Source organism: Plecotus auritus, assembly GCF_963455305.1.
Source record: "Plecotus auritus genome assembly, chromosome: 1".
Lineage (NCBI taxonomy): Eukaryota > Metazoa > Chordata > Mammalia > Chiroptera > Vespertilionidae > Plecotus > Plecotus auritus.
Genome location: NC_137770.1, coordinates 240549562 through 240621425, shown reverse-complemented (window position 1 = coordinate 240621425; position 71864 = coordinate 240549562). Strand labels below are relative to the sequence as shown.

The following is a 71864-nucleotide window of genomic DNA, read 5'->3' as shown; positions in this document are numbered from 1 at the left end:
GGGGCTCGCCTGGAACTGGGGTTCACTGCAGTCAGAACTGGGGCTCACTTCACTCAGAACTGGGGTTCAGTGCCGTCAGGAGCCTCTCACTCCCTTCCGCTAGGGAAAGCCTGTGGCAGCCTCCGCAGCCTTTGTGCGCACTGGCGCGAGCGGACTTTCAGTCCTCCGCCTTCCCCGGCTCCCGAGTCTCCGCCTGAGAGTCCAGACTCCCCCCACAAGAGCGTGGGTCCCCAGGGGCTCGCCCGGAACAGGGGTTCAGTGCAGTCAGAACTGGGGTTCAGTGCGGTCGGGGGCTCCCTTCCCCCTTCCGCCAGAGAAAGTCAGCCAGGCTCTCAGCCGCCCTTCCTCTCTGCGCGCACAAAGACCCTTTGCCGTACCTCCAATTCTCTGTGAGCTTTTCTCTATCCTTCTAGTTGTAGAATTTTCACTCAGTCAGCTTTCCTGCGGTTCTGGATGGTGTCCGTTCTGTCTTTTAGTTGTAGTTTTGAAATTGTTGTGCGAGGCAGCAGTTTAGGTGCTTACTTATGCCGCCATCTTGGTTTCTCTAGGCCATTTTCTTTTATGTGGATCATTTTTTTTAAGAACTTAAATCTAAACTGTGTATTAATATATGTGTGTAACTGTATATTATATGTATATAGCTATGTGTGTATATATACATGTGATCAAAAGGATAAATATAAATACAAATTTATAAATTGTGTATATTTTCAAGTTATTTTGCAAAAGGCACATGTTACGCTTTTGATCAGAAAAAAACAATATAAGTTTGAACTTTGCTTTGACTACTAATTAATTAGCAAGATAAGTAGAATTTTGGCATTTATTAGGTTGAAAGAAATTTAGTCTCAGAAACAAAATAATCAAAATGTCCTTCAGTAAGTGAGTGGATAAATAAAAGGTGGTACATTCAGACACTGGAATATTTTCAGTGCTAAAATGAGCTATCAAGCCATGAAAAGATATGGAGGAAACAAATGCATATGACTAAGTGAAAGAAGCCAATCTGAAAAGGCTACATACTATATGATTCTATATATGACATTCTGGAAAAGCAAAACCAGATAGGTAGTAAATAGATCAGTGGTTGCCAGGTGTTCGGGGGAAAGGAGTGATGAATAGGTAAAGCACAGAGGACATTTAGAGCAGTGAAACTATTCTATATCATACTACAATGGTGGATTCATGTCATTATACTAGTATATTTGTCACAGCCTATACAATGTACAACACCAAGGGTGAGTCTTAATGGAAGCTCTGGACTTTAGTTGACTATGATGTGTCAATATAGGTTCATTGATTGCATTAAATGTACTGCTGTGGTCGGGATGGCAAAGTGAGGGAGGCAGTGCCTATGGGGCAGGGGGCTGGGGACAAGGAAACTCTCTACTCTGTGCTCAGTTTTGCTGTGAGCCTCAAACTGCTCTGAAAACTTAAGTTTTTGTAAAACAAAAAATCAAAATAAAATCAGTGAATGATATTCAGCATCTTACTTTCAATGGATTCTTTGCGGCTTTCTGTTGAGCCTTGTGTTTGTTTCGTTGTTAGCCTGCTCTGAAGAATGCTAAGTTGGGAACACACTGAACAGCTGCCTCCTAGATACTCAAGTATGTGTTCCTCCCCGCAGCTGAAATATTTGACCTTCAGCCTCTTCATGTTGGAATATAAGAATGGAAAGCACAAGGGCCCCAGGGAATCAAATAAACACCTCATAGGAAAAGCTGTTGAGAACATCTTGGCATGAATTTTGGGGTGTTCTCGGTGGTTTGAAATGTATATACAAAATGACTAATATATAAACTTTGCTCAAGTTACTAGGAGTGGGCTAAATTTGACATAAATGAGAGAGCTTTTCTGTTGTTTTTGAAAGTCAGTATCTATTTACCCTTCTTTGGGTGACAATATCCTGATTTTTCTCCAGAAAACTTCCCTTGCATCACTCTAAGCCCACGTGGGTCTCCACCGCCCACTTCAGGCAGCAGGAAACTGAGACCTAATCTAATCAGAGCAAGCCAACCCCAGGCCACAGTGATTAGCTCAGAGCTAATGAGAAAGATTTTCTTAAGTGACTATAATTCAGTGGTGTGTGTGTGTGTGTGTGTGTGTGTGTGTGTGTGTGTGTGTGCCTGTTATGCCCAGATTTCGTGATCCCCAAAGACCACCAGGGAGCTGAGTCCAATGCAAAAGCAAAGAGCCTTTAATCGAGCTAGCTCGAGCTCCCCGTCCACCACCCCAGCTGACAGAGCAGCAGGAGGCAGAGAGAGAGCCTCAGGCCCCAAACGCACTGATTTATAGGGGGCCTGGGAGAGGTAGGAGGGGTGAGGTAGTGTGGCCTCCCTGATTGGTCAGGGTCAGGTTACACATGGGGGCAGGGTGCGGCTTACTTTCCTCTTGCATTTCTATTAGCTAATTCAAAAGTGTGGATTGGGCTCTTGGAGAGGTTCTAGGGCGGGAACCTGACTCCACGAGGTGGAGGACATGGAACAAAGGGAACATGGAGTTGGTCTCTCCCCGCCCTTTCATGTCTTTGCTCAGTGAGGGGGCAGCATGCTTTAGAAAATCATGTATCCTGGAGCCCATTGCTTGGGTTTGAATCTCAGTTCCCCAGTTCCACCATGTGCTAGTTAAGTGGACCTTGGACAACTCACTCATCCTCCCTGGATCTCAATCGCCCCTGTAAAATGGGGCAAGAATACTGCCTACCTCCTGGGGTTGTTGTGGGGATTGAAGGAATTCATATTTGAGAAGACTGGTATGGTGTGGGTCTCCTTGGTGTTTTCATTATGGTATGTAATTAGCATCTCAAATTTACTGTACTTCAAATGACGTCTCCTTTCATAGTCTTTGTCAGCTCAATCAATGACATCTCCATCCTTCCTGTTGCTCAAGCCAAAATTCTTAGGTTTGTGTTGGGCCTTTCTCTTTGCCTCTTTACCCTATACACAAATTCTGTCAGTTCTACCTTCAAAATATATCCAGAACTCAACCAACATCTGCTGATGGCAGCCTGGTTCAAATCACCATCCTCTCTTGCCTGGAATATGGCCCCATAGCCTCCTAAATGGTTTCCTTGCCCCTTCAGTTGATTCTCAACAAGCAGCCAGTGTAAGCCTGATGAAACAAAGCCAGGAAAGTTCACTCTTCTGCAGTAGGACTTCGGTGATGGCTAAACTCAGCTGAACACATTTGTGAGTTAGTGTCTTCTTCAATTTCCTTCCTCCTTGCTCCTTTTGCATCAGGCACCTCTGATTTGGCCTCTGCTCCTCTTTCAACACACCAAATGTTCAACACGTGCTCTTTTCTTCCCTATCCTGAAACCTGTCGCCCCAGATGTCATGTGGCTACCTCACCTTTCCTCAGATTCTTACTTAAATGCCACCTTCTCAGTGAGTCCTTCCTTGATCTCATTCCAACATTGCAACCCTCTCCCCAGCCTTTATCCCATTTTCTGCTTGTTTTGTTTCTTAGATGTCACCATCACCTCAAACATGCTATGATTTACTTGTCTTGTCTAGTGTATGTCTACCCCCATTAGAATATAAGCTCCATAACTACTGAATTTTTTTTTAACGACTGTGTATCCAGCACCTAAAACAGTGCATGGAACAGAGTAGGTGCTCAGTAAATATTTAATGCATGAATGGGTGGATAAACAAATGAAAGGAAAAGATTTGCATTAAAGTATGATATTCATCAACAAACAGTTTCCAGTGTCCATTTACAGTCTAGTGTGGGGCACAGGGGAATGAAGAAACTGACCAAATAAAAAAGTAGAAGGTATACATGGGATCCCATATAGGTGCTTGCAACTGAGACATGAAAGCTTGTAAAAGAGGAACCAGACTTAGGGTGTCTCAGATCTCACCTGAAAGTTGAGGAAGAGAAAGTAACTAGGTGAAGGGGTTGAAGAGTAGGTGCCGGAAGCTGCCCACTGTCCTCATTAATAGAGAGATGTGGACAGAGAACCTGGAAGGCTGGTTAACCTTAAATGCTCTGAAAGGTCGGAGCTAATCACTCATTGTTTAGTTGAGACATTGGTAGCTGAAGCAACCTCCACCTGTTAGTCTTATGTAAATTCTTGCTGATTGGCTATTACTGGAATTGCCTGCCTAAAGGCTATGGGTGTATCTCATAACCTTAATAAAAGGGATAGCAAGGCCAGAGCAGTGAGTAGTCCTCCCCCTAGAGGTGGGCTCCCGCCTGGCCCCCAATATTCCCAAATTAATACTTTTCTAGTCTCTTTCATTTGTGTGCGGCCTCCTTCAGAACCCGAACCCTGAACCTGAACCCTGAACCACGCGGGACGTGAAAGGGGTTCCCACAGGTAGGAAGACCTAAGAAGTCACAAATGTGTCTGGTTGAGGTTAGCCATCACTGAGGATGTGGTTGAGGAGATGAATTCTCACGTACTCAGGTCTCTCCTCAGACTGAATGAACAAGCAAGCAGTGCACTCCAAGGAAGAGCAGGCAGCCCAAGTGAATTAAAACACTTCAAGGCATCCTTCCAAGTCCCATCAATCCTTGTTTCATTGAAAATACAAACTAAAGAGTGAATGAACATAAAGTACAGCCTTGCACAGTTTCAGGATGTAGGAGGAGAAATCATGCCACTTTCATATTCATAAGACTGCTAGGAGAAAACCAGATCATAAGCTGTATGTCTGACATCAGTTATTATGCCCAGATTTCGTGATCCCCAAAGACCACCAGGGAGCCGAGTCCGATGCAAAAGCAAAGAGCCTTTAATCGAGCTAGCTCGAGCTCCCCATCCACCACACTCGCCAACGCAGCGGCAGGAGGCAGAGAGAGAGCCCCAGGCCCCAAACGCACTGATTTATAGGGGGCCTGGGAGAGGTAGGAGGGGTGAGGAAGTGTGGCCTCCGCTGATTGGTCGGGGTCAGGTTGCACATGGGGGCAGGGCACGGCTTACTTTCCTCTTGCATTTCTATTGGCTAATTCAAAGGTGTGGGTTGGGTTCTTGGAAAGGTTCTAGGGCGGGAACCTGACTCCACGAGGTGGAGGACATGGAACAAAGGGAACATGGAGTCGGTCTCTCCCTGCCCTCTCACAGTGAGTACACTGTTGTGTGGTTTTTATATTGGACATCTATTCACCCTTCTTCTGGTGATGGTGCTTTGATGTGAGCAGGTACTAAGCATGTTGAGGAGACATATGCAATCCTAGGAAAAAAGGCCCACCCCCAGCTTCCCAGTGATGCTTGGAGCCTCAAGGCTGCAATGGGCTCATGCCAAAGAATACATTTCCACTTTGGACTGTAAATCCTCTGCAAGAACAGGTTAAGTTACTCACTTCTTAACGCCAGTGAGTCTTGATCCGGCATCTAGAAGGGTTCATCAATCTGAAGAAGGGGCTGTGCGTAAATTAAATAAGAGTCCAGAGATGAAACATAATTTTGAAAAGCATGGTGGGGCGGGGGGTGGGGGCAGAGGAGCTTGGCTGAAGAAACCAAGTTCTCCTTGTCTCAGGACCCCTTGCTTTTTATTAACACAATTTGTCCTAAGTCAAGGTGGAGATATACACATCAAAGGGTAGGGTTTCGTGCAGAATCCATTGTCAGATTGGAGAATTACCTCTGGCTGTTTAGGTGTTTGGCCAGGAGGAGGCAATAACATGTAGATTGAGATGCCCTGAGCTCTCTGGCAGCAAGCAATCATTTTATGCATCCCTTTCAGGTTTGGGGAAATGCCTTTAGCCATCTCAGATGATTCAGCCCTTGCTGACATGCTGGAATTGGCTTCTGGCAACTTTTTGGCCAGCACATGGTGGGTGCCCATTAACTATCTGTTGCCTAATGGATAGAGGTAGGGTTAGTTGGGCAGGTTTGAAATAAAATTGTCTGGGTTTAAAACCCTCTTGATGAACTAACTTTAGCCAACCTAAGCCTGTGATTCCTCATCTGTAATATGGGAGTAAGAAAGTGTTTACATGATGGCAATGTTGTAGAATATTGTACATAAAGTATTTGACACTCAATGATGCTAGCAACTATTGTGGAAGGAGGAAAAAGAAGAACTATGTAATTAATTGTACCCTCTCTCCTCTTCTCCCTTCAACACTGTGATTCACTACTCAGCAGATGATCAGCAGATGCTTGCTGATGGCTGCTGAATCTGATGAAGATCCTGGACCTGTTAGTTTCTCCATCCCTGGTAGATGACCAGTCTATAGTAGCTGGGGTTGAACTGTGGGAGAGGGAGATGTTCACTCTGTGGGCATTGCTTGAACACTAACTGCATACCAGGGGCTCAATGGTGGACAAAGATGGGCAGCAGTCTTATTCTCATGAAGCTCACTTTCTAGTGGGAGATGTGAGGACAGGAGGAACCCCCACCTCTAGGGCTTTATCAGTGAAGTTGGTGGCTCTTTGTTTCATACATCCACTCACAGGTGCTCACAGCAAACTCGAGACCCCAGGAGATCACAAGATAAGATGCTCAGGCTCAAAAGAGCTGGGTTGGGATCTGGGCCTGGGCTCAGGGTCTGAGAGAGAGACATAGCCTGGCAGGGATCATGTATGCACAGTGATCAGCATAATTTTTATATTTACATATATATGTGAAATGTGTAGATGTTACCAAATAGTATATGTTGTAACTGATTTTAAAGCTGTCAAAGATTAGCAAAAAACTGTAGGGATAGATATCAAAATGTTAATGGCAGTTGGGTTTGGGTTTTAGAACAGAGGGGACATTTTTCTTCTTTTCTCTATTTCCAGCTTTTAAAATGTGATCATATTACTTGATGACTTGAAATGACTAATGAAGTTGACCAAAGAAAGGTCATTCTGGAACCAGAGCTTCCACTCACCAGCTGTGTGACTGGGAGGAAGTCACTTCTCTGGTGCCCCAGATGTCCCAACATCCACCCTGAAATTCTCCCTACTGTTCAGTGTAAATGCCTTTCCCACTTTTTGCAATCCTTGCTTGCCCGTCAGCCTGACCTAATGTCTCAGTTTTTCCCAGACTTCCTGAAATCCACTCTGATGCATTCTTTTGCTCCTGCCCAAATACAGCTGTCCCAATACTGGTGCGTAGTTGTTGGGATTCTTGCCAGCGGTCCGACATTCAGCTAAATTCTCTCTATATGACCTAACTCAATCCTCAAAGTAATTCAGTGGTGCCCACAAAAATGTTTAAGCCCACTCTACAGAAGAGACACTTGACCTTCAGAGAAGGATTGTTCCTTGCCCAAGTGACAGAGCCCACTCAGGTCCACCTGACCAGAAAGCCCGTGTACTTAACTGCTTTACACAGGCTCCCTCAAGGCCAGTTTACTTGTGTGTTCTCAGCAAGCTACCATGGTGCCTGGCACGTGGTGGGTCTTTAATTTGTGTTGAGTGAATGCATACCAGAATTTGCCATATTTAAGAGCCTCGGTGTACTGTAACTATGTGCAAATAAGTTCACATTGACAAAATTACCATGTGTCCAGTGTCTAACCTTTCCTGCTGTGTATAGTATCCCAATCAATAACCCCTGTTGAGGAAGCACTGTACTGTATCCATTAGATAGATGAGAAAATATTTAAAAATGTAACTTTCCCCAAATCATGCCACAACCAGAGGGAGTGCAGAGGGAGGTGGGTATTTCTTTGCACATCTGCAATCTTCTTTGCCAAGGGCATACCAGGATGCTTGGCATGATAGCTGAGTGCCTTACTTGCAGGAGGATAGAACACAGTGAGAGGGTTCACTGACCAAGTGACTTGGGCAGGCAAAGGATTACAGGGTCCTTCGAGATTTTATTTTCTCAAGTGTCTGTCACACTGAACAAAAGGAGAGACTAAAACCTGAAGTGCTGTTTCGTAACCAGAAATGAAGGCAAAACAAATATAAAAGTGTAACCATGAGAGTTTGAGTGTCGATTGGTGCAACCTCTTGGGTTGTCCTTACCTTGCAAAATCTTAAATGTTCGTTCCCTTTGACCCAGGAAGTCTAATTTGAGGAGTGTTTGTTCTTGGACATGTAGAAAAATATGTGTACACAAGAGTATTTATTCCAACATTTAATGTAGAAACAAAGGAGCGGGAAACCTAGGTGCCGATTTATATGGTCTAGTTCCGTGGTCGGCAAACTGCGGCTCATGAGCCACATGCGGCTCTTTGGCCCCTTGAGTGTGGCTCTTCCACAAAATACCACAGCCTGGGCAAGTCTATTTTGAAGAAGTGGTGTTAGAAGAAGTTTAAGTTTAAAAAATTTGGCTCTCAAAAGAAATTTCAATCATTGTACTGTTGATATTTGGCTCTGTTGACTAATGAGTTTGCCGACCACTGGTCTAGTTCAATAAGCCATGGTATATACACAATGGAGTACCAGGGTCATTAGAGGAATTAGGTAGAGCAATATATGCTGGCAGGTCATGTCTTCCAAATACATCACTATGTGAATAAAGACAGGTGCACAACGGGGTGTGCAATATGCCATGGTTTTTATGAAACAATGAAGGCTTAGCTCTCTGTACATATGTACATGTATGAAGGCTGCCTGTTCATTAATATGGTAAGAGGGGAGTCAGGGGCAGGAGAAAGAATGATGCTCTACGTATTCACTTTGCTCTATTTGACATTTACTTTTATTATTAAGAACAAATATCCTTTTTATTTATTTAAACACTAGTGGCCCAGTGCACAAAATTCGTGCACATTAGAAGGGGATTAATTCGAGGAAATAATTTAATATTGCTGTTTGCCCTTTCTCTATAATAGAAGTGTCAGAGATGAAAGAAAATTAGTAAAATGTATATGAAAACCTTCCTCCTATCAGAGTCTGGGGCACACCATGGGACCCAGAGTCAAGTCCCCGCCCACCCACATGCACCTCAAAATCACATGAGACCCAGACCTGGCCTGCCCCCCCTCCCATTGGGCTAGATCAGGGGTGGGAAACTTTTTGACTCGAGGGCCACAATGGGTTCTTAAACTGGACCGGAGGGCCGGAACAAAAGCATGGATGGAGTGTTTGTGTGAACTAATATAAATTCAAAGTAAAGGAGCGGAGGGGAGAGCAAGAGAACCCTCCGCTCTTTCGGCTCCGTGGGCCGGATAGAACAGCCGAACGGGCCGGATCCAGCCTGTGGGCCATAGTTTGCCCACGGCTGGGCTAGATCCAGACCCGGCCAGTCCCACCCTTGTCAAGCCCTGCTGGGCAGGGGGCATAGCCTCAGGTCCCCTGGCCTGGACCCCGGATGGGGGGCATGGCCTGAGGTCCTCCCACCCAGACCGGGGTGGGGGGCATGCCTTGAGGTCCTCCATCAAGCCCCGCCAGGTGGGGGACACAGCCTGAGATCCCCTGTCAAGCCCTGCTAGGTGGGGGGCATGGCCTGAGGTCACCTGTCAAGCCCTGCAGGGCAGGGGTGCCACCTGAGTTCTCCTGACCCAGCACTGGGGGTGCATCTTGAGGTCCCCCATCAAGCCCTACTGGGTGGGGGACATGGCCTGAGGTCCCCTGTCAAGCCCCACCAGGTAGGGGTGTGTGGCCTGAGGTCACCCAGCCTGGCGCTGGGGTGGGGGGAGCAGCCTGAGGTCCCCTAGCCCAGCACCAGGATGGGAAGCACACCTTGAGGTCCCCTGTCAAGCCCTGCTGGGTGGGGGGCGCAACCTGAGGTCCCCTGTCAAGCCTGCCAGGTGGGGGGGGGGGGCTGCGGCCTGAAGCCCCCTGTCAAGCCCCACCTGGTGGGGGTGTAGACTGAGGTTCCCTGGCTGGGTGCTGAGGCAGGGGGAGCAGCCTGAGGCCCCCTAGCCCAGCACCAGGATGGGAAGCACACCTTGAGGTCCCCTGTCAAGCCCTGCCGGGTGGGGGTTGCAGCCTGAGGTCCCCTGTCAAGTCCCAGGGGGACAGGGGAAGGCGTAGCCTCAGGTCCCTGCTGATTGCTCATTAAGGCTCCTTATGGGAACTTGGCTTCAGCTGTGGGTGCAGCCATCTTTGTGATGGAGTAATGGTCAATTAGCATATTCCCTCTTTATTAGATAGGATATTTTATTGATTTTTTACAAAGAGGAAGGGATAGGGATAGAGAGTTAGAAACATCGATGTTTGATGAGAGAGATCATCGATTAGCTGCCTCCTGCACACTCCCTACTGGGGATGTGCCCGCAACCAAGGTACATGCCCTTGACCGGAATCGAACCTGGGAACTTTCAGTCCATAGGCCAATGCTCTATCCACTGAGCCAAACCGGTTAGGGCCAAATATCCTTTTTAAAGGAGTTGTTTTTGTGGCAGGTCTTAAATGTTTCATTCTACAAGCCAGAACACTATTGCTGTCAGATGCCTCAGTACAATCAGGAGCAGGTGACAAGCTTTGTTACACAGGAACTGGTTTGGGACCTTGCACATTATTCAATATGAAAGAAAGTTCAGGCCCAGGTGAGCCCTGCCTAGGTGAGAAAGAGGCTAACTTCCTCTTGGACTGGCTGGTGGCAGTGGAGGTGAATAAAGTAGATATTTAATGAATATTAAATATCATTAATTATAAGTAATATTAAATATCAAAGATCATTAATATAAGGCAGAAGGAATCAACTTCTGGATACCGTGTTTTCCCGAAAATAAGACATCCTCCAAAAATAAGACCTACTCACAGGTTTCCTTCTGAGTGAAATATAAGGCATCCCCCGAAAATAAGGCCCCCAGGCTCTGTCTCAGAATGAAAATTAATTTACCGTAAACTGGTCGCTAGGGCCGCCCTGACTGGCGTCTAGCAACCAGTGACGTTACGCGGAGTTCTGACGTCACTGCTGTGTGGAGGCGGAGCGGAGGTCGGAGTGAGCGGTGAGCGCGGGGCGGGAGAGAGGAGGAGACTTTCGCAGATGCGTGTAGAAGAAGAGGAGGATTAGAGCGGACGGGACGCGGCGAAGGTGGTGAGTGCTGGTCTGTCTCTGGTGACACTACCTGATGCTCGCGGCCGCCTTCATGATGACTGAAGGTTCTCAGTCAGTGGCAGACCCTGCTCCAGCCCAGATCCAGGCCCCAGCAAGCCCAGTGACAGTCCCCAGGCAGGCCCCAGGGGGTAAATGTCTGATAAAGGGGTAGGGGGGATGTCTGGTAAAGGTGTTCAGTGGCACAGGGGTGGGGGGAGGGGGATCACTTAAAATGACACAGGAGGATCAGAGGGGGCAATCAAAATGACACAGGAGGATCAAAAGGGGTTACTAAAATGGTAATCCCCCCTCTGATTCTCCTGTGCCATTTTGATTCCCCCCTCTGATCCTCCCTGTGTCATTTTGAGTGATCCCCCTCCCCCCACCTTGATACCCCAATTCCTTTTTTTTTTACCCCTATGGTAGAAATGAGCGCAAAAAGAAAAAGCTACTCCGTGGAGTACAAGAAAGGAATCGTGGAAGACTCTTGGGACCAAAATCTTACTGCTTTCTGCAAAGAGAAGATGTTGAGTATCCGATTGGTCCGAAAATGGCGAGCAGAGTATGGTAACCTCATTGAACAAGTGGACAAGGGAAATGCTAAAAAACGCAAGTGTGGATCAGGTCGGCAACCATTATTTTTCGAGCTGGAAGACCTGATCTGTGAATGGGTTGTTGACAGGAGAGCAAAGGCTTTGGTTGTGAATAGGGCTCAGATTCAAGAATTTGCCCTTGCAATGGCACCACAGTTTGACATAGCCCCCGAAGACTTCAAAGCATCACAACACTGGCTGGATAATTTCCTTCAGCGAAGTGAACTGTCTTTAAGAAGATCTACAACATTGTTTAGGTTGGAAGATACTCAAGTTATTAAGCGAGCACTTGCATTCAAGTCCTTTATTGATGATGCTGACTTCTCTAAATACAATCTTTCCAACATGATTGCTATGGATGAAACTGCAGTGTTTATGGGCCAATCATCTCAAACAATAATTGAACAGCGGGGTGCCTCCTTAGTGTACATTCACTCCACTGCTTACGAAAGTGCATGTGTTTCCTGTATTTTGGCAATTTGTCTGGATGGCACTAAAATCCCACCTTTAATCATTTCTAAGGGCAAGAAGAAAAAGATTGAATGTGTTTTGGGTGTTTTTATTTTTGAAACTGAAAAAGCCTGGGCCACACAAGCAGTTATAAGGAAGTGGGTCGATTTAATGCTGCCGCTTGTTATGCAAGGGAGCCAAAGAGGTCTGCTAGTCTGGGATGCAGCCAGCACTCACCGCGCTAAAGACATGAAGACATTTCTTCACGAAAGAAAAATAGATCAGATAATGATTCCCACAGGAATGACGGCCTATCTCCAGACTCTTGATATTGCAATAAACAAGCCATTCAAAGACAATTTGCGCATGGAAATTAATGACTACATTGAAAATAGAATGGAGAGAAATCATCGTGGAAACTTTGTGAAACCTAAACTGCAAGAAGTTGTGACTTGGGTGAAGAATTCATGGGAGAAAATCACTGATAGTTGCATTGCAAATGCACTGCGAGCAGGCTACCTTGACAAGAAGTACTCATTTAAAGACAATGCTATTGCTAAACATGAGAGATTTGGTCCACTGATTCTGAAAGAAATGGAGTCACAAGAAATTCACCAGGAAATTCAGGAATTGGATTGTTATGATGATGTTCCAGAAGATGATGACATGATTGTCATTGAATAAATGAGTAAATTCTTGATACTGTAGGATTCACAGTTTGTCTGGTTTGTGTTGACAACTACCGTACTACCATACTGTATACAGGTAATAAATTTCCTTTATTTTCATTTAACAATAAATGTGTACCGTATTCTTCTTCATGGAAAAATAAGACATCCCCTGAAAATAAGACCTAGCGTGTCTTTGGGGGCAAAAATTAATATAAGACACTGTCTTATTTTCGGGGAAACACGGTAGATGTGTGGTAGGAGGAAGAAGAAAGGGTTCAAAGACTTGCAAGTTTCCAGCCCGAGCTGGATGGGGGGTGAGGGGGTCCTTTTACTGAAATTTGAAAGACCAGGAAAGATCTGGTTTGAAGGAGAAAGATCAATAGTTGAGTTTTGGATGGAGTGATTTGCAAGGGGATGTGATCCCTCCTCTATCAATTCTTTGGCCCCATCAGGCCCTCCCTGCCATGGAGTTCCTCACTGTCTCTCACCTTCCTTCTGCCCTCACTTCGGTTTCTGTGGGACTTAGGTGCTATGTCCCATTATTAAAGTTCCATCTTTGCTGAAACATTCAGCCTGCTTGCCTTTCTCTTACTGCTTTGTTCTTACCTGGTGTGGTGGGCTGAATGGTGTCCCCACCCCAGATTCATATGTTGGAGTTCTAACCCCCAGGGCCTCCGAATGTGACAGGATTTGGAGACAGGACCTTTCAAGAGGTAACTGAGTTCAAATGAAGTCCGTAGGGTGGGCCCTAACCAATGTAACTGGTGTCCCTGTAAGAAGAGAAGATTGGAACACAGAAGTGTGGACCCACAGGAGGAAGACCACATGAAGACACAGCAAGAAGGCAGCCATCTCTAAGCCAAGGGGAGAGGCCCCAGAGGAAATCAACCCTGCTGACATCTTGAACTCTGATTTGTAGCCTCCATCGTTGTGGGACAATAAGTTTCTGTTGTTTAAGCCACAATAGACTCTGTGGCTTTGTTATGACAGCCCTGGCGAACTAATACACAGGTCACACTCCACCCGCGCCCCGCCCTCTCCCCCCTCCATGAAAACCAACTGTCTGTCTACTTTTGCCTAAAATGTGCCTGCACCGCCTGGTGTTTCTTTAACTTCCTGACCACTTCATGACACCCTGAGAACCTCACTCATTTCCTGTTCCATCTGCTCTCCCAGGCTCCGGCAGCTTCCCCAGCACCCCACCCACTCAGCGGGGACTTCTCATTTCACTGAGGAGCAACCAAAAGAGAATGTCCGAGGTCACAGCCAGCAAATCCACTGACCTTCCAACCCCTAACGCCACACTCTTTACCTTCCCTCTGAGGGGCGGCAGAACTCCCACCCACACCTCCCTGTGCCAAGGACCCTGAGAGAGGAGAGGCAGGGGATGTCTGGGAAAAGCCACTTGGTTATTCATTGAACCACCACTTAGCTGCATGCCAGACATTTTCTAAGCACAGCCCATGGAGGATAGAAAGGCACCCCCTTGCACATGCTCACAAAGCAAGGAGGAAGAGCAAACACCGATGGCATGCTTACCATGTAGCAGGCATCACACCGACCATGCTGTCAATATGAACTCGCTTCTCACAACAGCACCGTGCAATGGGCACTGGTATTGGCCCCACTTTATATCTGAAGCACAGAGAGGCCAAGTAACTTACCCCGCCTCGCCCAGCCATTGGGTGATGGAGCGAAGTTTGAACCCAGACCTTTACCAGGATGCCACTTGGGAGCAGGGCTAAGGCTTAGGTGGAGCCTGTAACAGGGGGCTGAGCAGGCCTTTGTCAACGCTAAGTCAATAGAGAGCATTGCTTTGCCGGTGACCCGCATTGCTTGTACAAAGGTGCCCGGGCAGGCATCCAGGAAGCAGTGTGGCTAAGTGTAAAGTTCAAGGCTGGCAAAGGGAGCCCGCCTGAAGGGGCAAGAGTATACCGTGTGTTATGAAGGCATCTGCAGGGTAAGTGGAAGGTGGCTGCCTCCCCCTCCCTTTTATTTTTTACTGTGAGGGTACGTTTATCATTGAGGACAGTGAAACAAGGAAGAGCTTAGCATAGACGAAGCCACAGGAGAGCCTACACCTGCGGGCTTTGGCTCTCTAGAAACCTTACGGGAAAGAAATGAGCGGAGGAGGGGCTGCTGCCAGCTCCCTGGGAAGCCAGAGAAGAGGAGGCCTCAGTGGCAGGTTCTGGGAATTAACCCTGGAGGAGCTGCCGCTGCCCATGTCTCCCCTGATTGCAAGCCTTGTGGAGGCCCTTAGTGTTTAGAGGTGGGGGAAAGGGGGAGAGGCAGGGGATGTCTGGGAATGGGGCAGGGCTGCTCCTGAGAGGGTCCTTGGTCTTGAGGGCTTTATCTCTCTTCTCAGGCAGGTCTCCGGGGAGGGTTTTCCAGGTGTGCTCTTTCAGACTGCTGGTTTCTGCTGCTCGGTCCCAGTCAGGGCAGGGGGTCACTGGTCATCGCAGCTGGCCCTGGTGCCACTCACCTGGTTTTGCTGCTTTTCTGAGCCTCCAGCTGAAATACCACTGAGGCCTAGATGTCATCATCTCTAGGGAGGTGACCTTTAACTGGCTGTAAATTGCTCAGCTAGCTGTCGCAGTTTCTCCGTTCCCCTTGTCAAGGAATTTCCTAGCTTAGATGACTCTCCCCTGGCTCAAGTCTGTTAAAGTCCTTCACATCCTCATTGGTCTGGCAGGCCAGGGGACTCTGAGGGAGGGGCTAGGGTGGGAAAGGAAGCCCAGAAAAGGCAAGTGAAAAATACAGGGGAAGGTGCAGTTCCCGAAGGGGCAGCTCTCTCCATCCTTCCTGCCCAGCCTGGCGGGGGCCTCTCCTCCCACTTCGACCGGCTGACCCTGTAGTGGCCCCCATGTCCGACCACAGATTCAGCGCCGTGCCCACGGAGGAACCCGGCTGCCACCTCTCCAAGAAAGCCAAGGTCTGTCTCGGCATCCTCCTGTGTGTCCTGGTGGCGGTGACGATCGTCGCGGTGGTGGTCGGAGTCCTGAAGTGGCCCCGGGCGCCCCAGCACCGGGAGTGGAATGGGGCGGGCACCACTCCCCATTTTTCGGAGATCGTCCTGGGCCGATGCTACACCTACACGCAGGTCCTGCGGCCAGAGCTGAGGTGAGCTGGCGTCTGGGGCGCAGTGCTGGGCGCCGGGCTGCGGTTGATGCGCGCGGCTGGGGGGCGCGGCGGGGCACCGCTGGGGGCGCGGGGGAGCACCGCTGGGGGCGCGGGGGAGCTGTCGGATTGCCCCAACAAAGCATCTTCTGTTTCGGGTCCCCTGAGAGCCCTCTGGCTTGCCATTTCGCGCGCCCCTTGCAGGAGCGGGGAGCTGTGGCACGGAGCGTGTGCGCGGAGGCCAGCTCAGCTGTGAACACTGGGCAGAGATGAGCGCCCTCTGGGCAAGGTGCCCAGAGCCCGGGCCGTCCTGACCCTCAGCCCCCCTCGGCGCCCACGGCCCCGCCGCAGGGACGGAAAACCACCGCGGACGTGCACGCGGGGGTGGGGTGGGGTTTGTTGGCATTTTCTACTTCGCATGGGGTTTCTGATCCCGGTCTCTGACCTGAACATGCCCGGAAGGTTTCAGGTGACACCTGCTTAAGCGGCTTGCAGAGCTTGAGGTGACGGGATGGCGTCAGAAGGGCCGGGCCTCTGAAATGAGCTTCCTTCTTTAATAGAAAACAGCTCCCCCAGGACCCTGAGTCCTCTTGCGCGTGGGGAAATGAATGTGGTCATTTATCACGGCAAAGCAAAACTTTAACCATTGAGCTATAACTTAAAGGGCAAGGCGAATCCGCTCAATGAATCCATGAATCGGTCCAAACCCTGGAGGCACCACCCACATCAGGCCAAGGGACCAATTCCCGCAGGTTCCTCGCGCCCCCTCCCCGCTAGCTACGAATCTCTCTCCGAAGAGAGCCAGTTTTTTGACTGCCATTCCCAGGGCTTGGCTTCCGCCGGAGAACCCATTTTTTAAGTTCTACTAGAGTAGAACACGCCGGGAAGCTGCTTTTCGGGGTGCCGAAAGCCAGTCTGAGATGCGTACTTCTGCCTCCAAAACCCCTGCAGTCTGGGCTGGGAGCGGTGAGAGCTCCCCACTCCCCACCCCCTTGTTTCCCTGCCGCCCGAGGCGCTCAAGGGTTCGGTTCTAATGCAACCCCCCAGGTCTTCATCGCAAATTGTTCAAGTCCAGAGAGTGCCCGGGTCCCTTAAGTTGTGCTTACAAATAATTAACTAGTTCATTGAGGGGAAACTAGAAGTTGAGGCTTTCCTTCCGGTTGTGACATTTAGTACTAATTAAATCAAGCGCTACCCAATCTGAATTGCTAATGACAAAAGCGATTTTTTAAAACTTTCACCTTAATTTGACATTTTTAAATGTTTTTTGTTGTTCATCTTTGGCTAGCACATCCACATGGCAAGCAGGATGCACCACAGACACCACATGGCTTTTCATGTTTGTCAGGCTACTTGCTCACTATTAAACACACACACATGTACACATATGTATACATATATATGTTCAGCATGTACATGTGTGCTCATGTACATATCTTTACAATATTAACAGGGCCTATGTTCCTTTTTAAAAATATATTTGTTATTTATTTCAGAGAGGAAGAGAGAAGGAAAGAGAGAGATAACCTATTGGGAATTGAGCCTGCTACCCAGGCATGTGCCCTAGACCAGAATGGAACCCGGAATCAACCTGGGACCCTTCAGTCCACAGGCCAGCACGCTATGCACCGAGCCAAACTGGCTAGGGCTACAGGAGCTATCTTCTGTTAGTAGTTTTTGAACATGCAGATATCTCACAATACATGTTCGCTCACTATACATGGGTTAGTAGTTAATGTGGTACTATGTGCCAGGCATTTAGAATATCAAAGCATTTATCCTTAACAACTATACAAGGCAGAGACTACTGCTGTCCCATATTCCATATGAGCAGACTGAAGCAGGGACCTTGAGTACATTGCCAAAAATGGGCTCCCTAGACTGAACTCAGTCATTGCTATAGTAGAGTGACCATAACATGTATTGTCCTTCTCTGGAGACATTTTGAAAATAAAGAGGATGCTATTGGTAATTATTCTTAGTCAGTAGACTTAAACCTGAACATATGGTCAATTTATCTTTGTGTGGTTTAGCGAAGGAAGTCTGGAGCCACTTGCTTGTGTTAAAATCTTGGCTCTGTCACAGCATAAGTTTGGGCAATGACCTTCCTTTGTGCTGCAAGGGTCTCAACTATAACATGGAATGATGGTACCTACACACAGAGCGATTGTGAGGACTAAAAGGAATAATCCTGATATATACTAAGTGCTGAAATGCTATTTTTCTTAAATGCAATATCACAGATGTCTTTCAACAGTAAAAAATGTAGATCAAGGCCAACGTAAAAATAGATGCCTCATATTAGATTTATTTAAATCATAATCCAGTAAATCAGTTCTCTGATGATGGAACTTATGTTATTTTTAGCTTTTTACTATTATTCTCTCTCTTTTTTTAACTTAACAGTTGATCTTGGAGACTTTCCAATGTTGGTACATACAGATTTACCTCATTTTCTTAAACAGCTCATAGTATTCCATAGGGTAGATGTAAACATTTCCTTGTGACAGAAAATTAATTTCCAATGTTCAGTCCCATTCATTCACTCAACAAATATTTGCTGAGCATCTACTATGTTCCAGGCAGTGATGTAGCTACTGACAATACAGGAGTGAATGACAAAGTTCCCACTCTCAAGAAGCTGCCAGCCCAGTTGGGAGAGACTTGTCTCAATGAATGTCATTGTACAGATACTTTTGTGTGGTTATGTTTCTGTAGGATAGATTTCTAGTGGTGGAATTGGTAGATCAAAGGAAGAATTATGCTTATTTAAAATTTTGATAAGTATTTCTAAATTCCCTCCAAAATAACTGGACCACTTTGTACTCCCATCACCATCTACCAGAGGACAGGCTTCCCAAAATCTCCTCATTGTTGAATAGTATCAACTCTTTCTCAGTATGAGAAAAGTAACTTCTAATTGTCCCCTGTTTGTCAGTGAGTCTTCGCTTGTGAGTTTATTGGCCATTTATATTTATTTATTTTTTTGGTAAATTTCTTGTTCAGATCCTTGATGATTTCTACTGAGCTGTTTATTTCTTTTTTAAAAAAATACATTTCTTTATTGATTTCAGAGAGGAAGGGAGAAGGAGAGAGAGATAGAAACATCAATGATGAGAGAGAATCATCAATCTGCTGCCTCCTGCACGCCCCCCCCCCCCCCCCCCACTGTGGAACAAGCCCGCAACTCAGGCATGTGCCCTTGGCCAGAATTGAACCTGGGACCCTTCAGTTTGCAGGCTGATGCTCTATCCACGGAACCAAGCTGGCTAGGGCTGTTTATTTCTTTTAATGGGAATCATTTATATATTGTGCACTATATATATGGAGATTTCTTTCTCTCTGCCTGTCATCTTTGTATCAAATTTAATTTCTGTTGTCTCCCAGATCCTTTAACCTCAAGTTCATGATTGACTAATAATTTCCTCCTTCTTTCTATGTTGTTGAAAGTTTGGCTCCCTGACTATTTCCCTTGTAACCATACCCTCCTAACCATCAACAGTCTTTTCCCTGATAGATTATAAAATCTATACCTGGCCAGATTACTTTCTCCTGTCTTGGTCTTTTATGTTGGGTCAAAGCAGCAATTTATAACAATTATTTAACCTGGTATTTCTACTTTGGCCCTGTTCTTTTAACCTCTACAGATCTTCATTAAAACTATGTAATAACGTATAAAATGTGATATATTATGTATTACCAAACAAAACAAAACCAGCATAAAAATTACACCTATCGTAATTGTAACTACATAGAGTAAAACTAAATGTAAAGAAAAAGATAGTAGGTTCCCTTCCGTATTATTCTTCAAATGATCTATAATCAGGATTTTGCTTACCTTTTACTGCATAGTAAATCATCTCAAAAGTTAGTGGCTTAAAATATAAACCATGTTATTATTTTACCTGGTTCTGTGGATTGATTGGGCTTAACTAGGCGGTTCTTCTGCTTCTTGTGTTGTTGACTGGGGCTGAAGTCATCGGAGCACTCAACTAAGCCTGAATATCCAAAATAGATGAGATATCACTCACATGAATGACACCTTGGAGGGCTCAGCTGAAAGTCTGGTGTCACCTGGGATGCTGGACAGACTGGGTAGCTCTCTCTCTGTGACATCTTAGAGCCTTACAGTCACACCCTTGAAATCCTGATGCCATGAACATGTTTTACTGTCAGTGTTCTTTTTTTTTTTTTTTTTTTAATTGTTTGGAGTATTACAAATAGTAGTACATATGTCTCCTTTTTTTTTTTTCCCCCATTGACCTCCCCCCGGTCTCCCCTTCCCCCCAGTACATGCCTTTACCTGCCCGCCCTCCCCCCCCAGTGTCTTGTATCCATTGGTTATGCTTATATGCATGCGTACAAGTCCTTCGGTTGATCTCTTACAGCCACCCCCCAACCCCGCAACCTCCTCTGCCTTCCCACTGTAGTTTGACAGTCTGTTCAATGCTTCTTTGCCTCTGTATCTATTTTCCCACCTTTTCTTTCCTTTAAAAAATCTTGCCTCTGCAGACTAGAAATAAACGTATAATAACAAAAAATGTTTGAGTCCCAATTTCAATGTCCAACAGTTCTGAGTCCCGTTTCAATGTCAAACAGTTCCTTAAGTGTACATGTCAGCAATGATATCTAGATGGTGGACATATGGTGGCAATGCAGGTCCGACCCTCTCTGGTTTGGTCCTAGGCAACCTGCTGCGTCGCACAGCTGCTGACTGCTAGTTTGGCAAGGTGTCGTCAGCGTCTTCCATCTCTGGACTGTTTCTCCTCTTGTCTTCGTGGTTGGAGCAGACCTGTCAATTCCTCTCTGTTGCAGGAATCCACATGGTCTTGGAGTTGTTTTCTGAAAATATACAAACATATTCTCGACCAAAAGTTAATAAAGGAATCTTTTCTATATAATTGATTTGGGATCCTTTTTTATTTTTGCCCAAACGATTTTCCTTCGTCTTATTTAGACACCATGTGTGTTTTTCATGGTTGTCTTGCTGTTAGCATTACAAATGAAAATTAATTTTGTAAAGTAAAAGTTTTCTAGATGTAATTTACTTATAGGATATTTTTCCTTACATGATATTACCCTACTATCCCCCTTTTTTAATTAATGGAGGCTTTTGTAAATTTTATAATGCAGTCTTGATAACTTTAAATTTTAATTTTTTGCACAAAAATATGACTGCTTTAGTTTCATTGCATGTTCAGGAATTTTACCATGAGATGAACTACCAATAGAAATTTTAGTTAGCACTTTAGGAACAGCTTTTTGTCCAGTACAATTAAATTTTCTTGAATATTCACTTATTTCAATTAGCCTATTTAAATTAATCTGAAAACTTGATTATTATTTTACTGTCAAATTTAATACTCTACCAACAATCTTAGTTTACCCTGTAAATATTAGTGGAAAGGATTATTTGCATTCTTGAGTAGGCCCTGAGCATTCCTGGTGCTAGGCTGGATTTAGATATAGGGCAGCTGCTATCGGCCAAGTCTCTGTCTGTTACCTGGGTCCCAATCTGAGCTGGGCCAAGTCACTGTCTGTCACCTGTGTCTTGATCTGAGCTGGGTGTGGGAAGCAAAGCAACCATGGGGGCAGGAGACCTCCCTCAGATGGGGGACTGTCAGTGTTCTGATGTGGTCATTTCCTTGAGACTATTTCTTATTTTGACATTCTTTTACCTCAAAAAAATAGGGAATGACAAGCAGTTTTATTTTCAAATGCAGCAATAACTGACTTGGAAATATTTTTCTCCTGATTCTGCATAAAAACGAACAGTTCGTTTTTAGTTCATTTTCCTCTTTTTCTCTATTCCTTATCACACACAGTTAAAAGAAATGAGTTGGCACTTTCAACATTGTGCTTGGAAATCTCCTTAGCCACATTTATCAACTCCTTGGTATATTTCTTTTTTAAAAATTTATTTCAGAGAGGAAGGAAAAGGGAGAGAGAGATAGAAACATCAATGATGAGAGAGAATCATGGATCGGCTGCCTCCTGCACGCCCCACACTGGTGATCAAGCCCACAACCTGGGCATGTGCCCTGACCAGGAATCAAACTGTGACCTCCTGGTTCATAGGTTGACGTTCAGCCACGGGCCACGCCGGCTGGGTCTTTGGTATATTTCTATTAGCTCCATCAGTGCAGGTGACAGTATAACTAAACTTTCCACCACTATATAAGTGGGCATCTTTTTCCTAGCATCCAGTGACAATCTCCTCTATGTCTATCCAGCTTTCATGAACAGCATCCTTGAGTCCTTCCTTATGCGTGCTACATAGTCCCCAATGCTAATGCCACATGTAGTAGTTAGAGTTGTCCCGAGTGACAGAGACAGAGACAGAGAGATATTGATGGCCCTTAAGGAATGGGTTCAGGAGATCATGGAGGCTGAAAAGTCCAAAAACTGCAGGGTAGGCAAGCAGGCTGGAGAGCCAGAGAAGAGTTGATGTTGCAGCTCAAGTCTGAAGGCCATTAGCTGGCAGAATTCCCCTTTTTATAGGGGATGTCAGTCTTTTTCTTAACACCTTCAGCTGATTGCATAAGCACATCCGTATTATGGAGAGTAGTCCGCTAAAAATAAAAAAATCTATGGACTTAACCGTTCATCTCATCTAAAAATACCTTCACAGAGACATCCAGATGTGTGACCAAATACCTGGGTACCATGGCCTAACCAAGTTGATACATAAAATGAACCATCATTCACATGTTTTACGTTTTTGTCATGTAGCATCTCGCTTCCAGGTACCACTTCCTGTTCTGGTTTTCTATTGCTGCATCATTCACTACCTTAAAGTGTAGTGACTTCAAACAATAAGCATTTATTATCTACCATGATTCTGTGGGTTGACTGGGATCAGCTGGATGGTCTGCTTCATGCTTCATATGATGTCAGCTGGGGCTGTGCTCATCTGGGGGGCTGACTTGGCTGAAACATTCAAACTGTCACACAGGATGGAGTCATGGCGCCTGGGCTCAGCTGGGACAGCTGGACCTCGGTTTCTCTTTGAATCATCTCAGGACCCCTCCTCTCCTGTGATCTCTCTGTGTGATCTGTCCATGGTGTAGCGGGATTACTTCAGAGCTCCTAAAGTCCTAAAAGTGGGCCCAGCAGGTCTCCTTAAAGCTTTAGACCCATAACTGGCACAAACAGTCACAGGCTGAGCCCAGATCCCAAAGACATAGAAACAAGCGCCAACCCTGGATGGGGGAGTAACATAGATTTTGTGGACAACTTTAACCCTTCATATATCTTTATGTTTGTTTTCTTAATTTCATTTTCTTCTGGTCTTTTTGTTTTTCTGTTACATATATTGCTCTTTCCGCTTTATTACCTTTTATTAATTATATTTTAAAATGACAAAAATCTACTATATTCCTCCTGGAATATAAGCTCCTTGAGTCTAGGGACTTTTGTTGACTGATATATCAAGAAGACCTAAAATAGTGCCTGGAATATAATAAGCAGAAATATTGAGTTGAATTAAATGAATGGTATACAAGCTAGTATGTTAAGAATAATAGCCCTGGCCAGTTTGGCTCAGTGGATAGAGCGTCGGCCTGGAGACTGAGGGGTCCCGGGTTCGATTCCGGTCAAGGGCATATACCTTGGTTGCGGGCACATCCCCGGTGGGGAGTGTGCGGGAGGCGGCTGATTGATGCTTCTTTCTCATTGATGTTTCTGACTCTCTATCCCTCTCCCTTCCTCTCTGTAAAAAATCAATAAAATATATTAAAAAAATTAAAAAAAGAATAATAGACATAAAGAAAGCCATAATTAATATATCTCCTCAATATACTTTTCAATCACTTCCAAAATCCATCAATTTCTATATTGGGCACTTAGATTATTGTTTTTGTTTTGTGTTAATAGCTTCTTAGTGTTAGGACTTGGTCCTCTTTATCTGTTCCTTTTCCTTGGTTTTCCTTTTCCAATATCTCTTACTCCCACAGAACCCACTTCCTGCCAGCCTTTTAGTGTTGAAATAATCTGGGAGCATTACATGCAGAAAACTCCTCAACCGATCAGTCCTGGCCATCCTATCTGAAGGTTCACACACAGGAGCTACCTTCTAACCAAGATGGCCCTGGGCATATGGGACCCACATGGCTCAAGCCTCACCAAAGTGTGAGCAAATTGTTAGCACTCACACTCTGGGGAGTGTCCAGGCAGTAGTCAAGCCCCAGGGAATGTGGGAGAGTGGGGCAGAGCCTACAGGAAGAAATGGGGAGCCAGCACCCAGAGTAAGATGGACCTCCAGGGAGGTACCTAGATGGTGTGGTTTCATTTCCATGAATCTTCTCACCTTGGGGAAAACCAGCCCTCCGCATGAACTGCAGGCATCCATCCTGATGGCTGCCTTCTGTCTAGGGATGGGAGCAGGCCTTCCTATGACAGCTCTCCTCCTCGCTGCCCCAAGTGATGCTAGGGTCCTAGAGGGCAGGGATTGTTTTGTTCACCTCTGTGGCCTTGGCTGCCTGGCACACTGCTCTTCACATTGTAGTCTCTTAATAGGTGCTTGCTCCATTAAACAGGTCCACATCGTGCTGGTTGAAGCAAACAGAGTGAGACACTTAATCAGAGAAAATTCTTCATCCATTTTACTGTATCCCCTAATGATCATTTTTGTGCCCGTAGTGACACAAAGGAGTCTTTCTGACTCCTTTATCTTCATTTCACAATTTATTTTAGTTTCCCTTTCCTCTTCAAAGTTTCTAGCAAGATGTCTTGGGGCCAATTCTTCATTTTTACTTCCCTGTGCCTCTCATTTTAATGACGTTAGCATTTTATTAGCTTCTACTCAGTAAAATGTATTAGTGCAAAATGTACAAAAAGGCAAACACTTAGTAAACATTTAGTAAAGACTTACTGGGTGCCTGGTGCTTAGGGTAGGACTGGAAGCTTCGGGGAGAAAGAAAACACAGGTCCTGCTCTCCAGGGCCCTGCAGGGGTGCTGGGGAGGACTGGCCTGGAACTTAATGCTGTAGGACAGCGTGATCTGTAACAGCAAATAGCCTTCTATGTGATTGAGGGGGGCCCCGGCGGTTGGGGTAGGGTGCTTCTGTGCTGTTAGCTCTCTGCTAGATCCTGTAGGGGTATGTCAGATACAATCAGGTACTTGTCAAACAAGAAAATATGAGAACTGCTGTGAGCCAAGTTCCAGAAAATGCCACTTTGATTCAGAAATGAGCATCGTCAGCCGGTGAGGCAGAGTCAGGAAGGGCTTCATGAAAGAAGTAGCATCTGAGGTCTTCCTTCTACGATAGAATTTCGGGTAAGGTATGATCTGAATAGTGTGTGTTACTCTGTTGAACGAAGCCAGGGACACAGATAAGATGCTACTTCTGAGGGGAAGATCGGGCCACTTGATGGACCAACTCTCTTTGAAGGTTGTGAGACCTTGGGAAGATTCCACTGGTGGGAGGGTCTGGACCTCATGTTGGCTCGTTCACAACCTGGACTTTCTTGGCACACAAGGGACTCTGAGGGTGACTGTACTTGCATAGGACAGAATTCAAGCATTTTTTCCCTTGGGAATGATGGAATGGCCACCTCATCAACGTCTATTCCTAGTTACACACCAAACTTCATCAGAGCATCGCATGCCCTCACATTCACCTGTGCATCCTCAATGCTCAGTTCTGTGATCACCATGCTTCCTTCAATCCCACCTTGCATTCTGGGGCTTGAAACCAGACCCCAGTGGTCAGAGAGTCTTAGATGCTCCTAGCTGAATCTGGGAGGTAAAATAGGGAAAGCACAACAGGGCTCCAAGCTGTGGGGCCTGGGTGCTACTGTGGTCATAAGAGGGAAGTCAGCCCCAGAGCTGAATTATCTGTGGAAGGAAGGGTGGAGTGGAGCACATAAGCAGATCAGCTGAGTTTGGCGCCCATGGGGCTTGGGGTGCTCCTAGGACATCTGGACAAATGTAGCTCTGGGGATAGAAACTTCTAGAAGGAGGAGTTAGCTGGAAGCCCCAGGAGTAAGCACATCAAATGGCTGAGCGAGAGACGGCAGAGATGGGAGGAGAGAAAGAAGGAGAGATGCTATTTCTGTGCTATTCCATCTGCGTTTTGGTTCAGCTGGTGTTCCTAGAAAGGTCCTGGTGCTCCTTGGTGAAGTCCGGCCCTCACGCCTTGTTCTGGTATCATTATTAACTAGAGGCCCAATGCATGAAATTCATGCATGGGGGGGGGTCCCCTCAGCCCAGTCTACACCCTTTCCAATCCAAGACCCCTCAGGGGACATCCCTCTTTCAATCCGGGACTGCTGGCTCCTAACTGCTCACGTGCCTGCCAGCCTTATTGCCCCTAATCACCTCTGCCTTGGCCCCCGCCACCATGGCTTTGTCCAGAAGGAAGGCAGAATGACAGGAAGATGTTCGGTTGAGCCAGTCTAATTAGCATATTACTCTTTTATTAGTATAGATAGCTAAAGGAAGTGGTGGTTTTCCCCAGTAAAGACTTTTATTCTTTATCACAATGAGCACTTGTGGCTTCTCTGCTTCCTCCTTTCCTCTTTGTAGGGAAGACCCTTGGAAAACAGCTGCCACAGTTTGTTGAGAAATTTTGAAGGAAGAGAGGCTGGGAATTGATGTTTATGGGTTGTCTACAATGTCTTTATAACGTTGGTTCTTTTAAAATTTGATCATAATCCTGTCAGGAAAGCCTGACGACACACATCATATGGATGAGGAAATGGAGCCTGAGAGAAGTTAGCAAATGTGGCCATATCTGACAATGAGTTAGGGATGGCAAGGTGACTTGTGGAGCCCTGTGTGAATGAAAATGCGGGACACGTTGTTGAAAAAGCAGGAGAAAGCGTTTCCTTCCTTCCGAGGTCTTTTCCTCTACCTTCCAGGTGGTGTTTACTTGCTATTTAATGTTGAGTTCCCTTGGGCACAGGGGTGTTTCAGGGACAGAGCAGACTCTCATAGGTGTCTGGGGTTGCAATTCACAACTTAGTACATGAGGAAGGTGTGTCTACAAGGGGTGGGCAAACTTTTTGACTCGAGGGCCACAATGGGTTCTTAAACTGGACTGGAGGGCCGGAACAAAAGCATGGATGGAGTGTTTGTGTGAACTAATATAAATTCAAAGTAAAGGAGCGGAGGGGAGAGCAAGAGAACCGGATAGAACAGCCGGATCCAGCCTGCGGGCCGTAGTTTGCCCACGGCTGGTAACCCCCACCCTCCTGTTCACAGGCTCCTCCTGGTGGCAGAGTGTGGCAGTGGTCAATAGGTAGTTGAGAACCTTTCCTAGGAAGGTGGAGAAACAGCTCCAGCTGGGATCATATGTGAGCCCAAGCTTCCAACCGCTGGTGCACACTCCAGTGTCCAATTGGACTTCTCTCACAAAACACAAAAGTCAGGTAAAATCATTAAGAATTTCCTAACATTCACACAAAGTAGAACATTCTTTTCAAGTGCACATGGAACATTTTCTAGGACAGCACATGTTAGCTCACAAAACAAGTCTGAATAAATTTAAGAAGATTGAAATCATATCAATCATCTCTGACCATAATGATATGAAACTAGAAATCAATCACAAGAAGAAAAAATGAAAAATGCACAAAGACATGGAGCTAAATAACATGTTACTAAACAAAGAATTGATCAACAATGAGATCAAGGGAAAAATCAAAAGATACCTTGAAACAAATGAAAATGAGAACACAACAACCCAAAATCTATGGGACAGAGCAAAACCAGCCCTAAGAGGGAAATTCATAGCATTACAGGAATACCTGAAGAAACAAGAAAATGTCAAACAAACAATCTAACTTCACACTTAAAGGAACTAGAAAAAGAACAGCAAACAAAACCCTGAGTAGAAGAAAGGAAACAATAAAGATCAGAGCAGAAATAAATAAGAGAGAGTCTCAAAAACCAATACAAAACAACAATGAAACCAAGAGCTGTTTTTTTTTTTTTTTTTTTTTTTTTTTTTTTTTTTTTAATAAACAGGATTGACAAACCTTTAACCAGAGTCAGTAAGAAAAAAAGAGAGAGTACCCAAATAAATAAAATTAAAAACAAAAGTGGGGAAGTAACAACTGACTCCACAGAAATACAATGATTGTAAGAAAATATTATGAACAACTATATGCCAACAATTGGACAATTTGGATGAAATGCATAGATTCCTAGAAACATACAATCTTCCAAAACTAAATCAAGAAGAATCAGAAAATCTAAATAGACCTATTACAACTAACAAAATTGAAGCAGTAAGCAAAAAACTCCCAACAAATAAAAGCCCTGGAGTCGATGGCTTCACAGGTGAATTTTACCAAACAGTCAAAGAAAAACTAACATTTACCCTTCTCAAACTATTCAAAAAAATTCAAGAGGAGGAAAGACTACCAAGCTCATTTTACAAGGCCAACATATCCTAATTCCAAAATAAGATAAGGACACTACAAGGAAAAAAATTATAGGCTAATATCCCTGAAGAACATAGATGTTAACATCTTCAACAAAATATTAGTAAACTGGATTTAGCAATACATTAAAAAGGTCATACACCATTATCAATTGGGATTTATTCCTGGAATACAAAGTGGGTATAATATCCACAAATCAAGATATGTGATACACCACATAAACAAAATCAAGAATAAAAATACTATAATCATGTCATTAGTGTGGAGTTACCTCAAAAAATAAAAAGTGGAACTGACTTATGACCCAGTGATTCTACTTCTGGGACTATATCCAAAGAAAACCGAAACACTTATTCAAAAGACTGCATGCACTTCTATGTTCACTGCAGCATTATTTACAACTAGAGGCCCAGTGCACGAAATTCGTGCATGGGAGTGTGTGTCCCTCAGCCCAGCCTGCACCCTCTCCAATCTGGGACCCCTACCAGGATCGGGCCTAAACGGGCAGTCGGACATCCCTCTCACAATCCAGGACTGCTGGCTCCCAACTTCTCGCCTGCCTGCCTTCCTGATTGCCCCTAACCGCTTCTGCCTGCCAGCCTAATCACCCCTTAACCACTCCCCTGACAGCCTGATTGATGCTTAACTGCTCCCCTGCCAGCCTGTTTGTCCCTAACTGCCCTCCCTTGCAGGCCTGGTCCCCCACAACTGCTCTCCCCTGAAGGCCTGGGTCCCCCCAACTGCCCTCCCCTGCTGGCCATCTTGTGATGACCATCTTGTGTCCACATGGGGGCAGCCATTCTTGACCACATGGGGGCAGCCATTTTGTGTGTTGGAGTGATGGTCAATTTGCATATTACTCTTTTATTAGATAGGATAGCCAAGATTTGGAAATGGCCCAAGTGTCTGTCAGTAGATGAGTGGATAAAAACAGCTGTGGTACATTTACAAGAGGTATACTACTTGGCTGTAAAAAAAAGAGAAGGAAATCTGGATAGACCTGGAGAGTGTTATGCTAAGTGAAATAAGTCATCCAGAGACGACAGGTATCATATGATTTCACTTACATGTGGAATCTAATAAACAAAACAAACAAAATAGAAACAGACTTGCCAGGCCCACGTTGCTCAGTGGTTGAGCATCAACCTATGAACAAGAAGGTCACAGTATGATTTCAGGTCAGGCCACATGCCTGGGTTGCGAGCTCGATTCCCAGTGTGGGGCGTGCAGGAGGCAGCTGATCAATGATTCTCTGTCATCATTGATGTTTCTATCTCTCTCTCCATCTTCCTTCCTCTCTGAAATCAATAAAAAATATTTTAAAAAATAGAAACAGACTCATAGATGCAGAAAACAGACTGGCAAGTGTTAGAGGGGTGGGGGTTGGGGACTGCATAAAAAAGGTGAAGAGATTGAGCAAAAAAACCCCAAAAAACTCATAAACAACAGTATGATGAGTACCAGGGTGAGGGGGATGGGGGAGGTAGAAGAAAGTAAAGTGGGGTGCTAGGTAGTGACAGAAGGAGACTTGACTTGGGGTGGAGAACACACAATACAATATACAGATGATGCATTATTGAATTGTACACTTGAAACCTATATAAATTTATTAACCAATGTCAGTCACCCTAATAAAATAAAAAAAGAAACATGCTACCATGTCTGAGAATATTAGATGCATGAAAGAACTAGGGAACAAAAATGAAAAAAACAAAACACAAACCCCACAGAATTTCCTGACAGCCAGCGGATTCAGAGCATTAAACTCTGAGCATGGGACCTCTTTGAGCCCAGGTCCCTGTGTGACCGTATCGGTCTTGCATCCATTAAGCCAGTCTTGCAGTTTGGCACAGTGTGGACTGAAACTCAACTCTTTCTACCCTTGGACTCTGCAAACCCATTAGGTTGGTGAGAAAACTGAGGCATGGAGCGATTTTCCCAAGGTCCAGAGTTTGTAAGCAGTAGGACAGGCACAGCTTGGAGCCACAGTGTCATATGGCTTTCAAGAGCGTGCTCTAAGCAGCTCTCAGGGTGTGGGGCAACCCATTTCAACTCTACTGGCATTTCTGTAGACTGCAAAGGAGGCAGCTGGTACTTTTTCTGTCTGTCTCAAAGGTGAGTTAAGAGGCTGGTGTGTGGTCACTGGGCTCCTCCTGTTAGGGAGGCAAGGTGCCAGAGTTCCATGCTTTGTCTTGTACTTTAGGAAATATTATAGGGCTCTGAAGGTAAGGCAGCAGAATGCCATGTCCTGCCCTGGTCGTCAGGACATGTTCTTTGTGGTTTAATCTTGCCTCTTGAACCATTACCTCTTAGAGCTGAGTCGGGAAGGAAATAGTGCTTACTAGTACTCTGTACCCTTAATCCTGTGTCCCTGGGAGGCTCTAATTAATCACAGCACCGTGGGTAAGCCAGGGTCCAGTCTCATAATTCTCAACACGGCAGAACACATAGATGCTACTAATTGGTTGGAGTTGTTCTGAGTGATGACACCTACTTCCAATGCTGATCCGAATCCTGGTGCTTATCAGGAGCAAGGGGTGGCAGGATGAGAAGCTGCATAAAGAAGTTCAAGGGCCTGGGGCTGCTTGACTTGGAGAAATCTGACAGGAGATATTCAGGGTGTGCAGGTTCAAGAACAGTCTTGTTGCAAGGGGGTCAGCTGTGTACTGTGTAACTGTATAAGGCAGAATCAGAGCCCCAAATAGCAAAGAGTTGAGAATAGCAGCCACATTTGCACAGCTCATCACAATTCAAATTCATTTGTTGAAGCAGAAGGTTCAAAAGGTCAAGAGCATGACTTTGTAACTTGGAGAATCAACACGTGTCAAAGATTTATGAGTCAGGAAATGATAAAGTCAGTTTAAAGAACATGTGGAGGCACTGAGTATTTATAAGTATTTAAAAGGGAGTATTATAATTATACTAGAGGCCTGGTGCACGAAATTCGTACATGGAGGGGGGGTTCCCTCAGCCCAGCCTGCACCCTCTCCAATCGGGGACCCCTCGGGGGATATCCCTCTCGCAATCTGGGACTGCTGGCTCCTAGCTGCTCACCTACCTGCCTGCCCGATAGCCCCTAACTGTCTCTGCCTACCAGCATGATCACCCCTAACTGCCCTCCCCTGCCAGCCTGGTTGCCCCTAACTGCCTCTGCCTGCCTGCCTGATCACCCCTAACTGCCCTCCCCTATTGGCCTGGTTGCCCCCAACGGCCCTCCCCTGCAGGCCTGATCTTGCCCCCAACTGCCCTCCTCTGCTGGCCAATTTGGTTCTGATTGGTCGGTTTCTATGCCAGTCAGCATCAAAAGCTCTGCCTCCTAGGCAGCCATTGGCTCCCCACAGCACCCAGATTTGGTTCTGATTGGTCAGTTCCTATGCCAGCCAGCGTGTCTGGGCCTATCAACTTGGCCTGATCAGAAAGGCGTGGCTGATCAGCAGTCCAGGTGGAGGCCTGGAGAGAAATGGAGGCGTGGCTGCTGGCCAGATTGGGGGAGAAAGAGAGAGGCAAGTAGTGATCAAAAGCTGCCTCAGAGGCAACAGATCAGTGCCTGCTTCTCTCTTCAGGCCTCTCTCTGGCCCTGATTCGCAGCTCCCTCAGCAGTTCGTGCTGGGGCACTGCACCTGCAGTGGAAGCAGTCAGCGCTGGGTTGCCACGGTAACCCAGGGCTGACTGCAGGACTGACTTCTGGTTGGTCAAGCCTCCATCATTACTGGTCGTTACAACCCAGGGTTTTTATATATTAGGATTTATAGGTTAGATATTAAGCTGGTTAATGTTCTACAAGGTAGTAAAATGCCATAGGCTTTGGGGATATCTTTCTTCTTTTTTTTTTTTTTTTAAATATATTTTATTGATTTTTCACAGAGAGGAAGGGAGAGGGATAGAGAGTTAGAAACATCGATGAGAGAGAAACATCGACCAGCTGCCTCCTGCACACCTCCCACTGGGGATGTGCCTGCAACCAAGGTACATGCCCTTGACCGGAATCGAACCCGGGACCCCCCAGTCTGCAGGCCGCCACTCTATCCACTGAGCCAAACCGGTTTCGGCTGGGGATATCTTTCTTTAGGACAGAAATTATCCACATCTCTAACAGACAAGATCTTTAAGTTGCTATCAAACTTCGGGAAGTTTGATAGTAAGTAGCAAAGATATTCATTTTGGGATCCAACAACATTGGCCCCCTAAAAGAAGCAAAAGGGGAATACTTGGAGGAGTAGGGGCTGGCCTTGGTATCCTGGGACAAGCTGAACTTGCAGCTAATGAAGAATGTCATTCATTAGAAAAAGATTCTTTATCTCAAACAGGTCATATAGAAGGAATGCTGTTTCAGGAAGAAGGAAAAGGGTGGGAAGCAGCATGGAAAGACAATAAAGCCTTAGTTTCATGGATAGAACAGACTCGACAGACTATAAAAACTCATGCACAAACCCAACAATGGGAACGTGCCTGTACCCTAACTCAACAGGTCCTATTGTCCATGCTAATGCAAATGGAACCTGAAGTGGCTATGAAACAATGGCCAGCTATAATGGCTGCAGAAGCCCAGGCCAGACACTTAATGAGAGTCATTTTCCCCCGGGAATTTGGAAAATTTTGTATGGGAAATGTGATCTATGACATTGTATTTTAAAAGCCTAGGTGCCTTGGTTAAATCCTAAGCTGGAATTCCCAGGAGTTCAACTGGCCAGCATAGGGACCTGTAAGACCCCCAAAGGGACCCTTACTCTATCTCACGGATCGGCGGCAACCCCAATCATCCGCAGGAGGCGTCACTTGATGCAAACAGCAAGAGGCTTTATTCCAGCGCGCTGGGGCTCAACTCCTGACTCACGCGAGCGAGGAGTAGCGCCCCGAGCAGACAGTCTTACAAGTATATATAGGCAAAAACTATACATCGGGGGGTTACACATGTGAGGGGGAAGAGAGGACAAAGCCGCCAGGACATTCCAACAGGGCTCGTTAATAACATGTTTAATGACAGGGCCTAAGTTTTCAGTCAACAGTCCCATCCTGTAATCTCCTGTCCTGCTTTTCTTATCTGTCAGAGCACTATTTGCTTTATCTGCTCTTAACTCAGTGCTATTTTCCTGAGACAGGTCCAAGGGTCTTGTTCCCACCACCGGCGAAGGGGGAAGACCTTGGAGTTTTAAGATAAAACGGACAGCTGTAAGAAAACTTTACTCTTTCAGTTAGGGTTTGCTTTTTTCCTGAAGCTCCATTTTCCATTGTTGCTTTTTAATCTCTGGAGTTAAGAAGTTCAGGATTTGCCCAGATAAGATAAAGTAAACAAAATTCTTTACCTTTCATTCCCCCATTTGCTTTTTGGTAAGTTCTAATCATGGAACTTCTGTCTTTACATACTCTTCCCCAAGGCTGTCTCCCTGTCGGAGTGACTGGTAGTGCTGCCTGAGCATTAGTACCTGTACAGCACTTATTCTCTCCCTGATGAAGGTGACTAGGCGATTTAAGATGCAGGGTCCAAAAGTGAGAATTAAAAGCAGTATAATAAGGGGACCCATTAGGGAGGATATGAGGGTGGTGAACCAAGGGGACCGGCTGTACCAACTTTCAAACCACCCTTGATGTGCCTCCCGATCTCGTTGTCTCGTTTCTAATCTTTCTCTAAGTTTGGACATGGAATCCTTTATTACACCGGAGTGATCTATGTAAAAACAACATTCTTCTTTTAGTGCAGCACATAATCCACCATCCTTGAGGAATAGGAGATCTAAGCCCCGCCTATTTTGTAGTACCACCTCGGATAAAGAGGTCAGCGACTCTTCTAATTTTGTGATTGATTGCTCTACTGCTCTTAGATCTTCATTTACAGCTGCCCGTAACCCCTCGATATACTGAGGAGTCTGAACGAGCGCAGCCGTCCCTGTTCCTACTCCGGCCGCTACCCCCAGACCTAGCAGGACGGCTAAAGTGAGCGAGACCGGTTCCCTCTTCTGTCTACGGGGTCGTAGGTCGAACTCAGCCTCGAAAGAGCCTGCCTCATGGTAGATAACTCTGGGCACCAGCTGTACGAGGACACAGTAGTCTTTGGCGGTGTTGAACACCGATGAGGAAACACATGGGGTCAGCCCTGTACTGCAGGCCCACCATCCGCCTACGGGGGGGACCAGATAGTAGTTGGTAGTTGTTTGGGGGCTTCCTATGGTCCGGTTACACAGATGCTTACGGTTTATAGGAACTGTACCTAAGCAAGTGCCATGCCCAGAGACTTCTGTAAGGGTGAGTTTACTGTTCGACCCCCAGTTACAGGAGTCATGGGAGGTGGTATTGTTAAAGGTCCCTGAGAAGGCAATCCCCTCGTAATAGGGAGGGCTTGACACTAGACATAACCAGCAAGACTCTGTCAGGTTAGGGTTGGAAGCATTGAGAGCGCTGAAAGCTCCCTGTATCAGATTAAGGAGTCTCTGCCCTGTGCTCGGTATCTCGGGTGTATTTACTAGGCCGGGGACCGAGGCAGCAGGAGGCCCCGGTGGGTGGCGGCTGCAGCCCGCAGTCCGGGGACTGGGGAGGCCAGTAACTGGGTTGAGCTGAGCTGTATTATCAGGCCTATTTGTTGTGACTCGGGGAACGGGCGGTCTGATATGGGCGGTTGGTGACCGTCGTTCAGATAGTACTAGGTTAGGCCCTACCTGGACGGCGGCCGGGGTTTCAACCTTAAGCTTGATAGAGAAGGTAAATCCATTGTCATAGCTTGACATATAGAAACGTACTCCCCAAGTTCTCCCTCTAATCTATTCCTGTGATTTCCTTCCTTTCTCCGTGAAGGAGATGTTTAGGGGATTGCACCACCCTTGATTGTTACAGTTGGTGGCCGTAAGATTTTTCTGTACCTTTATCAGATCCCACGAGGAGGTGGGATGCCAATAAGTATTTCCAGTAGTTTCACAGCCCCATTCTGCACAATAATAATGGTCTTTTTCTCCACACCTCCTTGCCTCGTTCCTTGACCTCCCATCCCGGGGGCAGACATAGAAAGGAGTCTGGCTTAAAGTGTCACGGGAGCGTGGGTAGCTACAGCCTGGGTCATACCCCTCGACAAGGCGGTATTCTGCTCCCCCAAAAGGCCTGTCTGAGGGTACCCAAGGGTTGCGAGCCTCCTCGGAGGTCACGGTGGGGATATCCCAATTGTCTAATCCAGCTACTAAGGCGCAAATGTCTGGGGTTAGGGGCGGCCACCAGGCCCAAAGGGGGCTCTCCTTGGTGGTGCTCCATATTACATCTCCAGTCTGGGAGAGGACCTGCCATGTTAGTCGTTGGGGGGCATGAGGGTTAGGACTACTTATCGGCGGGAGGTGCGCCAACAGGAGCAGGAACACGGTGAATGCGGAGCTTGAGGGGGTTGTCCATTTTCTCCACTTTCCACGCTGGGTCTGGTGGTGGCGCGGGCTTGACATGTGAAGCGTGGATCCAGGCGGCGATGCCATCGACCTTCACTGCAGTCGGTGTTGTGAGCAGCACTATGTATGGTCCTTTCCACCTCGGTTCCAAGTTGGCCGCACGGTGGCGCCGAATGTACACCGAGTCTCCGACCTGGAACTGATGAGGTACTTGCAGTTCTCCTGGCTTGTAGGCCTCGGCCAAGCGACTCCACACTTCCCTTTGCACAGTCTCAAGGGCTTTTAATCTGGTGTACAGAGATTGAGAGGAGTAAGATTCTGGGGAAGGGAGGTGCTGGATGGTAATGAGTGGGGGGTGAGTCCCATAAAGAATTTCAAAAGGAGTTAGCTTGAGGGAGCCAGGGGTATTGCGTACCCGAAACAAAGCAAAGGGAAGGAGGACTGTCCAGTCTGTTATGCCAGTCTCTAAGGATAATTTAGTCATGACCTCTTTTAAAGTTCTATTCATTCTCTCTACCTGTCCTGAGCTTTGGGGCCTATAAGCACAATGTAATTTCCAATCAAGCCCCAGGATTTTGGCCAGTCCCTGACTTACCTGGGCAACAAACGCAGGGCCGTTGTCTGACCCGATTACCTTGGGCACCCCGAATCTCGGGAAGATGTCTTCTAGTATTTTCTTGGCCACCACCTGAGCAGTCTCCCTCTTGGTAGGGAAGGCTTCAACCCATCCTGAAAATGTATCTATGAATACTAATAAGTATCTGTATCCATACCTGGCTGGCTTTACCTCAGTGAAGTCTACCTCCCAGTAACTCCCAGGGTGGTCTCCTCGGAGCCGCTTGCCCCGAGATAGCTTGCTGGGCTGGGCGTTCACCATCTGGCAAGGCTTGCATTCTTTTACAGTTGTATCTGCAAGCTCCCCTAGTTTCATGATATAATACGGTGAAGACTGGACTATAGTTTTTAAATGTTTTGGGCCCAGATGAGTTAGCTTATGAAGGTGTCTGAGAAAAATGATAGCCTGTTTTTCAGGGAGGATTCTTTTTCCTTCTGTAGTTTCCCGGATCCCCTCTGGAGTCTCCAGGCGAAATCCTAATCTGTTCATTCCCTCAAGGTCTGATTCTGAATATTCAAAGTTCCTGATAGAGGGATATACCGCATCCTCAGGGTGAGACCTCGGTTTTTCCCCAGACAAAGATAGGACGTTGAGTCCCTGAGCTGCCCGCTTGGCTTCTCTGTCAGCCCTTTGGTTCCCTTCTGCAACCCTGGACCCACCTTTCTGATGTCCGGGGCAGTGAATAATTGCCACTCTCTTAGGAAGGTGAATGGCCTCTAACAGGCGTAGAATTTCTTCTTTATTTTTGATTTCCTTCCCTGCCGAGGTCAGTAGCCCCCGCTGCCGGTAGATGGCCCCGTGGACATGGGCAGTAGCGAAGGCATACCTGCTATCAGTGTAGATGTTAATCTTCTTCCCTTCTGCCAATCGCAGAGCCTGAGTCAGAGCTAGTAACTCGGCCTTCTGAGCCGACGTCCCTTCGGATAGGCTGCTTGCCCAGATAATTTGCTCATTATCCACTACCGCCGCCCCGGCCACCCTTTTACCTTCTATTATGTAGCTGCTTCCATCAGTGAACCAGGTCAGCTGAGCGTCTGGCAAGGGCTTGTCTCGGAGGTCCCTTCGGGTCCCCGTTTCTTCTGCCAGTATTTCTTGACAGGTATGCAGCACACTCTCCTGGGTGGACGTGTCAGGTAGTAGGGTAGCTGGGTTGAGGATGGCAGGCGGCCCGAACTGGATCCTGTCTTCATTCAGTAGGAGACTCTGGTAGTGTGTCATGCGGGCGTTGGACAGCCACCGATCAGGGGGCTGTCTGATGATGCTCTCCAAGGAGTGGGGGGCAACGACCGTTAGCTTCTGTCCCATAGTTAATTTGTCAGCATCTTTCACTAATACTGCCACTGCCGCCACGGACCTCAGACAGGCAGGCCAACCACTAGCAACGGGATCTAGCTTCTTGGAGAGGTAGGCTACTGGCCTCTTCCATGGCCCTAGAGGCTGGGTCAGCACCCCTCGGGCTACTCCCCTTCTCTCGTCCACAAATAGGACAAAGGGCTTTGCTACGTCCGGCAATGCCAGGGCCGGGGCTGACAGTAAAGCCTTCTTGATGTCATCAAAGGCTTGCTGTTGGCCGTCACCCCACTCAAACGGGGCACCCTCTCTAGTCAGAGGATAGAGGGGAGCTGCCAGGGTAGCGAACCCGGGGATCCACAAGCGGCAAAACCCCGCAGTCCCTAAAAATTCTCGCACCTGGCGGGGTGAGCGAGGAACGGGTATCTGAGTCACAGTTTGTTTTCTGGCCTCCGTTAGCCATCTCTGCCCCCCTTTGAGGGCATACCCCAGGTACGTTACCTCCTTTTGGCAGATCTGGGCCTTCTTGGCGGAGGCCCGATATCCTAAGCGGGCGAGTTCTTCTAGCAGTAGTCCCGTGCCTCGTTGGCACTCTTCCTCAGTGGCCCCGGCCAGTAGTAAGTCATCTACATACTGCAGAAGTGTTACCTGGGGATGGCTGGCACGGAAGTGGGCTAAATCTTGGTGAAGAGCTTCATCGAAGAGGGTCGGAGAATTCTTGAACCCCTGGGGTAGCCGGGTCCAAGTCAGTTGTCCTGTGGTCCCAGAGTCAGGGTCCCTCCACTCGAATGCAAAGATGTTCTGGCTGGAAGGGTGTAGTCGTAGGCAGAAGAAAGCATCCTTTAAATCCAAGACAGTATACCAAATGTGATCCGGGGGGAGAGAGCTCAACAAGCTGTAAGGGTTAGGTACAGTGGGGTGGATGTCCTGTACCCGCTTGTTCACTTCCCTTAAGTCCTGTACTGGGCGATAGTCTCCTGTGCCAGGCTTCTTAACAGGTAACAGGGGAGTGTTCCATGGCGACTGACACTTCACTAGGATGCCCTGCTGAAGGAGGCGCTGGATATGGGGCCTAATTCCTTCCCGGGCCTCCTTTGTCATGGGGTATTGGCGTACAGCCACAGGAGTCGAAGTGGCCTTAAGCTCTATGACTACAGGCGGCCTTTCTGCAGCTAGTCCTGTTCCAGCTGTCTCGGCCCACGCTCCCGGATACCTGTTCAGCCAGTCATTTATGTGACTTTTCTCTGCTCCCTGTTCCTCAAAAAGTCTGTGTTCATCATCTAGGCGTATGGTCAGGGTGGTAGTCATTCTCTTGCTTTGGGTCACCTCCGGGCCATCAGGGGTGAAGGTAATCTGGGCTCCCATTTTGGTTAGGAGATCTCTCCCAAGTAGGGGCGCAGGGCACTCGGGGATGACTAGAAACGAGTGGGTTACCCGTCCCGTTCCTAAGTCTACCGTTCTTCGGGTAGTCCATGAGTACTGTTGGTGCCCTGTGGCTCCTATGACCCACGATTTCTTGTGGGAGACGGGTCCAGACGGTTTGAGTAGGACCGAGTGTTGAGCCCCAGTGTCTACTAGGAACTCAACTGGCTTCCCCTCCACCTTTAGTGTTACCCTAGGCTCGGGGAGGGGTTCCGAGCCCCGTCCCCGCTAGTCTTCTTCTTCCTCCAGAGCTAACACTTTCTTGGAGGACCCGTTCTTCTTCTTCTTAGGGCACTCTCTAGCCCAGTGACCTTTTTCTTTGCAGTAGGCACACTGGTCTTTGTCTAATGGGGTGCGGTTGCCCAGGTTACCTGACTTTTTAGCCCTGCCCTGGGTCTGTTCCTGGCCTCTCTCACCTACTACTGCGGCCAAAATCCGTGTCAGGTTCTTCTCCTGTCTGCGATCCCTTTTGCTTTCTCTTTCCTCTCTTTCCTTTTCTTTTCTTTGTTCTTTTTCCTCCTCAGTTTCCCTCTTATGATATACTTTCTCTGCCTCCTTAACTAAATCCTGCAGGGTATAGTCTTGTAACCCTTCTATTCTCTGCAACTTTCTTTTAATATCTATTGCTGACTGCCCTATGAAAGCCATGGCCACGGAAGCCCTTTGCCCCTCAGAGGTAGGGTCAAACGGGGTGTAGCGCCTGAAAGCTTCCATTAAGCGTTCAAGAAATACTGACGGGGGTTCCGTGGCCCCCTGGATAACCTCTCTTACCTTAGCCAAATTAGTGGGGCGTCTCGCTGCCCCACGGAGGCCGGCCACTAGAGTCTGGCGATAGACTGTCAGTCGCTCCCTACCTTCTGCCGTGTTGAAATCCCAGTCAGGTCTGGAGAGGGGGAAGGCAATCTCGATGATGTTAGGGAGCTGGGTGGGTCGTCCATCTGCTCCTGGTACATTCTTCCTTGCCTCCAATAAAATCCTCTCCCTCTCCTCAGTAGTGAAAAGGGTCTGCAATAGCTGCTGGCAATCATCCCAGGTGGGCTGATGAGAGAACATCAAAGACTCCACCAGCCCGGTTAAGCGCTGGGGGTCCTCTGAAAAGGGAGGATGATTAGTCTTCCAATTATACAGATCTGCGGAGGAAAAAGGCCAGTACTGGAGGGGCTGAAGAGGAGCCGGTCCACCATCCGTTGCCGCCGGCGGGGGCCCGTAAGCCCTCAGGGGGAGGGCGACGGTGGTGTCGGGAGTCATTCCGCGGCGGCTCCTGGTGCCCTGTGCAGGCCCCGGCAGAGACTCGTTAGGGGGAGCAGAGGGGGCAGCTGCAGGAGCCAGCGGTGCTTCTGGCTCTTCCCGACCCCCTACTGGAACCGGGGCAGGAGGATACGGGGGAGGTGAGTCAAGGAGAAGGAGGTCAGACTGGATTTCTGGATAAATCTTCTTGGGGGGGTCCGAGTGACTGGATTTCTCCCCAGAACTGGGAGATTGGATGGCTAGAACTTGAGTGGCCGGCCGGGGCTTGGGTTTTACAACCCAAGGTCGAACCCAGGGGGGTGGATTTTGCACCAGGTCCTGCCAGACCACGATGTAGGGCTGCTGATCCGGATGGGCTCCAGGTTCTTTCTGAAAAACAATTTCCTTAACAGCAAAAATAACAGATAGGTCAAAGGTTCCTTCTGTTGGCCATCCTATATTAAAAGCAGGCCATTCTGAGGAGCAGAAGGTCCGCCATGGACCTTTCTTGATCTCAACTGATAGGTCGCGACCTCTTCCCTTAACTTCAGTCCAATGGTCTAAGGTCAGACTAAGAGGGGTTGTCATAGTCTGTCCCATCGTCAGTTCGTACGTCGTCAGAAACACAAATAACAAAAATATTACAGACACAAGGACCCACTTACTCCACCTTGTCCGCCACAAACACGCAACAGAATCAGACGGGCGTGATTTTGACAATCTCTGATCCAACAGTAGAACCCGATCAGCGCCCTTACAGTAGGAGACTACCAGGCGTCCCTGGCTCTCCTCCACCCTTGGGGCGTCCCCCAGGGCTGCAACCTGTGGCCCTCCAGGCACGTCTACCAACCACTGTTCGGCCACTCTCACGAGTCGCCGAACGGCTGCAAAACCGAAAGCGCGCACACAGGACCAGACTCACTAGCAAAACACAAGACAAAGACAGACAACCTCGGGGTACCCCTTCTTACCTCCAAGGTCGACTCCGCGGATGAGGGGGGTCGTCAGATCCCGGACGAGCCCCCAAAAATGTAAGACCCCCAAAGGGACCCTTACTCTATCTCACGGATCGGCGGCAACCCCAATCATCCGCAGGAGGCGTCACTTGATGCAAACAGCAAGAGGCTTTATTCCAGCGCGCTGGGGCTCAACTCCTGACTCACGCGAGCGAGGAGTAGCGCCCCGAGCAGACAGTCTTACAAGTATATATAGGCAAAAACTATACATCGGGGGGTTACACATGTGAGGGGGAAGAGAGGACAAAGCCGCCAGGACATTCCAACAGGGCTCGTTAATAACATGTTTAATGACAGGGCCTAAGTTTTCAGTCAACAGTCCCATCCTGTAATCTCCTGTCCTGCTTTTCTTATCTGTCAGAGCACTATTTGCTTTATCTGCTCTTAACTCAGTGCTATTTTCCTGAGACAGGTCCAAGGGTCTTGTTCCCACCACCGGCGAAGGGGGAAGACCTTGGAGTTTTAAGATAAAACGGACAGCTGTAAGAAAACTTTACTCTTTCAGTTAGGGTTTGCTTTTTTCCTGAAGCTCCATTTTCCATTGTTGCTTTTTAATCTCTGGAGTTAAGAAGTTCAGGATTTGCCCAGATAAGATAAAGTAAACAAAATTCTTTACCTTTCAGACCATCCTCTGTAATAATAGAATACTTCCAATGGGAAGTAGATGGGCCATATTTAAAAATAATAAACAATGGGAACCAATCTCACTGTCTGATTGTGGAAGTTGGAAAGGTGATGGTTATGCCCCCAGTCCATATGGAACACTGAACTCACCCAGTCCTGGCCTATGGTATCTACCCCAACGAATAACAATATTTGGTATATGGGAAAGGGGCATTTTTGCTGGGAAGGGTTAAAAACTCATCTGTTATACTAAGCTATTTTTACTGTAATAACACCAAGCTTACATTAAATAATACTGGAATATGGTGTAATACTGAAATTGTAGGCAGAATAACTTTGCCTGAGGTTCAAAAACCTATGATAATATTGATACTGAAAAACCAATGTATTGGGAAATTGAACTCATCCCCATGAAGACATTTCTATGGAAACTAACTGACCAGAAGAAAAATTAGAGCTTCTAGATAATGAAACAGTAGAGAGTCTTCATTCATCTGGCCAAACATATCATAAGGTACAAATGATAGTGGATGAAGGAGGAAAACATATAATTAACTTAATAAAAAATTATGCTAATACATATAAAGGGTTTTTTGGTTGGTTGGGATGCTTGTTCCCCTTAGACTTTTCCTTGTCCAGTATTAGACATTTTCTGTTCCTAATCGGTGTTATTGGTTTAATATTGTTACTTTTGTTCCTGATATGTAAATGTTATACTAGATGCAGAAAAACAAAACTTGACAAACAGCAAAAAGACTTGAATCATGGTGGCTCAAAAATTAGAAATGATCCAGAATACTTTTTTAACAAAGACATATAGGATCTGACTGCCTCCCATTTACCTGCCCTTTTTGAATAATAATAATTCGATCTTAAATGCCATCTAAGGTTATGGTCTTGCCCCATCCCCAGTGGCCCACCTGTTCAGCAAGCGTGCTGACACTGAGACACCCTAGGAATGAGCCTTCCTAGCACCATGGGACTCCGTTATCCAACCAGAAGGTTGGTCACCAATGCTTCCTTTGGATTGATTTATGACCAAAAGGGGGATGTGTGGACGAAAGGGGCCACATGCTGACCTGACAAGCTCAGGGAAGGCCTGCATGGCAGTCTTGCAAACTCAGAGGCCTAAAGTCACCACAAAAGATGGTCTGAAATGAAACTTTAACTAAAAGCAGTTACGGTGGGTAGTTATATCTTAGGCCAGTATCTTCACTGACAAGGTCAACCTTTACCTTAACTGAGCCTATCTGTCTTTTTGCATCTATGGTAACATACCCTCTCAATTCGTTGAGGTTCTGCTTCCCAGCATATGTTGACAGTTTGGCTCAAATAAACTCACAAAAATTAAAAAAAAAAGATATTCATTCTGCTAGATAATGATTTCTTAGATAAACCAGTCAAATACCTCTACCTCCCCTGCTCCCCGACCCTAATTTCCTTCTCTTCTTCCTCAGAGGCAAATAGTGCTACTTGTTTTTCCTTTAACTTTCCAGAAATGTTCTCTGAATATGTAAGTTTATATTCATTTCCCCCCACATATTCTCTCTTCTGTCTCACCCCCCCACACACTTACCAATGTATCTTGATGATCAGTATAGTCTCATTCTAAGTTACATAGTATTCCATTTGATGGATTATTCTTGTTACCACATCCAGACTTATGTTGATGGACACTTGGGGTGTTTTAAACCTTTGCAATATATTACAAAAATGCTGCATCAAAATCCTCATGTGTATAAAATAGAATTCTGGAAGTGGAATAACTAACTTAAAGAATAAAATGCCATTTTAATTTTGAAAACATAGCCAGCTTTCTTCTTATGAGGTAATTCTCTTCTTGAGGCAATGAGAGTTTCTATTTCCCCATAAGTTCACTACACAGGTTGTTTTGAACTTTTTTATTATTTTCTGATTTTTACCAATGTTATAAGGGAAGATGTTACTGCAGTTTTATTTTAATTTGTCTTTGTTTGGGGTTTTTGACCTGTAGAATGAACTTTGCTTTTGCCAGCTAAATACCTAATACTCTGCCTGGCTCTCAGGAAGCATGCTGCATTTATTGAACAAAAGAATGGAAATCTAAAATAGATAAAGTTGTATTTTATTAATATAAATATACTTTATAAGTTCATGTTTATAACAATTGGATAGTATAATGATGATAAATATATTTAATAAGCATAAGAAATTGAAGTAAAGGGTTACAAGTAATTGTCACAGAATGATCATACCCAGATGATGTTTTGTAGAATTGAATACCTGAAACCTGTATAATTTTATTATCCAATGTCACCCCAATAAATTCAATAAAAAATAAATAAATAATTTGTTTTTGCTTTACAGTTTTAGGGTAATTTTCATTCCAACAGATAAATATCAAAGAACTGGCTTAATATTGTAGGAGAAACATGCTCAGGCTTGGAATGGGAATAAAAGGTGCGAGCTTAAAAGGATACATTTTTAGGATATTGTTTTTTTAATGACACACTCAAAATATGTTTTTCCCAAGATCTTTCCTGAAATAAATTCACAAAGTACATTATCTGACAATAATCTAGGAATCAATAACAGAAAGATTGGCATTGCATTTGGAAATTAAAACAGCTCTTGACATGACTTCCTTGATGATAATTCAGATGCTTAGTTCTCTGTCTTCATATTCCTGGACTGGGCAAGAGCATCTGACACAGTTAATAACTTCTTCCTGCTTAATATATTTTCTTCACTCAGCTTCAAGTGCAACCCAATCTTCTGCTTTTTTCCCCTATAACCCTGGTTGTACTTTTCCAATGGTTTCTTCTTCCAATCTCTTATGTCGGAGTGTCCCAACACTCAGTTCTTGGTCATCTTCTTCTTTGTCTTTTGGCTGCTTTGGATAGTCTCACAGCTTTATTTCCCCTGAACTTCAGGCTCATATACCTCTCTGCTTATTCCACAGCTTCACTTGCATGTTTAATAGACATTTAAAACTTGGTGTGACCCAAATTGAACTCCTGATCAAAGCCACCTCCATCCAAAGCCTTCTTCATCCCAGTTATCAGCAACTCCATTCTTCCATTGTCTCCGGTCCCATACCTTGGAATTATCATTGACTCTTTATTTCTCTGACACCCCACATCCAGCTCATTAGGAAATTGCAATGAATCCAGAATCTACTACTTCTTACCATTGTCACTGCTACCACACTGATCTAAATCACCATCAGCACCTGCCCAGATCACTGGTCTACCTACCTCTTCCCTTTCGTTCTTTCAGACTATACTTGACAAAGCAACCTGAGAAATCCTTTGAAACGTAAGTAATACCATGTATCTCCTGTGCTCAGAATTCTCTGTGGCTTTACAGTTCACCATGAGTAGAAGCCAAATGCCTTGCAATGACTTATGAAACCCTGCCCAGCCCGATACCATTATCTTTCGGACTTCATTTCACTCTGTTGCAGCCACGCTGGCTTCTTTGGCATTTCTTGAACATATCAGGCATCAGGGTCTTTGGTATGGCTGTTTCTTCTGCCCAGAATGCTGTTCCCTTGGATATCTGTATGACTAAGTCCCTCACTTCCTTCAATTCTTTGCTCAAATGTCATCTACTGTCCACCCTGTTTAATGATGAATGCTGCCACCTCCTTCTGTATCACTCCTGACCCCCTTATCCTACTCTACTTTTAGTTTTTTCCATGGATCTCAAACATGTCTAAGGTACTCTATAACTTGTTTATTGTTTAGAGTCTCACTCTGATAGAATGTAATCTCCCACAAGGACTGGTATCCTACATGCCCATAAATGTGCCTAGCACATACTAGATTCTCAATAAATATTGTCCAGATTAATGAATTAATGAGTTCTAAGCTTTCCTTTGGCCTGAAGAATCTTCTGATTTTAATTCTGCTGAGAAAATCCCAAGTGCCTCAGCGAATCTCATGAATTGCTCACCTCTACCACAAGGTGGCAGTCTTTGCCTTCAATACCGACTCCAGTAGCCTCAAATTTGAGAACTACTTGAGGTAACCTTCCTGTTTTCTTTGGGCCAATACAACCTGCCCTGCAGGACTTGTCAGCAGGAAAATTCATCGAATGTTTGCAATTGCCCCTCAAGATCCAAGTGCTTTCCCTGGAGAACAACACATTATGAATGTGATGTTGCTTTACTGACAGGGACTTGAAATATAATTGCTAGTGGGAAGGGCGTAGGTTTAGAGAGAGAGGACAGCATAGTGTCATGAACCCTGAAGTAGCTGACAACATACCACCTGGATTTAACCACCAAATGTATCTGTTTTTCCACCTTAGCATGGATGTCATAGCATAAGACTTTAACCCTTTCTGCCCCATCCCTCTTGCCCCATTCACTGTATCCATCGCCTGGGAATAACTGTGCCCCATTCTGGTCTTCAACTTATCATGTTGGGAAATGACAACCCCTCTGGGGTCTGAGGGCCTCACTTCTGTTAGGAATAACCTCATTATGAGACGAGGGCATTGAGTTTAAATTTCCTGTGGGAGGCAGCATTGTTTGAAAGAAAGAGCAAAGTTTAGAATGTAAGGCAGCTCTGTGCTCACTGTTTGGCTTTGGACCAGTTGCGAAACTCTCTGAGCTTCAGTAGCTCTACAACAGGGTTCATGATAGCATCCTCCCTGGAGGGCTAGTGTGAGATGTAAACAGGATGAGTGTAAGTTAAACACAGTTTCTGTCACCTAGTGAGCATGCTCCCTTCTTCCTTCTGCTACTACCTCCTGCCTTTGGCACCTGGAGACAACCTAACTGGGCAAGGCAGAGGTAGGGAGGAGGGGTGAGACATGAACAAGAGGGCATGACTGCTAATCATCAGAGAGATGCAAATTAAAACCACAATGAGGTGTCACCTCATGCCTGCCAGAATGGCTACCATGCACAAATCAACAAACGACAAGTGCTGGCGAGGATGAGGAGAAGAGGGAACCCTAGTACACTGGGAATGCAGACTGGTGCAACCACTATGGAAAATAGTATAGAGGTTCCTCAAAAAATTAAAAATGGAGCTACCATTTGACCCAGTGATCCCACTTCTGGAATATATCTCAAGAAGCCCAAAACACCAATATGCACCCCTATGCTCATAGGAACATTATTTATAATAGCTAAGATCTGGAAACAGCTCAAGTGCCCATCAGTAGATGAATGGATAAAAAAACTGTAGTACATTTGCACTATGGAATATTATGCAGCTGTAAAAAAAAAGAAGGACCTCTTACCCTCTGAGACAGCATGGATGGACCCAGAGAGTATCATGCTAAGTGAAATAAGCCACTCAGAGAAAGACGAATATCACATGATCTCACTTATATGTGGAATCTAAAGAACAAAAACTGATGAACAAAATAGAAAAAAAGAGAGAGAGAGCATGACTCCTGGGGGATAGGGTAAGTGAGGAATTGTCTGGGGTCTTTTGGAAGGAGCAGAGTAGTAGGAAGGGGAGGATGGACCATTGACCTTGAATCCTGACATTTGTGCTCAGCCTACACTACAAGCAGAACACTGCTATCAGGCTAAGACTCCAGCTCAGCAAGAAAAGTTATTAACAAATGGAGACTTTCAGAAGCCGTTTCTGCCAAACATAGGCACTGACTAAGGCATGTTGATTTCCCCAGACCTTTGATTCTTTACATCCCATCCAAGACTGCCTAGTATCATCCATGTCCCGACCCAAGACCATCAGGGACACACTGCAAATGAATAAGGGTGGGCTTTCCAGCTCTTTGCAAGAAGAATGAGCACTCACTGTGGGGATCCACGGGGTCAGGGACGGTTCAGTTCAAAAAGGTTAGAAAAGACTTACAGGATTTGGGCTTGTTTTATGCAATGTTTGAGGAAGTTTCAAGGAGGTTGGCTTTGCATGGATGCTGCCAGGAAGCAGAAGGGATGGGGGTAATTCTGTGATCAGTGTTGGAACTAATCAAATCAGCCAGGCTGGAGGAACAGAGCAGAGCTGAAGCTGTCATTGGCAAAGAAGCAGCAGGCACTACATTTGCTACAGTAAACGGATGTTTGGTCATTTTTGGTGTGGTTTGGACCTTGTTTTTACCTGTCGACATTGCCATCTATTGTGGCCACACAGTGAACATATTTGATGTTATCGTCCTTAAACTATGTTCAGTAGAAGAATGTCAAGGCCACCCGGCGAGTGCCAGGGGCTGTGTTTCCCTTTTTCAGCTCCAGCATCTCCACATACCACCTTGGGCACCCTAGGTCCCAGGGAGGAAGGAGAGGCAGCTGGCTAGTGATGTCGTTACTTGATTTGGGAAGAGGGACAGTCCTGGGGAAAGAAGGAAGGCAAGTGAGCTGGTCTAGTCTCCTTGTCAACTGGACTTCCAGGTGGATCCACTGATGACATTTGCTAGAACAAAGAGACCTGTCTCTGTGTCTTGAGTACCCTTTGCAAGAGGTCCTTGGTTAAGGATTACTCATTGAAAACAAATTCAGAATCTGTAGACATGAGCTCCTGGGAAGCCATGCAAACTGCAGAGCTCTCTGGGGAATACAACGGAGAAGTCCCATCACTTCAGTCCCTTTGGCCGTGTGAGGAGCCCTACACCACCGCACTGGGTGACCTGTCTATTTTTCTGGGCCAGGCAGGTGTATGCCATGCAGAAAGGCAGGCAGGATCCAGGAGGGATGTAGGATGTGGTTCCTTTTCCTCCCTCTGTCTGAGCCTCTCAGTTACTTGTCTCCTTGACATTTTAAAGTTTGAGTCTAGGTATGATCTGTGATTCGTGAGAGTGCGATTTGACAATGAGTCTTGCTAAAGGAAGTCTTTAAAGGCTTTGAGAAGTGGGTGGGGCACCAATGCTAAGTCTTGCTTGGTTATTGTCTTTAACTGGTTGAGGGATGAGAAAAGACACCGCATAGACAAGAGATGTGGGGAGGGCGACCAAGGGGGTTTGGGCCTGAGGTTCCTATGCTCTAAGACATTCCATGGTTCTCAAATGTTTGGTTTAATTGCTCAAGTAACTTAATAAGAACATGAAAGTGTTGTTTGGACCCACAATTGTAACATATGCTTATTATAGAAAGTATAAAACGTGAGGTTAGGAAGCAATTCTTATATACCTAGTAACTAAATATAGCTATCTTTATAACATGGTTCAATTACTATGGTTTTTTTCCTTCAGTTTTTAAAAATGGGTGGTGATCATACCATATTTTCATTAAAAAAGTGTAACCCTTCTTTTTGGATAATTCATGCATCCATTTTTGTTTTCAACCAACAATAAAGAAAAATATCAGGCAAACGTGTAAGTTTCCCTTTAGTCCTCTTCCCAGAGACAACCCCGGTTACCAGAGTGCCCCTCAGCCTTTCTCCTATTTTCTATAAGTTGAAGCCTACTTTTCTCACTCTGGAAAATAACCGCGTCCCAAGCTATCCCAAGCTGTGTTTAAGCACATCGTTCAGAGGCTGCTTTATGGTCCACTGGGCAGAGGCACCTTAGGAAGCCTCCCCTCCTCCTTGGCTGCACATCTCTAATTATTCGGGACCCCATCGAAGGAAGCAAAGCCAGAGAGTGGTCAAATAGAAACTCACAGTGGTTACAAATATAGATGGATTTTTTATGTCCCAGCACTGGAGGAGCAAACAAAGGCAAATCCTTTTCAGAGTGAAGATACTTAGTCACTCAGCCAAGGCCTTTTGTCGCCTTTTGTTGAACCCCGTTTCTGTCCTCTGTGGTAGAAAGTTAGAACAGCTTTCTACTGTTTATTGTGTTCTCCGATTTTAGTGCCTCAGGCAAGTCACCAGTGCTGTAACTGTAATTAATTCTGTTCTTTCTGTCTCCTGCACCTTGATATGAGTGGTTAAAGGGTAGAAATAGTAGTTATTTATCTTTACAGCCCTGTGCCCATTGTGAGGCTCATAGGGGGCCCGGGGTGAGTATTTGTGGAATAAAAGAGTGGGTGGAGGAAGCAACCCAAGTGTCATGACAGAGGAACGGATAAACCAATGCAGTATGCACCTACAATGGAATGTTATTTGACCTTAAAAAGGCAGGAAATCCTAGCACATCCACAACATGGAAGAACCCCGAGGACAGTATGCCCAAAAAGAAAAATACCGTATGATTCTGCTTATCTAAGGTACCTACAATAGTCATATTCATGAGGCAGAAAGTAAACGTGTTATTATCCCCTTTTATAGATGAAGAAACGGAGGCTGGAGCAGTGGAATAGCCTGTCTTATAAGGCGATGCTTTCCCCTCACCACGGGCTGTTTAAAGGGGACCTGGAGTGAAAATTTCTATTTCAGACCATTTTCTCCTTCTGTGGGGCTCACTCAGTTTTCCAGAGTGATTTTTCAAAACAAATATCAAATGAGGCCACGTCCATGCTTAAAACCATCCAAGGGCTTCCCACTGTAATTAAAGTGCAATTTGAAATCTTTCCGTTGGTCCCAAAGGCCTAAGTCATCTGCCTCGCAATTATTGTTTTGACTTGATTTCTCGCCATACCACACCTTCCCTTGTTTCTTTACTCTGCAGTGATGCTGTTGATCTCTCAGTTCCTCAAAATCAGCAAGGTTTTTCTGCCTCAGGACCATTGCTCATGCAAGACCCTTGGGCTGGAATGTACCTTTTCTCATCGTGTAGTCTTAGCTTACATGATCTGTCAGGGAGACTGTTCCTGACCAGCTTCCCTAGAGAGGTCATCGCTTCTGTATTCTGCTGTCGTCCATCCCCACTGATGTTCTGCATATTAATCATCATCTGTACTTACGCTGTTAGCTTATTTGCTTGTTTATGTGCTGCCTGCCTCTCTAACCAGAGAGTGAGTTTTATGAAGGCAGGGACTTTGTGGGGCAGGAACGGTCATGCTCACCCATAAAAATGTTGCACAGATTAGAGGAGACCCTGTATAGGAACTACGTGGCATTCAGTAGATGCCTCCTACATGAGATTTTGGGGGGTAGGGTAATTATGCTCCAAAAGTATGTTCGGAATCTAATTATTCATGCTTCACTCTATTTTCCATGTTTTATCTCACAGACATACAGACTGCGGACAGATAGGGAAGGCATTCATGAATGCATTTCTTTCCAAGGATCCTTGTCACAGTTCAGAGCAAGACTACCAGCTGCTGCTGAAGCTGACCAATCAAACCACACCCTGCCACACGGTAACTGGGTCAAGTTCTTGGTTTTAGAACTGAGGCTGAAAGCCAGAGGGAAGAGGTCACAGGACCAAAGTTTGACCAGGAGGAGGGAGGAGGAAAATCCAGACATAAGAATGTAGGTGTGGTTGGCATATATGGAGTTTGTGGGGCTCATGGGAGAACAGGATGTGATTAGGATTTAGGACATTGGAGAGAGAAATGGGATCACCCAAAGAGGAAAGGACGCTTGGTTAAAAATCAGGCAAAAAATAAAATAAAATAAAATAAAATAAAAACCTAACAGGAAAACCAACCCAAACCAAACAAAAAGAACCCAACTTTAGCGAATTACATAATGCTCCCTGACCCCTGGTGAGAACGAGAACAACAAAAACAAAACAGCAACAACAGAACAACAACAGCCACGCCAACTTGCACTTGCTTCCCTAGAGAGGTCAGCTTGTTGCCATCCTGTGAAACAAGCAGATCTGGTGCTACCCTCCCCCGCCTCCACTTCACCAGTGAGAAAGTGAAGCCTGGGGGGTAGGTGACCAGTTGAAATGGCAGGAGATTTGGAGCCTGGGTTTTAGTACTTTGAGTGAATCTTTTCTGAAGTCAGCACTGGCGGTGAACATTCAACCTGCCCCCAGTCATCTTTGTGAAGCCCTTAAGCTGGATGACAGCCTCTCCTCCTCCCAGGGGTAGAGCTGGAGTTCCCGGAGCAGGAGACCTCACCCAAAAGAGCTGCCAGGTGAACAGCACCTGGGTGACACTGTTGAATGAGAGACTGTGCCTCAGGCCTGGGACTGAGCACTTTATTTGCATTGTCTTCAGCATCCAAGAGCTTCTTACAACTATTCTTGTTACCATTGTACAGATGGGGAAAGTGAGGCTTTGGGTGTCCCAGGTCAGAGAGTGAATCAGCAGTGACGCTGGGCTTCAAACCACACCCTCCACAGCCTCCGAGTCTGAGTGAATAGATTCATGGAGCCGAAGAGCATTCTGAAATTTGATTGTTTGCACCTTATAAGAGATCCTGAAAAAACACTCCCTGTGTTTGCTGTTTTCTTCTTCTCCTTCTCCTTCTCCTTCTCCTTCTCCTTCTCCTTCTCCTTCTCCTTCTCCTTCTCCTTCTCCTTCTCCTTCTCCTTCTCCTTCTCCTTCTCCTTCTCCTTCTCCTTCTCCTTCTCCTTCTTCCTCTTCCTCCTCCTCCTCCTCCTCCTCCTCCTCCTCCTCCTCCTCCTCCTCCTCCTCCTCCTCCTCCTCCTTCTTCTTCTTCTTCTTCTTTTGTGTGGAGATAAGAGAGAATTGGGAAAGGATATAGGGGGATACTGAACTCTTTGAGAAACAACGAACGCTTCTTCTCCCAAAACAATGCATAGACAAAATTGTTTTGCAGTTAAATTTAGGAATTTTGTAACTTCCTAATGTCTCCTCCAGATGTGGTCCGAGCCTATGTTCAGTATAAGATTTTGATCAATGTCTTTAAGACTTTTTTTTTTTTACTGCAACCCAGAAAGATAAGCTCATTTTACACTGTGGCCTACAACACACACACACACACATACACGCATGCACGCACACACCTGGAAAGCGACTATGCACTGAACAACACGTAGCCTAGCTAAAAGTAATTCACTGATATTTTCTCTGTTTGTCTTTCATTTAAAAAGATGTGGGTTAGGTTTTCGTTTTGCTTACTAAATTGATCTCAGGAGTAGATTGTGATGCCTAGCTGGTGTGGCTCAGTGGTTGAGTATCAACCTTCTGAACCAAGAGGTTTCCAGTTTGATCCCCTGGTTTGTGGGCTCTATCCCCAGTAGGGGCATGCAGGAGGCACTGATGGATGGTTCTCTCCCATTGCTGTTTCTCTCTCTCTCTCTCTCTCTCTCTCTCTCTCTCTCTTAAAAAATCAATAAAAAACGTATTTTAAAAATAGTGTGTGTTTTTTCTTTCTTAGAGTGTCTTTTGGAGCAAATCAAATCAGCTAGCTCACCTGTACACCAGGGTGCGGCAGGATATGTTCACGCTGGAGGACACACTGATAGGCTACATTGCTGACGGCCTCAAATGGTGTGGAGATGCAGGCTCCTCTGGTGAGGATGGGGGCCATTGGGATCGTCCAGGGACGGCAGGGTGAAGGAGCCCTGAGCTCTGCTGGGGGCCCTGAAAGGTCAGTGTGGAGGAAGGGCCCCAGGTACCCACCCTGACACCATCTATGCCCCCAATGACAACTCAGCCTGATGTAAAATAGTGTCTTTAAAAAAATTTTTTTTATTGATTTCAGAGAGGAAGGGGGGAGAGAGAGAGAGAAAGAGAGAGAGAGAGAGAGAGAGAGAGAGAGAGAGAGAGAGAGAGAGAGAGAAACATCAATGATGAGATAGAATCATTGATTGCCTGCCTCCTACACACCCGCAACTGGGGACCGAGCCTGCAACCTGAAAATGTGCCCTGACCGGGAATTGAACTGTGACCTCCTGGTTCTTAGATCAATGATGCTCAACCACTGCGTCCAAGGCTGGGCTGAAATAGTGTTCTTTAGACCAACTCATGTGGTCATTCTTTCTTTTCTACCCCCATCACACTCCTTGAGTCCAGCGTACTAACACAGTTCTTGCTGAGACTGTTCTACCAGCCTCACTGCCCACTCCTCAACCCTTTCAGTCAGCCTCCACGGCTACCAAGGATTGTTTCTGTCTCTATTCTAAAGCCTAAATAGCAATCTTTTGCCTCCGGGGTAAGGCCCAAATTCCTCAGCATGGCCTGCCTCTGTCTTTCAGATGTCTCATCTTCCAGGTTCCTGTCCCCATCCCTCCTGCTCTGGTGGTGCTAGCCTAACCCACGAGGCGGTTTCACGCCTCAGCCTTTGCACACACTCTCTCTGCATGGAATACCTTCCTCTCTCTCATCTGTCTGAGGACTCTTACTCATCCTTCAAAACCAAGTTTGGCATCAACCTTCTCTAGTGGTGCTGCACACTACACCCAACCCCAGTGGATCTTTCTCTAATTTATTTGATTATGCTGGATCCAGGGATCTCTGGCGACAGGGCTTCTGTCTAATTCATCTCTATCCCCAGGACTTAATGCTCCAGTGCTTGTGCTGTCAAATGAACAGGTAAAGAAAATGTGGCATGTGTGTATCCTATATAATAAAGAGGTAATATGCAAATTGACCCTCATGCCCTTGCACAAGATGGCCGTCCCCATGTGGTCAAAGATAGCTGCCACAAGATGGCAGGCAGGGGAGGGTAGTTGTGGGCATTCAGGCCATCAGGGGAGGGCAGTTGGAGGCAACCAGGCCTGCAGGGAAGGGAAGGCAGTTGGGAGGGACCAGGCCTGCAAGGGAGGGCAGTTGGGGGGGGGGGGGACCAGGCCTGCAGGGGAGGGCAGTTGGGGGCAACCAGGCCTGCAGGGAAGAGCAGTTAGGGGTGACCAGGCCAGCAGGGGAGGGCAGTTGGGGGTGACTGGGCCGGCAGGGGAGGGCAGTTGGGGGCAATCAGGTCGGCAGGGGAGGGCAGTTGGGGGTGACTGGGCCGGCAGGGGAGGGAAGTTAGGGGCAATCAGGCCAGCAGGGGAGCAGTTAGGCATTGATTTGACTGGCAGAGAAGTGGTTAGGGGATGATCAGGCTGGCAGGCAGGTGAATGGTTGGGAGCCAGCAGCCCTGGATTGTGAGAGGGATGTCTGACTGCCAGTTTAGCCCTGAGAGGTCCCAGATTGGAGAGGGTGCAGGCTGGGCTGAGGGACACACACACCCCCCCGCCCCCGCAGTGCATGAATTTTGTGCACCAGGCCTCTAGTATACATATAAAGCAAAAATTTATCCAACCTTAGAATAAAGTCATTTTCAAAGCATGGATGAGTCTGGAGGGCATTCTGCTACGTGAAATAAGCCAGTCAGAGAAATTCAAATACTGCATGGTGTCCTTTATATGTGGAATTAAAAAAAAATTGAATGCACGAAAACAGAATAGAAAAGTGGTTGCCAGTGGCAAGGGGTGGGGAAATATGGACAGGCTGGTAAAGGGGTAAAATATTCCACTTATGAGATGAGGAAGATTTGAGATCTAGTGTACAGCATGGTGATGATCGTGGATAATAATGTAGAAGCGTAACTGAAATTTTCTGAGAGTAGAACCTACCTGTTCTCTCATAGAGTCGCTTGCACAGATAAATATGTAAGCTGATGGATGTGTTAATTGACTCCAGGTGGGGAAATCTTTTCACAATGTACATGTGCATATCAAATCATCACATTGTGCACTTTAAAATCTTACTATCATACTTGTCAATTATACAAAAATAACTAGAAAATGTTTGTGCATGAAGGCAGATATTCTCGGGAGAAGTGACATAGAAACTGTGTTCATGCTCTGAGTCTATTGTATCTCATGGAGGTTTGAGTCTGTCTTTGTTTGAAAGAATATGTTTTTATTGATTTTTAGAGAGATAGAAACATTGTTGAGAGAGAATCATCGATTGGCTGCCTTCTGCACGCCCCCTACTGGGTATTGAGCCCACAACCCAGGCATGTGCCCTGACCAGGAATTGAACCAGTGACCTTTTGGTTCATGGGTCGACACTCAACCACTGAGCCACACTGGCTGGGTAGCCTGAGCCTGTCTTGATGGTGAGAGTGTAGAAAGACTCCGAGGCCATCTGAGCCTAAGGGTGTGGGTCTAGGGGAGAAGAGAAGAAAGCTGTGGACAGGAGAGTGTTGGCAGGAAGCAGAGGGGTGGTTGGGAGAACGGCTGAGACCCAGCTTTATGTCCGATTCCTCCTGCACTCTGGGACAATGTTGGGTGCTTGTCTCTCAATTTCCCAGAACGATGACTCAAAGCTGGTCACCGTGTTCCTGTCTGGGGTTTGGAGGGTAAGGTAAGGACTTGGATGGGAGTCAGGGGCACTTAGTTAAATTGGGTCGAGATGTGTCTATTCTCCATCCTCCATCTTGGCAGCAATGCCATTGGATAATGGTTCTGCTTTGACTGAACAGCCAGGGAAGAACGGAGCTTAATTACACCTGTGACTTTCCACTTTAATTATTGTCTGCAAACCATGTCTTTTAGAAATGAACTATCAGTCCTGCCCACACTGGAGTAAAGACTGCATAAACAACCCCATGTCTGTGTTCTGGAACACGGTATCCAAACGGGTGAGTACTAGCTGTGAACTTTGAGAATCTGGGAGACCATTGGGAGACCACGGACAGAGTGGAGAGGCCATCTAGCCAACGGCTGGTTTGGATTCTCTTTGGATCACACATCCTTTTAGGAACAGAAGTTTGGGGTTCTTTCCTGATGAAAATATCCCTGACTTACATTCTAGAAGATTTTCACATACAGTTTTAGGATGTGCGTGGGGGGCACGTGGGCTCCAGTGGGAGAATCCCTGCCCTTACCCATTTTTTTTTTTTTTTTTTTTTGCTTTGGCTGCCAGGAATCTCCTGCTTGGTTTAATACTCTGGCCCAGGTCCTGGCCAATCCTAGATTTCTGGACCAGTCTTAGCAATTGGCACCTTCAGAACTTCCTGTGTGCCAGGCACAGTCCTAGCTTCACATGGATTACAACCTTTCATCCCCACAAGTACCCTCTGAAGTAGGTATCATGAGTATCACACCACTTTACAGATGAGCAAATAGTGCTGCGGGCAAGAAAGCAATCTGCTAAATGTCCACAGTGAGTGGCAGGTCTGTGAGTTAATCCCAAATTGTCTGACTCCAGATCCATAATCTGGCTGGGAAATGTTCACCATCTTCCCTGCCACTTTCTCCCTATTTCTGACTTTACCCTAAGCTACCTTTGTGGCTATTTCTTTGTCTTATAAGTCACTCCTTTGCATGAAAGTGGACTAGGAAAAAATGGAAAAGAAAAGAAGGAAGAAGTGAGGGAAAGAAAAAGAGGGAGAAAGTACAACTATGTTACCTATAATTCTCCAAAATTAAATTCAGACACCAAGGAGCTGGGGCAGTGGAAACTCACACTTGTTAATTGCATATTTATGGTAAGTCCTGAGCCAGGTGCCTTACCAATGTCATCCCATTTAGTCTTCACAGTAGGTGCTGAGGGAAAGTTACAGGTGAGGAAACGGAGACTCAGATGTTAAGGGTCTCATCCAAGGTCAATGGGCTAGTAAGGAGATTCAGGTAAAGCCTGGTAGAGACAAAGAGATAACCTGGGATTTGAAATCAGGAGGCCATTTCAATGCACACAGATCCTTTAACCATCTGTTTGACCTTCAGATTCCTCATCTGTGAAATGGAGATAAAACTGATGCCTGTCCCGTAGGGTTACTGCAATGTTTTAACAAGATGCTACTATCCCTTTCACTAAGAATGCATTCCTTTAATGCATATTTGCTGAATATCTACTGTGTGCTGTGAAAAGTCAGAGGCACTGTATAGGTTTTGTTGTTTTTCTCGAGTGGGGGGGGGGAGTTTCTTGCTTTTTCTGAGAAAAGTGTCTATTTTCTCGTTCTATGACATGTTTGGGGGCAGTGCTGCTGCCAAAAACTTTCAAAGTCAATCACATGTTGTATGTGGCAAGCACCTGCTTGTGTTCCCCATAGTGTCCTTGGAGTTAGGAGCACAGCGGTGAAGGGGATCGAAGGTGCACCCTACCATTGTGAGCTACCCTGGGACTGCACCTTTATCTTGGCCAAATGCTTGCTCATAGGTGTAGGTACATAGGCTTCTTTCATCAGAGTAGATCCTTTCTTTTTCTGACAATAGAGGCAGTGCCTCTTGGGCTTGAATCCCCATCCCACTTTCTCGCTTCCAAGTAACCTTAGGGTAAATGGACTCAACCCTTCCTTCCCAGGGCTCTGAGGATTGCATGGCATTGCAGGTCAGTGTTTGGCATCAACCCTATGAGCACTCAGTGGAGTTAGCACTTGTGATTGACGTTAATTGGGCCTCTGTCCTCTGCTCATCACCCCCAACAGAAAGACGGAAGCCACAGTGGGTTTTCACAGTTCACAGTTCACAGTTCCATTTCAAATTGCTAGTGGTGTTTTATTACCTGTAGATTCAAGGCCAGATTTCTTGGCAAAGCCTTCCATAAACGAACTTATCTATCCAACTTCAAAATCCACTGAAGTTGCCCCCAAAACACCACTGTTCTCCCAAGTCCCCCGGCCTTTCTGTTCGCAGCTGCCTCAGCCTTTGCCAGGGGAAACCCTATTCATCCTTCAGCTTTTGTTGCCCTCTGTTATGTGGGTTTTTTTCCCTATTTCTTTCCTAATCTCCATCACAGAGTATTTGGACTTTTTAAAAAAGTTATCTTTATTGTTGAAAGTATTACAGATGTCTCCTCCTCCTCACTCCCCCCCCCCCCCCGCCCCCCCCGCCCATTGACTCCCGCCACCCCACTCCCACATGTTTGGACTTCTCCCTTCCTCTTTTCCTCCCTACAGGTTTCCATGGGTCTCCAAGGCTCCTGGGCTGAGCGGCAAGCAGACAGCCAGGCTCACAGCTCTCAAAGGGCTCTCAGTAGCAGTGGCCAAGCCCACAAGGAAGCTCATCCTCACCAGGAGCCGGTCCCTGGGGGTGGGCTTCCTGGAGGAAATGCGTAGATTGCTTTATTTTGTTCATTTTGTTTCCTCCGGTTCCTAGCAAGGAGTCCGGTTGAATGTTGCATGAGGAAACAAAACTTTTTGCTTAATAATATTCATTCATTCATTCATTCATTCATACATTCCAGATTTCTCTTTGTGCCTGTGCGGGCCTCGGTGTCACCTTTCTTGGTGTCCCCATTCCCCTTCCCCCTGGATCGGCTACCCTGCTCCCTAAGTGAAATGCAGTGTCTACAGTTTATGGCACCAAGAAAGCACTTTTCTCTTCCTCCTCCAGCTATGTTCCTCTTACTCAGCTGAACCTCTGAGCCACCTATTTAGTAACAATGGTGCTGAACTTCATTGTGCAAACACAGATGAGAGCAACTGCTTCCAGAACTCTCCTGTGAAGCATAAGCCTCCAGTGGTTGGGCTGAAAGTACATAGACCTGGGAATGCTGAGCTGGAGCCATCCAGGTTACCCCACCTTAACCACTAGCACTGAGAGCTGTTTTGGGTGCAACTGCTGGGGCTTGCTGATTATGTTTACATGCTGAGGAATTGTGGGCTTTCTTTTTCTCTTTAAGTTTGCAGAAAATGCCTGTGGTGTGGCGCAGGTGGTGCTCAATGGGTCCATCAGTAACACCTTTGATAAAAACAGGTACTGGGGGAGGAGGGTGATGGGAGCTGAGGGAGGGTGTAGGAGAGATAAATGGTGACGGGGGGGAAAAAAAGCAGGTACTTATTGCTTTGCGTTCCATTTGCAAAGGTTAGCACAGCCTCCTATTAGATAGTTTATCTATAGAAAAATATACTTTTCATGTTTAAGGTTACTCCTGAAGTTTTGGGCCAAAAAAGGTAAAAATTTTGTGTTGTATGGAGAGATTTTTCTTTCTAAGTAAATGTTTTTTGTCCTTGCGCTGTGTCCAGCTCCCCGTCTTGGCTTTTTGAAGTCCGATGGAATGTTGTCAGCTCGCTCCTCCATTACACTCCATGCTGCCCATTTCCTGCCTTTGTTCACGCTGTTCCCCCATCTGACCTGCCCTCTTGGTCCTTCTGCCTATCTGAGTCCTCACCAGCCACGAAGATCTGTCCTTAACCCTGTTTCCTCCATGAACATGTGAGTCCCAGTCCAGCACCACAACTATTGGGGACATCCCAAGAGAATTATGTGCCCTTGCCCTTCACTATCTCCTGTTCGTCAGCGCTTCAGTTAAAAGCACGTACTACATAGGGGACTTTATGCAGGGCACTTACATCTCTGAGCCCCTGTAGTGTGTACCTGCAGAGGTGGTGGTGCTATGGAGATGAACGGAGACAGTGTGTGAAAAATGGTGAGCTCTGTGCTGACAGAGCGAAGATACACAATGAGTATCAGCCATTATTCTCTCATTTAATCCACACCATTGACACTTCAATGCCTTCCTCCTCTGCTGCTTTCTATACTTACAGTTTTCACCACTTGGATTACCTTTTCAGTCTTTGTTCTCCAGTCTGTCCTGGGATAAGGCTGGATTGAGAGGAGGGACCACTCTAGGGGCTCCAAATTAAGTTCCCTTTTCTCCTGTTTTAATATTTAATTCTATGAAGAAGCATTTGTCCTTTGTCTTCTGCTTTTGACCTTAACCTTGTGGGCTTTTGGATGAAAGTGCTAACATTCCAGAATTTTATAATCTGGTATGAGGAACCTAAGTACTTGCAATGGTAGTGGCAGGTGTCAGAGACTAATGGGGAGAGGTTTAGGAGTGGGGTTAGAGCAGGACACCAGGGTCTTTCTTTCTTTTTTAAAAAATGTATTTTTATTTATTTCAGAGAAGAAGGGAGAGGGAGAGAGAGATAGAAACATCAATGATGAGAGAGAATCATTGATCAGCTGTCTTTTGCATGCAACCGGGGCATGTGCCCTTGACCAGAATCAAATCCAGGACCCTTCAGTCTACAGGCCAACTCTCTATCCACTGAGCCAAACCAAATAGGGTGCCAGGGTCTTTCAAATCTGTGCTACAACTTACCTGAGCATGTGGATTGCCTGGGGATTGCCCAACTGCAGATTCTGGTCCAGCAGGGGGTGGTGAACTGAGATTCTGCCATTTTAACTAGCTCCCAGGTGATGTCATTGTGTTGGTTTATGGCCCAGTCTTGGGAAAGCTAGTACTTAAAGAATCAACATCAATGTCCAGATAAGAAATCTCATTTTGATAATCTTATTCACTGGGGGTCATGCTGAAAGAGTAAAGGTGGCATCAGTCCCAAGGGTGGGTTCTAACCAATGGCACTCTACCTGCTGGCTTTTCACAGGGGCTAGGGGTACCTGAAGTATTCAGTTTGGGGTCAACAATGTTCTTTGTCTCTTCTATCTTAGCACTTTTGGACGTGTGGAAATCCATAATTTGCATCCAGGAAAAGTTTCTCTACTAAAAGCCTGGGTGATGCATGACATTGGAGGAGTTAACAGGTATATGTTACTACTTTGTACCCATATAGTCTCAGGTTTACTTTAGGAATTGATCAGCAAAAGAATCCACAGTCTCAAGAATGTGTTGAGGAAAGACTGGCTCAGGAAATGAATGGGGCCTTCTTCTACATTCAGCCCATCCCAACAACCTCTCAATTTTATCTCCATAATAGGTATCTAACTAGTTTGCACCTTAGGCTCCCCTGCTGATCTGTGAACTCTCAGAACTGACCTCTGCTTCACCTCTTTATCCCAGGGCTTTGTGCAAGGCCTGCTACCTAGAAGAAAATGACTCAGGAGATATTTGCAAGATCTTGTTATTTTAACACTTTCTTCTTTCTTTCCCAGGCACCACTCATGCTCGAGTCCCATCATAAATGATTTGAAATTTATTTTAAGCAAGAGAAATATTTCATTTACCTGCCAGGATGACTACAGGTAATTGATTTGTTCTTGAAGTAAAAATAGCCATCTTGCCATCTATAGGCATCTTCCCTTGGGCCTTGATGGGGATCTGGGACGGTGACCGATGGTGATCTCTCTTCCTTCCCCTCCCCATCCCCAGCCTAGTCCTTAGGTGTCCCCAGCTCGTGACCTTCTGAAGAAAATGGGTTGCTGCTTTTGCTGTTTCTTGATCATCAGCTGACATTCATAGCCCATGTCTGTGCCCTGCCAGAGCCAAACATTCGTTTTCATCTCCATATATCATCATCAAACATCCCTTCTCAGTATTAATTTTTATGGCTTAACAAGTGAAATGAAACTAAACTGGGCCCCACTTTAAGTTACTCACTCCTGAACGTGAGTTTTCTCCATGTTGTCACTGCCGTAGAGGAACTTGTGTGGATGCTAAGTGATCAACGCATACCTTTGTTGCTAACAAAGGGGCTTCTTTCCTTGATGAATTGAATGGTAGATGTTTGCTCTGCCTCTAGATCTCCTTTTCTGCTTTCTTGTCACAGGCCTATCAAGTTTCTTCAGTGTGTGAAAAGTCCTGACGATTCGTCTTGCAGTAATATGAGCCATTAGCACGGTGCTTTCTGATCTTTGAGCCCTTGTGGTGTACACGGCTGTGTGTGACTCAGGAGACATGCTGATGGAAAGCTGAGGATTTGGGGGATCTTCTGTCATCATGTCAACACCAGAGATGAAAGCCATTCCCCCCAAAGTCTTGAAATAGCTTGTTATTGGCATAGTTTTTATTTTGATCTCTTAACATTCAAGAAAAGATTAATTATTATATAAAATTAGAATGAAAATTTTATGTTGTTTTAATTTTCATATGATGCTTTTATGTTGTTTATATGTTGGACAGAATATGACTCTCTCTGGAAATACATTTTCCAGAGATTATCAGAAGCTTCCAGGTTCTCCAGGAGGACAATAAAAGTTTGGAAGCCTCTTAGTCAAGAAGAACACCCAAATTTACCCCACAGACTGGTCAGGCACAGAAGTCGTTCTTGTCCTGAGGACACTTGGCTGTCACTTTGCCATTGCGAGACGTGGCCACTGCTGCTTCTGGGAATAGAATTAACTAGAGTAGATGGTTCATGGTGATGGGACATGAAGTATGGCACCTGCCTCTAGCTCACCAGCCTCAGGTTCATGGCTGCACAGATCCACCTGCCGCACAGGACCTGAAACATGGAAAGTGCTTAGAACAGAGTTCAGAGCTCAGTTTTTCTACCTGTGAAATGGGGGTGATGACAGTGGTGACTTCTGGATTGTTGTGAGCATTTGAGCAAGATGCTAGGAGTATAAATCTCAGAATTGTGCTTGATATTTAGGAAGAGCTCTATTAAAGTTAGTTTTTTAATTTAAAAAATGTTGGAACCTGTTTTTATTCCTGAGGAAATTCCTTGACTGGCCTACTTATTTAGAAGCTGAGGCCCTGGGAGTAATGGAGAAGGTAAGGTTTGGCCCTCTTGACAATCAGCAGGGTCAGACACACTCTCACACAAGGCTTGAATGGTCTTGGATTGTTAGAACTTGTCCACCTGAGGGGACTGGACCAGGTATCCTCCTGAAATCTTTAACTAAGAGCTGACTCCCATCCCAAGATCAACATTGACAATGGTATTAACAGATAATGGCCCCCCTCCCGCCCCTTGCCACCAAATCTAAGGATTCAATATTTGTAATTGTCATTCTGTAGCCCACCATGAGTTCAACAACTTCCCCTGGCATTGCCGATCCAAGCCCTGCTTGGTGACCAGGGCCCACCACTCTGGTGACAGTAAAGGTGTGCATATCTCCTTAGTAGAATGAAATCAGAAGACACAATGTGTTGGAAGTACCACTTCACTCCCAGTGTAATCAGTGCACTGAAAGAACATTGGGGAAGGGTGAGACTGAGAAGGAATGGGGTAGCTAACCCAAGCCTTTGATACAAGAACAAATCTCCCTTTGTGAATACTACTTAATAATCACTCAGTTCAGTTTCCACAGAGTTGCCTTCCAGAGAATTTCCCTGAAGTGGCAGAATAATCAGATCCAAGTTGACTGCTGGAGGAAGAGAGTCCCCTTTGGGAGCCACTAAGTCTCAGATCACTCTTGGTTGCTCAGTATTAATGACTTTGGCCCATAGAACTCAGAGCTTCTCCAGGCAGATTGCTTGGACTGGTGAGGTAGGAGGAAGTAGCCATGGGTGTCCTTCCTGCTTTCAGCTTCCAGAACATGGGAGGAGTCATTGGGTCAGTGCTGTCAGACTGGATTGTTTTTAAAATGTGTTGTTTTTTAAGTGTGATTCATGACCATTAACATGCCAAATACTTTCCTGTTAAATTAACATAATAGACATTTCTGTAATAATTTATTACAGAATCATGAAAGAATTATAGAACGTTATTGCTTGACCTGTTTTCTTCATTGCTTTATCCTTTACCCCAGGCACCTGTTTCCATGACACCCTATTTCATTCTTGCCTCTGCATCTCAGCTCCCTCCTCCGGACTTGGCTTTGCTGGCCACTTCAGCTTCACTATAAAACAACTTACTGATTGTTCATTCAATCACCAATATTAGTTGATCCTTTTCCTGGATAGAGTCTGGTCTTTGAATTGAAGAGAAAGGTCAATGTGTAGTTTTAACAACATGTGATGGAAATATATTTTATCTGAATAAATTATCTATGGAAAGAAAATGGGTTGGCAGAATTAGGTGGAGAATTTCATAGATGATTATGAAGTGTTTGAAATGTAGGTTAACATGACATTTTCCTCTTAATTTAACTTAAGTAAGACATTAAATTCATGAGATGTCATTATATTGTGTACACATCTGTATATTTTGAATCAGAAACTTGAACTTGAATATGAAACTTCAGAACCAGGTAAAGTGTGTTTGTCCATATCTTTTATATTCAACAGCTTTGGAACTTGTGTGCTTTAAGAGTCTTTGAGGAGGACATAAAATTTAAGGAGGCATGTGTCTTCTGATGCTCAGTCAAAGGAAATTTCCCATCCAGAAGTTATGTGAGCTTCAGAGTCCTCACCTGTGAAGAGAAGACAGCAACTACCCACATACCTGCCACCCTGACAACTATAACACTTCCATGCCAGAACACAGTGTAGGCAGTAAAAATAAAGTCCTATGGGTCAAGGCAAGCTTCCAAAGGTCATGTTCACCTGGATTTGAAGTTCTAAAAGTTGAAGACTTACTTATGGAAGGAGATCGTATAACACTCTGCTGAAGGGAAGAGAGCGAAGTGCTGAGTCATGCTCTGCAGAGGTCATGGTGGATGTAGGCTCACATGTCCAGGCAGAAAGAGAAAGCTGTGTGGAAGCAGAGGGGAGAAAATGGTGTGGACTCTAGAACTAAGTTCAAATCGCAGCTCTGGCATTTGCTGAAGTTCTCAGGGACTGTAGGCAAGTCATTTCCTGTCTAGTGCTCAGAGAACACACGTGTAAAATGGGGTTGGTAATGACAGCTACTTCCTCGAGATGTTGGGGTACTAAATGGCCTGGTGTACTTACTGTGTTCAGTGCAGGGACTGGTGTGGGGTGAGAAGGCAATAAATCGTCATTATTAGGGAAGATTAGAAAACCATTACTAGGATATAAAGTGTTATGGTAGTCTCTAGCTTGTTTTTCATGTTATTCAAGGTTCTTAGTCACATGGAGCATATTCCTAAGTGACAAAAAAGATAGGATTCATGGTAAAACGTTCTACCTGAGTCCTACAGTGAGCAAGTCACATCACCTTTCTGAGCCTCAGTTTTCTCTTTCATAAAATGGGGATGACATTTTACTTATCTCATTGAGAGGATATGAGATCCAATGAGAAAATGCAGGAGAAAAATGTTAGGAAAAGCATAGGACAAAGGTGAATTATTGATGTGGTGGTGATGATGATAACAATGATACGAGTTTTTTAAATTATCATCTTGTAATTTGGGGCAAAAATAGAATTTCATAAACCTGGCTCTACTTAAAATGTCCTTATAAAAACTGAGTATGTAAAGGAAACCTATAGCAAATATTCAACGTCATTAAAATACCAGAATACTACCTAGCAAAGAATAGCCAGTGTGTAAACAAATATAAGAACGGCCAGCAGAGGGAGGCAGATACTGACATAGGTATAGTAGCCCATTTTTCTCATCCCCAGTGTGGATTTGACAATATTGACGGGACAGCATCTCTAGGCTGTTGTTTAGCAAAATGAAGGAAAATTGGGGCAGTGTCTCTGTCTTTAAAAATAACAGGCAATTGCATGAATCATGCACACTCATATCCCATTGGCCTACCCCACTGTAGAGCTGAGACTGCATTCTGTGGACTGGAAACCAGGTTTCTAGTTTAAAATGGGAGTTGATGAATTCTGTTTATTTAACAAGAAGAACAAGAAAATAATAAATACTAAGCAAGAGTCAGTCATCTCCACTACTCCTTTTCTGTGAAGCCCTCCTTGACCACCCCATATATGCTGTACCCTCCATTCTTCTTAGTCTTCTGCCCCTTCTCTGCAATAATTTTCTCCTATTAATTAATTTAAAACCTTCATCATACTTCCTGTGTGCTAGATACAATCCTGAGTACTTTAAAAATATCTTGCTTCTCACAAAAATCCATATGAAGTAGGCATTATTCTTATTTGCATTTCATAGACGAAGGACAGGAAAGTGTGTTGCTTGACCAATGTTCCAGAGTGAATGTCGATGGAGTCTGGCTGTACAAACCCCACTTCGCAGTCTACTTAGCTGCCTTTCATTGCACTTAACACCGTGGAACACAGTATTTCAGTATTCACTTATTTATTTCCTGTCTCCCTCACTGGAATGCAAGTTGTAAGAAGGCAGGGACTTTGTCAGCTCCTGGTCCCCACCTCCAAGACACAGTTTATAGTAATGGTCTCTTTCTTCTTTGTCTCTAAGCTTTTAGAAGACAGGCACTCTGTTATTTTCATTACTTTAATTCCAATAACATAGTTGCTTATTGTTTGAAACTCAAGTATAACCGATTAAAAAACAAAACTAAGTCAGAAAGATTGAAATAAAGCAGATCCTAAAAGCAATACAAACAGCAGAAAATTAACCCAACTGTATGTCATATTGATAACGCAACCATCCAGACACAGGGAATTAATTCAAGTCTTATTCGAACATAATACTCACTGTGCAACATTAAGGGCGAAAATCACCACAAATAAATCTTGAACTTTAACTAACAGTTGGTATTGACATTTTTCATGTTTTGTAGGTTAGACAGACCAAATGAGTACATAGAACACATATATAAAGTGGGAGACGGTGAGAAAAACACCATGGTGTTGGCTTCGAATTGGTGGGATTGCTATGAATTCATACATATTTACAGGCGCAAAACCATTGAGCAACATCGCTATTTTGCTATATTTATTTCAATTCATCTTACATCCTAATTCAACAACCTTTGTTGAATGCTTGGCATATTCCAGACACTGTTCTGAGCACTTCACATGATGAGCTATTTTACTTAATCCTCCCCTGTACACTGTGCGACATGTACACTTGCTATCAAAGCAATAAGAAGCTTGCCCAAGGTCATGGCAGAGATGGGTTTGGTCTGACTCCAGAGTTGTGCTTATAATCACAGTAAGACAAGTTAATATTAAAACCTTTAACCCCATATTAAAGCACTCTCATTCATTTGTGATGCTGAATGAGATCTGACTTCTGAAATAAATAAGCTTATGGGGATTGGGGGGAAGACTCACTGGAATCACTTAATTTGTGAATCACTTATTGTGAATCACAATAAAAGTATCTGTGTCATTTGGTATAGAGCATATTCTAAGTTGCTTGGGAGGCAAGAAACCTGGTTTGAGGCCCTCCTCTGCCCATCCCAGCTGCACAACCTTGTACAAGCACACTAGGCTCTCTTCATCTCTTCCTTCTTTTCTAAACTAAAGGAGCTGGGCGACACTGAGAAGCACAGACTCAGATGTCTACAGGAGTTGACAGGTGACACAAAAGAGGAAAGTGGCCTGATGACCTGTGTCCTGTCTGTGGAAGCAGTGACCCCTCACCTCCAGCCCAATGTTACCAGACAGGTGTGTAGGTCTGAGGTCATCTGATCTTGCAACTCCTCAAGAGAAGCCCGAAATACAGACTTATGTGACTTTTCTCAAATCTTAAATTAAAAAACCATGACATCATGACATACCAGTATGTGGCCCTCAATCCAATACCTTATGATTTTTAGATCAGATGAACTCTGAAGTCCCTTTAAAGATTAATTGTAGAAAACATAATGATCTCTTAAATTGTGATGCTCAAATGCAATTATCTGGTTTATTTTCTCGAACTTTTCAAGGTTTCATTGGGATAGTGGACAAGTCCTGGGACAACACCTCTTGGGCCAACACCTTCTTACCTGTAGAATGAAGTGGCCTCTGGGGATGAGAGACTGGTGCTAATATATAGTGAGCACCCATTAAATGTCAGAGAGTTGTCATAAATCATTTCAATTATATTAGTCATATTAGTCGGGATTTTCCAGAGAAACAGACCAATAGGATATATATACACAACCTTTTGGCTGTATTCTGATCTCTCTCTCTCTCTCTCTCTCTCTCTCTCTCTCTCTCTCTCTCTCCTCCTTAAACCATAGAGTCAATAAATCATCCATGTGTGGAAAGCAATGCTATTTTAGGGAGATTAGTCTAGTAACAGCTTGTAGGATAGACTGAGGAATCTAGGAAACCCCTTAAAAGAGAAAACCATGTAGAAAACCATTAGGATCAAGAAAGGTGACCTTTGTTTTGACCACAATCCGAGAGACCAAAGTACCCAATGCCTCCCCTTCCCCACCACATGCCATCTGATACCCAGTTAGCTTCCAGCAATTCATGGTAATAATTTCCACCTTCCCTAATAAGGGCTGCCAAACTTAAGCAATTTTCTAATGAATATTCTAAGATTTCTTTGAAAGTGATGAACATTCACTATTTTCCCGGAAGTCTTTGCTGTGATTTTGTTTGTTCCAAGATCAGAGAAAGTTGAAAACACTGTTGAAAGGGATTAACTCTACTGGCTTCTCATGACCCATCTCCTTAGTTATACCGTGTTCAATTAGGTCAGACAGTGCCACTCTGGATGTGATTTGGCATGGAATCACCACAATGGCCAGACTCATAATTTGGAAGGCATCAACTTATCTTTACATCTCACACATTATCTTGGCTTTGCAGAAATTTATTAGCAACTGGAGATGTTTACATTAAAATGTCCCATTTCAATTAACTTTCAAGTACCCTTGTTTGAATTCAGTTAGACGTGTTTGCCAGAGAGAGGTAGTTAAATACATTTATTTCAGCCAAGATAGTAAAAAGCCAAACAAACATGTTTTGGGGGAGGAATAATATTATAAAATATCTGGCCTATAATTTGTCCTTTTCGCCTGAGAGTGACAATATATTGATTTTTTTTCTCTCCAGATTGAAGACCAAATATAGTCAGTTAAGAATGAATTCTAAATAAACATGTGGCAAAGAAAAAGTAATGGATATAATTTTTGGATGACAGATTCTAGATTGGAGTAAATAAAACATCAGGATTTGGTCTCGAACTCTCAAGTCCAGGCTCTGAATTTCTTGATGTCTATGGTGATTTTGTCAGACTCAATTCTGGGAAAACTGTAAGTTCCTTTTGTTGTGTAATCTATCTGAGGTCAGTGAGAAGTACCTCAGAGTTCCCTTTTCTCAGTCTCTAAATGAAAATGATTCAAATACTCAAACTATCTTTTTTTTTTCACTGTTTTGTAACCATCGAGCTAACATATACCTACAAAAGAATTAAATAACAACTTTGTATATCCCAAATCTTGAAATTCAAAACTTTCTCTTTAAACTTCTGTTGAACTGATATATCTTATTCTTGAATGCCCCGGGCTTTGCAGAGTGTGGAGAGAAAAATTCGAGGTTACATGTAATATAAATATTATAGCAAATGTTTTTTTGAAATACTTGGTAAAATAAACATCTACTTATTTATAAAATAATTTTTATAACTTTATATAGAATCACAGAACAGCTCTAGCCTATTTGGCTCAGTGGATAGAGCGTCAACCCCCAAACTGAAAGGTCCTGGGTTTGATTCACATCAAAGTCACAGACCTGGGATGCAGGCTCCATCCTTGGCCCTGGTCAGGGAGTATGCAGTAGGCTACCAATCACTGTATCTATCTCACATTGATATTTCTCTCTCTCTCTCCCTCTCTCTCTCTCCCTCTCTCTCTCTCTCTCTCTCTCTGTCCCTCCTCCTCCCTTCCACCTTCTACGCTCTCTAAAAATCAATGGAAAAATATCCTTGGATGAAGATTAACAAAATAAAATTTGGAAAATATGCTAATAAGAGGAAGAAGAAAATAAAAACCACTTCTAATTTCATCACTTAGAGTTAATTGCCATTTTCATATTTTTGATGTAATGTTGAACTTAATACCTAAAAGCAAGTCGTTACATGCAAAGTATTAGTTCATTGGTATGTCCTCAAGTCTTTATTATTATGAAATGTATGTACTTATAAATATGTCTTTAATTGCAATCATAGCATGTGCACTGTTTTGTAATCATCGAGCTAACATATACCTCAAATTACAAGCCAAGATGAGTTATCTGTTTCAAAACAGTGCCCTTGGAAATACTTTACTGACTTAAAACAGGTTGGTAGATGTTTTGCTTTGAACCATCCTAAGGCATATGTGTGCTGCAGGTCAGGTTCCCTGGGAAATGGACTTTAAGAAGGTGATTTAAGAGCAGAAAGTTTATTGGGGTGCTCTTGAGATCAGATCAATACTTGGGAGGGAGGCAAAAGAATCAGGATTGGGCAAAAGGAGAAGTCTCGCTGAGGAATGCTACTCAGCCATCTGATTTTTGAGCAACCCAGTGTTTACCAATTATAAGAATAATATTTTATTCTCCATCTGCCTTCATTCTTTGAATAGTCTCAACTTGGGTGCTATTTCTCAGGCCCTTAAAGCTTTAAGACATGTTTATAGAGGAAATCTGGAAACTTCAGAAAAGCACACAAAAGAAATAACATCCATAATTTCATCAAACAAGGACTACAGTTGATATATTTCCTTCTGCTCATTGTTTTAGAGCCCCTATAAGAAATTACAATAAGCTGGGAGGCTGAAAACAACAGAAATCTCTTCTCTCACAGTTCTGGAGGCCGGAAGTGCAAAGTCAAAGTGTCAGCAGAGCCATGCTCCCTCTGAGACTCTGGTAGAACCCTTCCTTGCCTTTTCCCCGTTCCTGGTGATGGCTGTGATCCTCGGCGTTCTTTGGCTTCAGCACTCCAAACTCGGTCTCTGTCATCACACAGCATTTTCCTCTTCTTATAAGGCCATCAGGCACCTTTGATTAGGGCTCACACTAATGCCATCTTAATTTGATAGCATCTGCAAAGACCCTGTTTCCAAATAAGGTCACATTCTTAAGTACTGGGGATTCTGATTTCAACATTATGGGAACACAGTTCAACCCAAAGCATGCATGTAATCATTACCTTTTTCTCCCCGCTAGCACTTAATTTGTGTCAAGGACTATTCTATGCCCTGCATAGAATTTCATCTTTTAAAGTTGTGCCAAATTTTAAGGAATAATAACATAAAAATCTCAGCTTCTGGGATAGAAAATGACTTTGAAGTGATTCATAATCTTAAAAATGATCTAAGCTCTATAAAAGTTCACTGTTGATTTTCTTAAAGTGGAGACTTCTGTTTGGTTCAGATAGGATTTGGTTTACACAAGTGTTATTTACATAAAACTTTAAAAGATGGGCTCTATTGTGAACAGTAGGCCCACTTATAATAAAGTTAATGAATATACTGTCTACTTCTATCAGGAAGCATGTTTCCTTTTACTGACTTCTGAGAAATTATCAATTGAAATATGTTTGGCCAAGTAATTAGGGAGCAGAGTAAGAGTTGGTATATAATTGTGTGCTGAATTGTGTGGTACTAACTAAATATGACTGTGCTTTGAAGTCTATATGTCGGTAATTAAAATCTAGAAATTGAAGTTCTATATGCAACTAGAATAGAGTACGAAGAGAAGCAATAAGAATTTCATTATCAATTTGGGAAAACCTGTGTTCTAATCTCAGCTCTGCTCTTCACTCTTTTTGTGAGCTTGGGTAAGGTAATTAACTCATCCTAACCCTGTGTGTGGTTGTTTTTTTTTTGTGTGTGTGTGTGTGTATTTTTCCTCCCCAAATTTAGTGCTTTAGAAAAGTAAGCGTTTTATTGAGCACGATTCTGTGGGCTGGGGATCTGAGCAGGGGCCACTGGAACAGCTTCTGACTGGCCCCATGTGGTCTCAGCAAGGACTGGAAGATTCAAGATGGCCTCGTCTGGTCCTTAGCTGGAACGGATTGAATGTCTGAGGACTATTAGGGTGAGTGGACCTCACTCTCCCTGTGGTGTCAGCTGGAATCACTCAAATGTCTGAAATCTAGGTTCTCCTCCAGGTGGTCTTTTCTGTCCACACAGAACACCTGGACCTCTTTCTGTGGTCGGCTGGATTCCCCTCTGAATGCAAGAAGAATCTATGTGGCTTCTTAGGTCCAGGCCCAGAAGTCCCAGAGCATCGCACTGGCTGC

General features: G+C 45.2%; 1 protein-coding gene across 3 annotated transcripts; it reads left to right on the top strand.

Moving 5' to 3' along the window:
- The first annotated feature begins 14443 nt into the window (after positions 1-14443).
- Positions 14444-68823, top strand: CD38 (CD38 molecule). 3 transcript variants are annotated; one of them, XM_080683247.1, is made up of 9 exons: positions 14444-14551; positions 15469-15711; positions 50667-50796; positions 52733-52868; positions 55842-55927; positions 58912-58985; positions 60687-60779; positions 61128-61217; positions 68696-68823. In XM_080683247.1, the coding sequence occupies exons 1-9, from the start codon at positions 14535-14537 to the stop codon at positions 68736-68738; spliced, it is 912 nt and encodes a 303-aa protein (XP_080539373.1). In that variant the 5' UTR covers positions 14444-14534; the 3' UTR covers positions 68739-68823. The 3 variants fall into 3 exon arrangements, with proteins under 3 accessions (XP_080539373.1, XP_080539374.1, XP_080539372.1); XM_080683248.1 differs by lacking the exon at positions 68696-68823 and adding an exon at positions 64147-64299; XM_080683246.1 differs by lacking the exon at positions 68696-68823 and adding an exon at positions 61742-62598.
- Positions 68824-71864: the final 3041 nt, after the last annotated feature.

What these genes read in the sequence shown, in the direction of transcription:
- CD38 (XM_080683246.1), top strand. An exon ending in TGGAGATGCAGGCTCCTCTG is followed by an intron (nt 52,869 to 55,841) that starts GTGAGGATGGGG and finishes CATGTCTTTTAG; the next exon opens with AAATGAACTATCAGTCCTGC. An exon ending in GACATTGGAGGAGTTAACAG is followed by an intron (nt 60,780 to 61,127) that starts GTATATGTTACT and finishes TTTCTTTCCCAG; the next exon opens with GCACCACTCATGCTCGAGTC.